This window comes from Takifugu rubripes, chromosome 22 (assembly GCF_901000725.2).
Source record: "Takifugu rubripes chromosome 22, fTakRub1.2, whole genome shotgun sequence".
Classification (NCBI taxonomy): Eukaryota; Metazoa; Chordata; class Actinopteri; order Tetraodontiformes; family Tetraodontidae; genus Takifugu; species Takifugu rubripes.
The window spans coordinates 6,379,011-6,451,099 of record NC_042306.1 but is presented as its reverse complement, the minus strand read 5'-3'; the positions used below and the strand labels follow the sequence as shown (position 1 = coordinate 6,451,099).

At 43.9% G+C, this 72,089-nt stretch overlaps 1 protein-coding gene and 3 long non-coding RNA genes across 7 annotated transcripts in view; 2 read left to right on the top strand and 2 right to left on the bottom strand.

Moving 5' to 3' along the window:
• Positions 1-21,009: 21,009 nt before the first annotated feature.
• On the top strand, positions 21,010-21,844 carry LOC105419015 (uncharacterized). Its single transcript, XR_965963.2, has 4 exons — positions 21,010-21,160; positions 21,237-21,298; positions 21,376-21,400; positions 21,579-21,844. It is a non-coding gene; the product is annotated as an uncharacterized lncRNA (long non-coding RNA).
• Positions 21,845-35,968: 14,124 nt separating this feature from the next.
• On the bottom strand, positions 35,969-36,541 carry LOC115247866 (uncharacterized). The gene is made up of 3 exons (XR_003886929.1): positions 36,379-36,541; positions 36,217-36,296; positions 35,969-36,102 (listed from the first exon to the last, which is right to left on the bottom strand). It is a non-coding gene; the product is annotated as an uncharacterized lncRNA (long non-coding RNA).
• Positions 36,542-40,569: 4,028 nt separating this feature from the next.
• On the top strand, positions 40,570-48,519 carry LOC101074826 (ATP-sensitive inward rectifier potassium channel 10-like). 4 transcript variants are annotated; one of them, XM_029830581.1, is made up of 8 exons: positions 40,570-40,830; positions 41,803-41,850; positions 42,285-42,384; positions 42,562-42,624; positions 42,757-42,968; positions 43,818-43,949; positions 44,115-44,292; positions 46,305-48,519. In XM_029830581.1, the coding sequence occupies exons 3-8, from the start codon at positions 42,285-42,287 to the stop codon at positions 46,685-46,687; spliced, it is 1,068 nt and encodes a 355-aa protein (XP_029686441.1). In that variant the 5' UTR covers positions 40,570-40,830; positions 41,803-41,850; the 3' UTR covers positions 46,688-48,519. The 4 variants fall into 4 exon arrangements, with proteins under 4 accessions (XP_029686441.1, XP_029686440.1, XP_029686439.1 ...); XM_029830580.1 differs by lacking the exon at positions 41,803-41,850 and having other exon boundaries at positions 40,571-40,830; positions 46,305-48,518; XM_029830579.1 differs by having other exon boundaries at positions 40,571-40,830; positions 42,285-42,624; positions 46,305-48,517.
• A 22,864-nt stretch (positions 48,520-71,383) lies between these two features.
• The window catches only part of LOC105418609 (uncharacterized), a 1,109-nt gene continuing 403 nt past the window's right edge, over positions 71,384-72,089 (bottom strand). The window contains exon 2 of the long non-coding RNA XR_003886926.1: positions 71,384-71,997. This is a non-coding gene — a long non-coding RNA (uncharacterized lncRNA). The remainder of the gene's footprint in view (positions 71,998-72,089) is intronic.

The window sequence follows — 72,089 nt, the reverse complement described above, 5'->3', positions numbered from 1 at the left end:
GACGTTTTCGCTGAGATGAAATGTCAGTTTGCCCATGGATGCGCTTTCTTTTAAAAACAGAAGTGATTGCATCAGGATCATATGAAAACTGATCTTGCAATCACATTTTGACTTGAATGATGTTTTCGCTGAGAGGAAATGTCAGTTTGCGCATGGATGCGCTTTCTTTCCAAAACAGAAGTGATTGCATCAGGATCATATGAAAACTGATCTTGCAATCGCATTTTGACTAAATTGACGTTTGCGCAATGAGGAAATGTCAGTTTGGGCATGGATGCGCTTTCTTTCCTAAATAGAAGTGATTGCATCGGGATTACATGAAAACTGATCCTACAATTACATTTTGACTAAATTGACGTTTGCGTAGTGACGAAATGTCAGTTTGGGCATGGATGCACTTTCTTTCCAAAACAGAAGTCATTGCATCTGGATCATATGAAAACTGATCTTGCAATCACATTTTGACTTGAATGTTTTCGCTGAGAGATGTCAGTTTGCGCATGGATGCGCTTTCTTTCCAAAACAGAAGTGATTGCATCAGGATCATATGAAAACTGATCTTGCAATCAGATTTTGACTTGAATGACGTTATCACTGAGAGGAAATGTCAGTTTGGGCATGGATGCGCTTTCTTTCCAAAACAGAAGTGATTGCATGAGGATCATATGAAAACTGACCTTGCAATCAGATTTTGACTAAATTGACGTTTGCACAATGAGGAAATGTCAGTTTGGGCATGGATGCCCTTTTTTTTAAAAAACAGAAGTGTTCGCATACGGACTCTATGAAAACTAATGTAGAACTCACATTTTGACTAAATTGACTTTTTCCCTAAGAGGAAATGTCAGTTTGGGCATTGATGCACTTTCTTTCCAAAACAGAAGTGATTGCATCAGGATTACATGAACACTGATCTTGCAATTACATTTTGACTAAATTGACGTTTGCGTAGTGACGAAATGTCAGTTTGGGCATGGATGCGCTTTCTTTCCAAAACAGAAGTGATTGCATCAGGATCATATGAAAACTGATCTTGCAATTACATTTTGACTAAATTGACGTTTGCGTAGTGACGAAATGTCAGTTTGGGCATGGATGCGCTTTCTTTCCAAAACAGAAGTGATTGCATCAGGATCATATGAAAACTGATCTTGCAATTACATTTTGACTAAATTGACGTTTGCGTAGTGACGAAATGTCAGTTTGGGCATGGATGCGCTTTCTTTCCAAAACAGAAGTGATTGCATCAGGATCATATGAAAACTGATCTTGCAATCACATTTTGACTTGAATGATGTTTTCGCTGAGAGGAAATGTCAGTTTGGGCATGGATGCGTTTTCTTTTAAAAACAGAAGTGATTGCATCAGGATCATATGAAAACTGATCTTGCAATCACATTTTGACTAAATTGACGTTTGCGGAATGAGGAAATGTCAGTTTGCGCATGGATGCGCTTTCTTTCCAAAACAGAAGTGATTGCATCAGGATTACATGAAAACTGATCTTGCAATCACATTTTGACTTGAATGACGTTTTCGCTGAGAGGAAATGTCAATTGGGGCATGGATCCCCTTTTTTTTAAAAAACAGAAGTGTTCGCATACGGACTCTATGAAAACTAATGTAGAACTCACATTTTGACTAAATTGACTTTTTCCCTAAGAGGAAATGTCAGTTTGGGCATGGATGCACTTTCTTTCCAAAACAGAAGTGATTGCATCAGGATTACATGAACACTGATCTTGCAATTACATTTTGACTAAATTGACGTTTGCGTAGTGACGAAATGTCAGTTTGGGCATGGATGCGCTTTCTTTCCAAAACAGAAGTGATTGCATGAGGATCATATGAAAACTGATCTTGCAATCAGATTTTGACTAAATTGACGTTTGCGCAATGAGGAAATGTCAGTTTGGGCATGGATGCGCTTTCTTTTCCTAAACACAAGTGATTGCATCAGGATTACATGAAAACTGATCCTACAATTACATTTTGACTAAATTGACGTTTGCGCAATGAGGAAATGTCAGTTTGGGCATGGATGCGCTTTCTTTCCTAAACAGAAGTGATTGCATCAGGATTACATGAAAACTGATCCTACAATTACATTTTGACTAAATTGACGTTTGCGGAATGAGGAAATGTCAGTTTGGGCATGGATGCGCTTTCTTTCCAAAACACAAGTGATTGCATCAGGATTACATGAAAACTGATCCTACAATTACATTTTGACTAAATTGACGTTTGCGGAATGAGGAAATGTCAGTTTGGGCATGGATGCGCTTTCTTTCCAAAACAGAAGTGATTGCATCAGGATTACATGACAACTGATCTTGCAATTACATTTTGACTAAATTGACGTTTTCGCTGAGAGGAAATGTCAGTTTGCCCATGGATGCGCTTTCTTTTAAAAACAGAAGTGATTGCATCAGGATCATATGAAAACTGATCTTGCAATCACATTTTGACTTGAATGATGTTTTCGCTGAGAGGAAATGTCAGTTTGCGCATGGATGCGCTTTCTTTCCAAAACAGAAGTGATTGCATCAGGATCATATGAAAACTGATCCTACAATTACATTTTGACTAAATTGACTCCAAGGTAGTTTTCTCTGTCAACTGGACTGGGTTTCTTCTCTTGAAGACGTTTCGCCTTCTATCCAGAAGGCTTCTTCAGTTCTGAAATCGCTGGGGAGAGAGCTTGAGAATATATAGCCCCTGGACCATTTGCATGCTAATGATCTGGGTGGTCACCTGAGAGTCGTTAGCAGGGTCGTTGGTCGGGTCGTTGACCTAGTTTCTGTTGAGATGTCTCCCCTTTGTCTGCTGGGTCACATGGTGATGAGTCACTGGGTCTCTTGGAATGGTGTGAATGTTTGTTTTGCTGTTGGAAGGAGTGGAGGACTGCATTGTATGTGGGTGATAGGAAGTGCCTCAGGCCACCACCCCTGTTTAAGGATGGTTTCTCCAATTTAACATGGATAGCTTCCTTGACCCCCCTTTCGAACCAGCGGTCTTCTCTGGCCAGTATCCGTACTTGGCTGTCCTCGAAGGAGTGCCCACTCTCCTTTAAGTGTAAGTGGACTGCTGAATCCTGACCCGAAGAGGTGGCACGTCTGTGTTGTGCCATTCTTCTGTGTAGAGGTTGTTTGGTTTCCCCAATGTACAGTTCCTTGCATTTCTCCTGGCACTGTACAGCATAAACAACATTACTTTGTTTGGGTCTTGGTGTCTTGTCCTTTGGGTGTACTAACCTCTGTCTGAGGGTGTTGCTGGGTTTGAAATGAACCGGTATGTCGTGTTTCTGGAGGATCCTCCTAAACTTCTCCGAGACTCCAGACAGGTAGGGGATGGAAACGCTGCGGCGTTTGTTTCTCTCCTCCTCTCCTTTGCTGAGGTCTTGCTTTCTTGAGGTTTTGGTGAAGGCCCAGTCTGGGTAGCCACATGTTTTGAGAGCTGTCTTAATGTGGTTCTGTTCCTTCTTTCTGCCTTGGGATGTGGTGGGTATTTCCCTGGCCCGGTGTTGGAGAGTTCTGATCACTCCCAACTTGTGTTCCAGTGGGTGGTGAGAGTCAAACTGGAGGTACTGGTCGGTATGTGTAGGTTTTCTGTAGACTTCGATGGTGAGATTTCTGTCCTCAGTGATCTTGACTGCGCAGTCCAGAAAGGCCAGACTGTTTCCTTTTACCTCTTCCCGGGTGAATTTTACATGCTCGTCTGTTTTGTTGAGGTGATCGGAGAACGCTTCCAATTCTTGTATTTGAATTTTGACCCAGGTGTCATCCACATACCTGAACCAGTGGCTTGGCGCAGTTCCTGTGAAGGATGTCAGGGCCTGGGATTCCACCTTCTCCATGTATAGATTGGCAACTATAGGGGATACTGGTGAGCCCATGGCACAGCCATGTTTCTGCCTGTAGAAGCCTTCTCTGTACTGGAAATAGGTGGTGTTCAAACACAGGTCCAGCATGGTGCAGATTTGGGCCGGTGTTAAGGTTGTTCTTTCTGTAAGATTCTTGTCCAATAGAAGGTGCTTGTGGATGGTGTCTATGGCGCTGGCAGTGGGGATGCACGTGAAGAGTGACGTGACATCATAAGATACCATAGTCTCTTCTGGAAGTAGTGTGAGTCCAATGACTTTTTGAGCAAAGTCTTGGGAGTTTTTTGATGTGGTGTGGGGTGTTGCCAACCATGGGCGACAAGATGGAGGCCAAGTATTTGGAAATGTTGTAGGTTACCGAATTGATGCTGCTTACTATGGGTCTGAGAGGGGTCCCTGGTTTGTGGATCTTACCGACCAGTACCTCCAGTTTGACTCTCACCACCCACTGGAACACAAGTTGGGAGTGATCAGAACTCTCCAACACCGGGCCAGGGAAATACCCACCACATCCCAAGGCAGAAAGAAGGAACAGAACCACATTAAGACAGCTCTCAAAACATGTGGCTACCCAGACTGGGCCTTCACCAAAACCTCAAGAAAGCAAGACCTCAGCAAAGGAGAGGAGGAGAGAAACAAACGCCGCAGCGTTTCCATCCCCTACCTGTCTGGAGTCTCGGAGAAGTTTAGGAGGATCCTCCAGAAACACGACATACCGGTTCATTTCAAACCCAGCAACACCCTCAGACAGAGGTTAGTACACCCAAAGGACAAGACACCAAGACCCAAACAAAGTAATGTTGTTTATGCTGTACAGTGCCAGGAGAAATGCAAGGAACTGTACATTGGGGAAACCAAACAACCTCTACACAGAAGAATGGCACAACACAGACGTGCCACCTCTTCGGGTCAGGATTCAGCAGTCCACTTACACTTAAAGGAGAGTGGGCACTCCTTCGAGGACAGCCAAGTACGGATACTGGCCAGAGAAGACCGCTGGTTCGAAAGGGGGGTCAAGGAAGCTATCCATGTTAAATTGGAGAAACCATCCTTAAACAGGGGTGGTGGCCTGAGGCACTTCCTATCACCCACATACAATGCAGTCCTCCACTCCTTCCAACAGCAAAACAAACATTCACACCATTCCAAGAGACCCAGTGACTCATCACCATGTGACCCAGCAGACAAAGGGGAGACATCTCAACAGAAACTAGGTCAACGACCCGACCAACGACCCTGCTAACGACTCTCAGGTGACCACCCAGATCATTAGCATGCAAATGGTCCAGGGGCTATATATTCTCAAGCTCTCTCCCCAGCGATTTCAGAACTGAAGAAGCCTTCTGGATAGAAGGCGAAACGTCTTCAAGAGAAGAAACCCAGTCCAGTTGACAGAGAAAACTACCTTGGATACAATGACCTGGATGACTGAGAATTTACACAGACTAAATTGACGTTTGCGCAATGAGGAAATGTCAGTTTGGGCATGGATGCGCTTTCTTTCCTAAACAGAAGTGATTGCATCAGGATTACATGAAAACTGATCCTACAATTACATTTTGACTAAATTGACGTTTGCGGAATGAGGAAATGTCAGTTTGGGCATGGATGCGCTTTCTTTCCAAAACACAAGTGATTGCATCAGGATTACATGAAAACTGATCCTACAATTACATTTTGACTAAATTGACGTTTGCGGAATGAGGAAATGTCAGTTTGGGCATGGATGCACTTTCTTTCCAAAACAGAAGTGATTGCATCAGGATTACATGACAACTGATCTTGCAATTACATTTTGACTAAATTGACGTTTTCGCTGAGAGGAAATGTCAGTTTGCCCATGGATGCGCTTTCTTTTAAAAACAGAAGTGATTGCATCAGGATCATATGAAAACTGATCTTGCAATCACATTTTGACTTGAATGATGTTTTCGCTGAGAGGAAATGTCAGTTTGCGCATGGATGCGCTTTCTTTCCACAACAGAATTGATTGCATGAGGATCATAAGAAAACTGATCTTGCAATTACATTTTGACTAAATTGACGTTTGCGCAATGACGAAATGTCAGTTTGGGCATGGATGCACTTTCTTTCCAAAACAGAAGTCATTGCATCAGGATCATATGAAAACTGATCTTGCAATCACATTTTGACTAAATTGACGTTTGCGCAATGAGGAAATGTCAGTTTGGGCATGGATGCGCTTTCTTTCCAAAACAGAAGTGATTGCATCAGGATTACATGAACACTGATCTTGAAATTACATTTTGACTAAATTGACGTTTGCGCAATGAGGAAATGTCAGTTTGGGCATGGATGCGCTTTCTTTCAGAAACAGAAGTGATTGCATCAGGATCATATGAAAACTGATCTTGCAATCACATTTTGACTTGAATGATGTTTTCGCTGAGAGGAAATGTCAGTTTGGGCATGGATGCGCTTTCTTTTAAAAACAGAAGTGATTGCATCAGGATCATATGAAAACTGATCTTGCAATCACATTTTGACTTGAATGACGTTTTCGCTGAGAGGAAATGTCAGTTTGGGCATGGATGCGCTTTCTTTTAAAAACAGAAGTGATTGCATCAGGATCCTATGAAAACTGATCTTGCAATCACATTTTGACTAAATTGACGTTTGCGCAATGAGGAAATGTCAGTTTGGGCATGGATGCGCTTTCTTTTCCTAAACAGAAGTGATTGCATCAGGATTACATGAAAACTGATCCTACAATTACATTTCGACTAAATTGACGTTTGCGGAATGAGGAAATGTCAGTTTGGGCATGGATACGCTTTCTTTCCAAAACAGAAGTGATTGCATCAGGATTACATGAAAACTGATCTTGCAATTACAATTTGACTAAATTGACGTTTGCGCAATGAGGAAATGTCAGTTTGGGCATGGATGCGCTTTCTTTCCAAAACAGAAGTGATTGCATCAGGATCATATGAAAACTGATCTTGCAATCACATTTTGACTTGAATGACGTTTTCGCTGAGAGGAAATGTCAGTTTGGGCATGGATGCGCTTTCTTTTAAAAACAGAAGTGATTGCATCAGGATCCTATGAAAACTGATCTTGCAATCACATTTTGACTAAATTGACGTTTGCGCAATGAGGAAATGTCAGTTTGGGCATGGATGCCCTTTTTTTTTAAAAAACAGAAGTGTTCGCATACGGACTCTATGAAAACTAATGTAGAACTCACATTTTGACTAAATTGACTTTTTCCCTAAGAGGAAATGTCAGTTTGGGCATTGATGCACTTTCTTTCCAAAACAGAAGTGATTGCATCAGGATTACATGAACACTGATCTTGCAATTACATTTTGACTAAATTGACGTTTGCGTAGTGACGAAATGTCAGTTTGGGCATGGATGCGCTTTCTTTCCAAAACAGAAGTGATTGCATGAGGATCATATGAAAACTGATCTTGCAATCAGATTTTGACTAAATTGACGTTTGCGCAATGAGGAAATGTCAGTTTGGGCATGGATGCGCTTTCTTTTCCTAAACACAAGTGATTGCATCAGGATTACATGAACACTGATCTTGCAATTACATTTTGACTAAATTGACGTTTGCGCAATGAGGAAATGTCAGTTTGGGCATGGATGCGCTTTCTTTCCAAAACAGAAGTGATTGCATCAGGATTACATGACAACTGATCTTGCAATTACATTTTGACTAAATTGACGTTTTCGCTGAGAGGAAATGTCAGTTTGCCCATGGATGCGCTTTCTTTTAAAAACAGAAGTGATTGCATCAGGATCATATGAAAACTGATCTTGCAATCACATTTTGACTTGAATGACGTTATCACTGAGAGGAAATGTCAGTTTGGGCATGGATGCGCTTTCTTTCCAAAACAGAAGTGATTGCATGAGGATCATACGAAAACTGATCTTGCAATCACATTTTGACTAAATTGACGTTTGCACAATGAGGAAATGTCAGTTTGGGCATGGATGCGCTTTATTTTCCTAAACAGAAGTGATTGCATCAGGATTACATGAAAACTGATCCTACAATTACATTTTGACTAAATTGACGTTTGCGGAATGAGGAAATGTCAGTTTGGGCATGGATGCGCTTTCTTTCCAAAACAGAAGCGATTGCATCAGGTTTACATGAACACTGATCTTGCATTTACATTTTGACTAAATTGACGTTTGCGGAATGAGGAAATGTCAGTTTGGGCATGGATGCGCTTTCTTTCCAAAACAGAAGTGATTGCATCAGGATTACATGAAAACTGATCCTACAATTACATTTTGACTAAATTGACGTTTGCGGAATGAGGAAATGTCAGTTTGGGCATGGATGCGCTTTCTTTCCAAAACAGAAGTGATTGCATCAGGATCTAATGAAAACTGATCTTGCAATCACATTTTGACTTGAATGACGTTTTCGCTGAGAGGAAATGTCAGTTTGGGCATGGATGCGTTTTCTTTTAAAAACAGAAGTGATTGCATCAGGATCATATGAAAACTGATCTTGCAATCACATTTTGACTAAATTGACGTTTGCGCAATGAGGAAATGTCAGTTTGGGCATGGATGCGCTTTCTTTCCTAAACAGAAGTGATTGCATCGGGATTACATGAAAACTGATCCTACAATTACATTTTGACTAAATTGACGTTTTCGCTGAGAGGAAATGTCAGTTTGCCCATGGATGCGCTTTCTTTTAAAAACAGAAGTGATTGCATCAGGATCATATGAAAACTGATCTTGCAATCACATTTTGACTTGAATGATGTTTTTGCTGAGAGGAAATGTCAGTTTGCGCATGGATGCGCTTTCTTTCCAAAACAGAAGTGATTGCATCAGGATTATATGAAAACTGATCTTGCAATCACATTTTGACTAAATTGACGTTTGCGCAATGAGGAAATGTCAGTTTGGGCATGGATGCGCTTTCTTTCCTAAATAGAAGTGATTGCATCGGGATTACATGACAACTGATCCTACAATTACATTTTGACTAAATTGACGTTTGCGGAATGAGGAAATGTCAGTTTGGGCATGGATGCGCTTTCTTTCCAAAACAGAAGTGATTGCATCAGGATTACATGACAACTGATCTTGCGATTACATTTTGACTAAATTGACGTTTTCGCTGAGAGGAAATGTCAGTTTGCCCATGGATGCGCTTTCTTTTAAAAACAGAAGTGATTGCATCAGGATCATATGAAAACTGATCTTGCAATCACATTTTGACTTGAATGATGTTTTCGCTGAGAGGAAATGTCAGTTTGCGCATGGATGCGCTTTCTTTCCAAAACAGAAGTGATTGCATCAGGATCATATGAAAACTGATCTTGCAATCACATTTTGACTAAATTGACGTTTGCGCAATGAGGAAATGTCAGTTTGGGCATGGATGCGCTTTCTTTCCTAAACAGAAGTGATTGCATCGGGATTACATGAAAACTGATCCTACAATTACATTTTGACTAAATTGACGTTTTCGCTGAGAGGAAATGTCAGTTTGCCCATGGATGCGCTTTCTTTTAAAAACAGAAGTGATTGCATCAGGATCATATGAAAACTGATCTTGCAATCACATTTTGACTTGAATGATGTTTTTGCTGAGAGGAAATGTCAGTTTGCGCATGGATGCGCTTTCTTTCCAAAACAGAAGTGATTGCATCAGGATTATATGAAAACTGATCTTGCAATCACATTTTGACTAAATTGACGTTTGCGCAATGAGGAAATGTCAGTTTGGGCATGGATGCGCTTTCTTTCCTAAATAGAAGTGATTGCATCGGGATTACATGACAACTGATCCTACAATTACATTTTGACTAAATTGACGTTTGCGGAATGAGGAAATGTCAGTTTGGGCATGGATGCGCTTTCTTTCCAAAACAGAAGTGATTGCATCAGGATTACATGACAACTGATCTTGCGATTACATTTTGACTAAATTGACGTTTTCGCTGAGAGGAAATGTCAGTTTGCCCATGGATGCGCTTTCTTTTAAAAACAGAAGTGATTGCATCAGGATCATATGAAAACTGATCTTGCAATCACATTTTGACTTGAATGATGTTTTCGCTGAGAGGAAATGTCAGTTTGCGCATGGATGCGCTTTCTTTCCAAAACAGAAGTGATTGCATCAGGATCATATGAAAACTGATCTTGCAATCACATTTTGACTAAATTGACGTTTGCGGAATGAGGAAATGTCAGTTTGGGCATGGATGTGCTTTCTTTCCAAAACAGAAGTGATTGCATCAGGATTACATGAAAACTAATCTTGCAATCACATTTTGACTTGAATGATGTTTTCGCTGAGAGGAGATGTCAGTTTGGGCATGGATGCACTTTCTTTCCAAAACAGAAGTGATTGCATCAGGATTACATGAACACTGATCTTGCAATTACATTTTGACTAAATTGACATTTGCGCAATGAGGAAATGTCAGTTTGCGCATGGATGCGCTTTCTTTCCAAAACAGAAGTGATTGCATCAGGATCATATGAAAACTGATCTTGCAATCACATTTTGACTTGAATGATGTTTTCGCTGAGAGGAGATGTAAGTTTGCGCATGGATGCGCTTTCTTTCAAAAATAGAAGTGATTGCATCAGGATCATATGAAAACTGATCTTGCAATCACATTTTGACTAAATTGACGTTTGCGGAATGAGGAAATGTCAGTTTGGGCATGGATGCGCTTTCTTTCCAAAACAGAACTGATTGCATCAGGATTACATGAAAACTGATCTTGCAATTACATTTTGACTAAATTGACATTTGCGCAATGAGGAAATGTCAGTTTGGGCATGGATGCGCTTTCTTTCCTAAACAGAAGTGATTGCATCAGGATCATATGAAAACTGATCTTGCAATTACATTTTGACTAAATTGACGTTTGCGCAATGAGGAAATGTCAGTTTGGGCATGGATGCGCTTTCTTTCCTAAACAGAAGTGATTGCATCGGGATTACATGAACACTGATCTTGCAATTACATTTTGACTAAATTGACGTTTGCGCAATGAGGAAATGTCAGTTTGGGCATGGATGTGCTTTCTTTCCAAAACAGAAGTGATTGCATCAGGATTACATGAAAACTGATCTTGCAATCACATTTTGACTTGAATGATGTTTTCGCTGAGAGGAGATGTCAGTTTGGGCATGGATGCACTTTCTTTCCAAAACAGAAGTGATTGCATCAGGATTACATGAACACTGATCTTGCAATTACATTTTGACTAAATTGACGTTTGCGCTATGAGGAAATCAAATCAAATCAATCTTTATTTATATAGCGTCTTATACAATCAAAATTGTTTCAAGGCGCTTTCCAGAATCCAGATGTGACCTAACGATTAGACGACCCCCTAAGTATGATAATCTGTCTGTCTATGATAGTAACTGGAACTCCTGAATTAGTAACAATAAGCTTTTTCAAAGAGGTGGGTTTTAAGTTTGATCTTAAAAGTAGCGATGGAGTCAGCCTCCTGTACCTGAACAGGGAGCTGGTTCCATAGCAGGGGGGCCTGGTAGCTAAATGCTCGGCCCCCCATTCTATTCCTAGAAACTCTGGGAACCACAAGTAGACCAGCATTCTGAGAGCGGAGCGGTCTATTGGGCTGATAAGGTATCACTAGCTCCTCCAGGTAGGATGGAGCTAGCTCTGAGGACCTTGTAGGTCAAAAGAAGGGTTTTAAAAATTATTCTAAATCTAACGGGCAGCCAATGAAGCGACGCCATTACAGGAGTTATGTGATCTCTTTTGTCAATACCTGTCAGAACTCTGGCTGCAGCATTTTGGATCAACTGGAGGCTTCTTATAGAGTTGTTTGGACACCCTGATAATAAAGAATTACAATACTCCAGCCTGGAAGTCACAAATGCATGGACTAACTTTTCAGGACCAGTTTTCGCTTCCTGATCTTTGTGATGTTCCTCAGGTGAAAAAAGGCACTTCTAGAGACTAATTTAATGTGTGAGTTGAAGGAGAGATTTTGATAAAAAGTTACTCCTAGATTCCTCAGAGAGACTAGATGTTAATGAGGTACCATCTAGAGTGATCATGTGATCTAATCTATCCCTGAGAGGTTCAGGACCAAACACCATGACCTCAGTTTTTCCCGGGTTAAGGAGGAGGAAATTTGAAGACATCCAGGACTTTATGTCTTTAAGACAGGTCTGGAGCTTCACTAACTTCTCTGTCTCCTCGGGTTTCATGGATAAATAGAGCTGAGTGTAATCAGCATAACAATGAAAATTTATCCCATGCTGCCGAATAATGTTCCCTAAGGGAAGCATGTACAATGTGAAGAGGATTGGTCCGAGTACAGAACCTTGATGAACTCCATGGCTAACCCTACTGTATGAGGAGGGAATGCCATGGACATGAGCAAACTGGTATCTATCAGATAAGTATGATCTAAACCAGTCTATTGCTGTCCCTTTAATCCCAACCACACGTTCCAGTCTCTGTAACAGGATGCTGTGATCAACTGTATCAAAAGCAGCACTGAGGTCCAGCAGAACCAGCATAGAGACCAGTCCATGATCGGAAGCTATGAGAAGATCATTAGTGACCTTAAGAAGTGCTGTTTCTGTGCTGTGGTGAGCTCTAAAGCCTGACTGAAACATCTCAAACAGGCTGTTCCTCTGCAGGTGCTCCAGTAACTGAGTCACCACCACCTTCTCTAGAACTTTAGAGATAAAAGGAAGGTTGGATATTGGCCTATAATTTGCTAAGACATCAGGATCCAGTGATGGTTTTTTAAGCAACGGCTTAATCACTGCCACCTTGTAGGACCGGGGTACATAACACTAAAGAACTATTGATCTGGTCCAGGATAGAACTGCCTATCAATGGTAAAACATCCTTCAACAGGTGTGTTGGGATGGGATCTAAAAGACACGTGGTGGTCTTGGATTTCTGAATTAGCGATGACGCCTCAGAAAAATATATAGGGCTGAAGGAGCTTAAGGGCTCGTTAGAGACCCTGTATGTTCCCACAGTCGGCACATCTGGTGATGGTCCAGTTGTTGGGATGGCCTGGTTAGCTTTCTCTCTGATAGCTAGAACTTTATCAGTGAAGAAGCTCATGAAGTCTTCACCACTCAGGGAAGAAGGGATACGTGGATCTAAAACACTGTGACTCTTGGTTAATTTGGCCACAGTGCTGAAAAGAAACCTGGGGTTGTTCTTATTTTCCTCAATCAAAGAAGAAAAATAAGCTGTTCTAGCCTTGCGAAGGGCCTTTTTGTAAACTAATAGACAGTCTTTCATGGTAGCTGTCTATTTTACAAGAATGCCACTTCCTTTCCAGTCTTCGCACTTTCTGCTTGAGGGTCCTGATATGTGAATTATACCAGGGGGCACACCTCCTCTGATTTACTATTTTCTTTTTCAAGGGGGCAACAGAATCAAGCGTGATTCTCAGTGAGGTTGCTGCACCTTCAGCAATAGAGTCAACCTCAGCAGGGCTAAGATTATAATGACTGATCCCTGGGGAAACACACGGTGGTCCTGGGATCAGCACAGAGATCACTTCCTTAAACTTAGCTACAGCATTATCTGAAAGACATCTGCTATAGTAAGACTTTGTTCTGAGCATAGAATGTAATAGTGATCAAAGAATGGTCTGACAGGACTGGGTTCTGAGGGAACACTGACACATGTTCTACCTCAACACCATAAGTCAGAACTAGATCTAGGGTGTGGTTGAAGTTATGAGTTGGTTGGTTTATCTGCTGGAGGAAACCAACTGACTCAAGTAATGAAATGAAGCCATTTCTAAAGCTGTCATTTATAACGTCCATATGGATATTAAAGTCTCCAATGATAATGACTTTTTCCGTTCTGAGGACCAAGTCAGATAAGAAATCAGAGAACTCAGACAGGAACTCTGAATGTGGCCCAGCAGGGGGCCGATATACAACTACAAACAGAAGTGGCTTTTCTGTCCTCCAGTTCAGATGAGTGATGCCAAGAGTCAGGCTTTCAAATGAACTGAAGCTATGTTTTGGTCTGGGATTAATTAATAACTTGGAGTGATAGATTGCTGCCACTCCCCCTCCTCGACCAGTAACACGTGGAATATGATAATTAAGATGGGTAGGAGGAGTAGATTCATTTAAACTCACATACTCCTCCTCCTGAAGCCAGGTCTCAGTAAGACAAAATAAATAAATGTGATGATCCGCTATCAGGTCGTGTACTAACAGGGATTTACACAAAAGAGATCTAATATTTAACAGTCCACACTTAATTGTGATATTAGTTTCTCCAACTTGTGCTTTAGTATTAATTTTAATATGATTATGGTGATTGACCGCTCCCCTGCTCTGTGCTTGGTGAACTTTTAACCGTGGAACAGAGACTACCTCTATAGTGTTAAATATGTTATTGTTGGCAGATGAGGGTTCTAAGGAAGCAGCAGAGAGGTGTGTAAGACTACAACTCTGCGTCCTGGTCTGGACCCTGGATTGTCAGGTCACTTTGGGTCTAATAATATTACCCAAATTACTAGAAATGAGAGAAGCACCATCTCGTGTGGGATGGACACCGTCTCTCCGAATCAGACCAGGTTTTCCCCCAAAAGTGCTCCAATTGTCTATAAAGGCCACCTGGTTATCGGGGCACCACCGTGACAGCCAGCGACGAAGCGACGACATGCGGCTAAACATCTCATCGCTGGCCAGATTGGGGAGGGGACCAGAGAATGCTACGGAGTCCGACATCGTTTTTGCGTAGTTACACACCGACTCCAAGTTGATTTTGGTGACCTCCGACTGATGAAGCCGGGTGTCGTTGGCTCCGACATGAATGATAACTTTACCAAATTTACAATTACGTCTCGCCAGCAGCCATAAATTTACTTCTATGTTGCCTGCTCTGGCCCCCGGAATGCACTTGACTATGGTCGCTGGAGTCGGCTTCACGTAGCGCAAAACAGAGTCGCCGAGTGGGGAAAAGCGGTTGGCCACGGGAAGCGAGTGGTGGTGCACCGTGGGCCTTTGTTTTGGGCTTTGTTTTAGGCTAACCGTCACCCAGCCGCCCTGGCTAGCCGGCTGCTCGGCTGCTGCCGGGGGACCACTAGCTGTAGCTACGCTGGGCGGCTCCGCAGCAGCTAGCTTATCCTGGCTACTTGACGGAACTCCAGCTAACTCCAAGCTGCGGAACCGCGTCTCAAGATCGCTAAGTCTAGCCTCCATAGCCATAAATAAACTACACTTTCTGCATCTATTCCCTTCACTAAGGGAGGCAGAGCAGTAACATTTCACATGCTGAACAGACAAAGACACCGGGTGAAACAGACGGTGAGGCCATGCTAACGCTAGTGATGGGCGAAGCCCTGTATTTGTTTAATATGGGTTGTTTCTCACTGTTGATATCAGGTGACTAGAATGTCCCAAGTGTTCAAAATTTTAAGTAAAGTGAATACAACACACCAAGTGTTCAATATTAAGTGAATACAGCACCCCGTGCACAATGCAACCAACGAACGATTGAGGAGACAGGAAGTGACGCAATACTCACATGGAAATGTCAGTATGGGCATGGATGCATTTTCTTTCCAAAACAGATGTGATTGCATCAGGATCATATGAAAACTGATCTTGCAATTACATTTTCACTAAATTGACGTTTTCGCTTGGAGACAATGTCAGTTTGTGCATGGATGCACTTTTTCCGAAACAGGATTGATTGCATCAGGATCATCTGAAAAACTAATGTTGCAATCACATTTTGACAGTTTGGGCATGGAGGCACTTTTTAAAGTGAATGCAAAGGATCATTTGAAAACTAATGTTGCAATCACATTTTGACAGTTTTGAGGTTTGCGCGTCCAGGAAACGTCAGTCTCAGCATGAATGCACTTTATTTCCAAAAGAGAAGTGATCTCATCAGGATCAAATGAAAAACTAATGTTGTAATCGCATTTGGACATTTTGGGCATGGCGGAACTTTTTTAAAGTGAATGCAACATGATCATATGAAAATTAATCTTGCAATCACATTTGGACTTAATTAACGTTTTCTCGTCGAGTAAACATCAGTTTGGGCATGGATGCACTTTAATTGATATCAGCTAACTGCCATAGACTGTCAAAGGCTTGATGCCTCCTGGGGCGGCCACTAGAGGGAACTGTTTCCCTGGTTTAAGACCCCCCCCCCCTTCCTTTCCGACACGCGATCACGCGGGAAATTTAAGCTGCTTGCCTCCTCTGACTCCTCCTCAGCTGTCCCTGTTGTACTCTGACTGCTTAATGTTATCTCCTCCATTTTTTTTGTCTTTTTTTGCATCTGCTCAATTTTCTACAACAACTGGGCACCAACAGAGGGCACCTCAGTTAACATATCTTTCTGCCTTCTCAGAAAATTAATATCCTCTGAAATCATACCTATTGGTACAACAGAATTGTACAAAGACTGTTGGAGGAAGGGAGATTTTCCACAAGAAGGCAGTGGTGCCCGCACTGCTCCTCTTGGCTGTCCCATTCCTGCTTCCGCCTCCATCTGAAAATCAATCGTGCCTTCTGCTCAACACCCCCTTCCCCGCTCCTGTCCTCAGACTTCCCTATTTCATGCTCTTTCTGCTCCTTCAACTTATTGACTGCATACACTATCTCACACACACACACACACACACACACACACACACACACACACACACACACACACACACACACACACACACACATAATGCAACACTTGTGGGCTTCCATTTTGGTTACCTTAATTGGCCATATTCTAGCTTTTGGGGAGTGTTTCACACCAAGAACACTACTATATATGGTTATCTGGAGGTCATAACTTCTCTCCTAGGTGACGTCTTGGGCCCTCTTGTTCTGCCCCCCTACATTCCAGTCTCCTACTAATTTACGTTCTGCTCTGCTCGACCTACTAGCTTGTGGAATATATTGGTCATATTAATTATACTGATGGTACTGAGTATATGAATCATATCAAAAGATACATGTCAAAAGATAGAAATAAAGGGAATAAACAATACACAATCAATATATCACACCATGATAAAATTGTAATTGCAAGCAGAAAAGGAAATGTGTAAAACATAGCAAAGTTGTATGGATTGAGACTGGATGATGCATGATGATGCATTTGTTCTATTTTTATTATTTATATTTTAGAAATCTTTAAAAGCAAACAAATGCATTAATAAGAAATTAAAGGGGTCAAAGCAAAACTTAAAATAAGCTTTTTCTGACATTGTGTCAGTGTTTTCCTCTCCCATTTAGGCCAGTGGAGAGGAAATGAGACAACAAAAAATGCAATGAAAGCAGCAAATAAATATGCAAGGGACAAGCTGAAGGGCCTATAGCAAAGAAAGAAGGAAAGAGTTTCTAAGGGTGAGGTGAGTTCACCAATAGTATAAGCCAAAAGCATTTACTAATCCTGACATACACACACATGCATGTTCACACTCTCTGAAGTGACATGTGAGTGAGGAGCTGATGGTGAATCCGTAGGGAAACTTCCATTCTTCTCTTGTGGGTGATTGTGTGGATGATGATTGTATGTATGAGTTATTTTCCTTTTGTTTTTTGGTTGTAAAAGGGGTTGTGGATTAGGTTTTGTGCGTATGTGTGGGGTTTCCCCCACTGCGGGGTGGCCCTTGGTGGGGCTAATAAATAACTTCAAGTCCAAAAAGTCAGCTTTGGCCGACCTGTTGGATGGCTCAGCACAGGGTGCTCTGGTCCAGATTCATGATTGCCTCCCAGATGGATGCTCCCTCCCGTTTCTTCCTTAGATAAGAGAACAACGGACAAAGGAACATCAGTCACTCCTTACCTACGAGTGGCTGCTCCGAAATCTCAGACTCTGCTGGGTTCTATTAGAACCTTTATAGGAGTGAGTGGTTAAGTAATCCAGATGTGCAAGACAGCTTCTCCAGGGGTCATCCGTCATTCACCCTGACCAGGCCTACTGTGTGCCCAACAGGTTTATCAGTGATATTAGGGGTATTTTGATCCTCTCCAGTTCCTTGGCCACACAGACTGCTATTTCCATATACCAAGCTTATGACCGGGTTGCACACCAGTACCTGTGGCAGACCTTAGCTGGCTCTGGGTTCAACTGTGGCTTTATAGCCGTAGTCCAAGCACACTATAGTGGCATTGCAAGTATTCTAAAAACTAATGGTGGGTTGAGCACTCTGATCCAGAGAGGGGTGAGGCAGGGTTGCTCTCTCTCTGGAATGATATACACAAAATGATTCCTGGCAACATCGTGACTACCCTTCAGGAGCTATCTGTTAGTGTTTCTGGACTTCTCCATCAAGCAGTCCCAGTCTCACCTTCTGTTGCAGCCTCGACATTGTAGACAATGTATGTGCTTAAGCTTGAAACTGGTATGATGAACATGCCTATCAGTGAGAAAGCACCTCATACAAGGTGAAGGACAGGATGTTATAGACTATATTATCTACCCAACATCTGTCGCCTGTGGAGGGTCAGCTCTGAGAAACAATTCCATATTAGGTAGAATGCTGCGACTGTGAAACTGGCAGTGCGGAAACTCACAGGTGAAATGCGTAGCGTGCTTGTGGGTCATAGCCCTCAGCTGAGAAATAAAGGTCTTAAATCTGTGATTTCACTTCCGAGTTTTATTTGCCACACCGCAACACCTTAGGACTTTTCAACAGCATCAATAGTAGACTCTATTCCACTGCTCTGGAACCTCAGGTGCCCATCCCAGCTTGATACTCGGGTGAGGTAGTAGTGCATCAGCTTGTTGCTAAAGTGTTTGTTAGTGATCGATTTCCAACCTCACCTATCCTTCTGTTAAGGCAAAAATAGCATTCATTGTTGATTTATAGTCAGGCAGAGTGATAAGGAAATTCTCCAGCTTCCAGTACGATGTTGAGTTTATCATATCGACAACAAGTACTTCGTTGCTTAATAAGATTGTTAATGTCAAAAGGTTCAGTTACTAGGAAACATGCAATGGTGAGCAGGAGCTTGGAGCCTGTGAATACATCTTTAAATGGTCACTGCATGTTTGGCAACCAAACAGGAATAATTCACCAATCAGTATATATAGCCTGTCTGAACTTGAAGGGGGGGGGGGGGGGCTATTCTGATGTACACCTGTACTGGAGTTTTGTTGTCTCCATATTGTGCAATATAAACTTACTTTCCAATCAGTGTTTTGTGGCTTTTCATTTAAAAATGTATCTAGATTACTTTTTGGACAAAATCTTTCCCGACAAGAGCTGCACAGTCAGCCACAGCTGTGATGGAAAAAAGGACCCCAGTCTCCTCTAATTTTTGAGTCTCTAACTGCTGACCATCAATGGGTTTTCCATCATCTGGTTCAGGGCAACGAGTCAGAAACCCAGCTCTTAACACTACCAGGAATCAGCATCAGTTGCTGACTATGCCATCTACTTTCGGACATCCATGGCTAAAAGCAGCTGGAATGACTCGCAATCCAGGGGGGCTTTTGTAAAGGGATTAAGTGAGGAGCTGAGTTAATGGTAAAGACGAGTTAATGGTTTGAGATGAGATGGCGGACCTTGAAGCCCTGGTCTTGCTTGCCAGCTGCCTTGATAATCATCTTAGGAAAAGGCGGAGGGTGAGGTCTTTTAGGTTTCTTCCTCGCATCTGCTCTGTTGCCTTGACCATTGTCACCAGCTGTCTACAAGTGGAATTAACCAGCCCCGCCCCCTTCTTCCCCTGCCTCGGAGGAACCAATGCAGCAGGGCAGAGCCTGTTTTAACCCTGTCCAAGAGGAGGCTCACTACGCAGGCCTGTCTGTACTGTGAATTTGGCCATTTATTCGAGTCCTGTCCAGTATCTCTCCAGCGCATGGAGGAGTGTTGGTGAGTGGTGTCTCTTCCTGCTCTGTGATCACTTGTCTGACTCTATGACATGCTCCTCTATTTCCAAAATTCTCTTCCCCTGAGCTTCTTGGTCGACTTCAACTTTTTGAGCAGGATGTCATAAAGCAGGCCAACATTCCGAACACATTGCTGCCAGAACTCTAAGACTATTCTGGACCTGGACAGAAGACCTCTAACCTAGCTAACTCATTAAACTGCACTCACCCTAATCTCTGTAAACTCACTGCAATCAGATCCAACTCTTCATTTTCCCCTCATCCTCCTATCCCACTGTACTTGGGCCATCACTGAACCCCGGGAACTTGCTCATGATCTGAGCGATTGTTCAGGAAGCAGCATACTCTCTCCCTGCTTCTTTGATTGCTGCATTGATCTGCACCCAGCACCTCCGCTGCCTTCCGTAAGTGGGCATTCTACATCAATATCTTCCAAATAGCTACTGATGAATTTCTTTGGCCACAATTGCAAGCAATTCTTTGTCAATTTGCACATAGCGTTTGAGTCTATAAACACCCTGGAGTCATTTCATACTGACTGTCCGTCTCAACCCTCAGAGTAACAACAGATAAGATACGTGGTTTTATGACATATTTGAGTACTGCTTGAATAAACACTTTGCTGCTCTTACTCCCAGTGTGATGGGTGCAATTGGGACCCAAAAGTAGCACTCTGGAAAGCTGGGACCGTTGGTAAGGACCTTTATTAGTACACAGGCAAACAGTTTGTTCTTCAGGCTCGGGGCCCACACAAAGTCTATGGGTTTCAGGCTCGGGGATTTGGTTGAGCTGAGCCAGAATGCGGAACCAAGGGGGGAGGACATGAACCCTCGGAACCATACAGTTCCGTTTACAGCAGGCAGGAGTGACAGAGAGGGGCTTACAGGACATGAGGCCAACGATGCAGCAGAGCAGACTGAGGATCAGCAGTAGCAAAGTCAGGACCAGGTGAGCAGACAGGAACCAGAAACGCTGAAGCAGAAGTCATGGTCAGGGACGGAAGGCTGATGAGTTTACCAGGAGACAGGCGGTGCAGGCAGGTCAGAGGCAAACAGGTTCAGCAACAGGAGGTCAGGCAGGTAAGAAGTGCTGGAGAGTCTTGCATGGAAATGCTGAAGAACAATCTGGCAAGGAGTGAAAGTGCAGGGGAGGCTTTTAAGAAGGGCTGATTGGGAATACGCTGCAGCTGTGCTTGCAGGTGAGTGGCGTTGAGCTGATGGGGTGGGAGTGGCTGGCAGGTAGAGTGGAGCAGAGGCAAGGAGAGTGGAAAATTACTGAGGCAGAGGGACAGGAGGGAACGGAGCTGTGACACCCAGTACCAGTCCTTCCAACTTCCTCAGAGGGGTACTTTGATCTGAAAGGTTTGGGATTAATTAATTTATCCTCTGGCACAGGCATGTTTTCTCTGACTCAACCACTTTTAATATCAGGTTTGAATTTTTTCTCAATGAGCACATGTCCATTGTATCTTATTTCTGCCATAATTTTACACTTACTTTTGTTAAGTTTCAGATGCACCTTTGGAGTTCTGGTGCAGCCAAAATCTTCAACAGAAGCCTTTTAAATCTGTATGTTTAAAATCGTAAAATGTGTTGAAAGTACACAAATGAGATTTCTTCATTCAGTTTGTCAAAATCCATTTCAGCTACAACTTCTGTTTTGCAGAGAAGGTAATGTTCTCTTTTGATGGCTTAGTTAAATTTTTCTGTTCTCAATTCCATTTTAAGTGCATGCAGTCTTTTGTCAAGTCCAATTTTTTCACATGGCTCTCCTGCTAGAAATTTATCATTTCAAATTTCAGATAAAACTTTTCTTCATACTGACATATCAACATGATTCTGCCTTTAGCTGGAATGTGATGGTCTGCAATCAACAAGCTGATGAAAAGGCTACAGAGAGGCAAAAAAACTAGACAAATGTGTTACTGACATCATCACTGACTGAGAGAAGGGGAGGAGAGGAAACCCTGAACCAGCAGAGTGACACAAATCTGTCAGATGATCATGTTTAGGCCAATAGCAGTGTTACTAGATGTAGATGACTTTGACCCTTTTTAAATGTAATAATGTATGTCACTATAATAATGACTGTAATTACCAAAATACGCTAGATTTCCTTCTGGGTTTAAGGATGTCGAAGGTTTCATGTGCTCCACTTTCTGTCTTGCTTCTGTTTAAATCCATATGTTTTGATACACAGTGGTCAGGGGAGCAACATCTGGTAAACAACTGTTATTTTTTTCTCCAGTTTGCAAGTCAACACAGCAATAAAATGGTAGGGTCAGAGCCTATTGCTGACACCAAGTAGCACACTTTCTACACAAATACACTACATCTATTTAAATACAATGACATCTGTACTGATACCAATAATCCCATCCCATATTTTTGAAAATTAATCTTGGGCGATTTTTATTATAATAAAAAAATAAAAATAAAATACAGTTCTGACTGCTGCTGACTCTGCCTGTCGGGGAAGAGATCATCATTGACCAATGAGACTCCGTTATGTCACTTTTGGTGTGAACATAAAAACCCTCTACCAAAAGGAAGCTTCAGGGCCAAGGCTTTATATTCTGGACCAAGAAAAAGGAGTAGAATAACATTTGTTAAAAGTTCTGATTTATATTACTACAATTAATTTGCTCTCAATATTCTACAGTTAAGGTTACTGTCAAAATCACACCAGCAATTAAATGGTTACTTTCTTGAAAAAAATGTTATCCAATTAGACACCTCTTTCAAAGCTCTGTTAGCTGGCTCATTAAATGGTTATAATTTCATGAATTTCAAAGCTATGCATATTAGTCTTTTTGTGACGGGTATGGTACGGACCCAAGTGCAGTACAAAACAGGCAATGAACTGATGATCAGTTAACATGTTTATTAACTGCAATCTGGCAAACAAAGAACAGTTCGAGGGCAGGGCAGTGGACTTGGTCGAGGCAGGCAAAAAGTCAGTAACCGGGAGGCAGGCAGAATCAGGCAAACAATCCAGAGGGAGACTGGCTGAGCTCGTGGTCAAAACGGAAGACAGAGTTAATTTACCAGGGGTCAGGCAGAACAGGCAGGTCGTACACAGGCAGGGTCGATACCGGGAAGACAGGCAGGTAAACGCTGGAAAGTCATGCATAGCAGAGAACAATCTGGCACTGAGTGAGTGTGAGGCTGGAGAATATATACTGGTAGGTGAGCTGATTGATGAGTGAGGGCAGGTGTGTGATCAGTGACTGAGAGCAGATGTGGTGATCAGAGGGTGTGGTGTGAGCAGGGCAGTGGAAAGGTACTGAGTCCATGGGCTGGAGCAGAGTGTGACAGAACCCCCCCCTCAAGGGATGGCTCCCGACGTCCGCAAAAAGTCCCATGAGCCAGGGTGGAAGGAGGGGGAAACTGGAAGGCGGGTTAGAATTCCTGAGAGGAGGACAAGGTCACCTGCAGATCTCCCGTCTGCGACCGGGAATCCTCCTCTGGCTCAGGAGCTGGAGCTGCAGTAGGGCCGACAGCACGCACCCCTCGACGAGGAACGCCCCCGACCATGCTGTGAGAGGGCTGATCTGGATGCTGCCGATGAAAGTCCCGGAGGAGCTGTCGGTCCAAAATGTGACTAGCAGGAACCAAAGATCTTTCTTCTGGGCCATAACCCTCCCAGTCAACGAGATACTGAAGGCCTCTGTCACGAACACGGGAGCGGATGATGCGGCGCACAGCATAGGTGAGTCCCCCATCGATGAAGCGAGGAGGAGGCGGTGGAGGAGCAGCAGTCACCAGAGGGCTCTCTCGGACATGCTTGACCTTGGACACATGGAAGGTTGGGTGAACCCTCATGGACCGGGGAAGCTTGAGCCTGACTGCCACAGGATTGATGACTCTTTCGATGGGGAACGGTCCAATGGGAGCCAGCTTGTTGGACTCCACCCGCAGTGGAAGGTCCCGGGTGGAGAGCCAGACCTTCTGGCCCACCTGATATTCTGGAGCTTGGGAACAACGACGGTTGGCAGCAGAGGAGTAGTGGCCAGCAGTCTTCAGGAGGGAGGCTCTAGCTCGGGCCCAGGTCCGATGACAGCGATGGAGGAAGGCTTGAACTGAAGGGCAAGAGGCCTCCTTCTCCAGGGCTGGGAAGAGGGGTGGCTGATACCCATAGGCACACTGGAAAGGAGACAGGCCTGTGGCAGAGCTTGTCAAAGTGTTGTGAGCATATTCCACCCACAACAGCTGCTGGGACCAGGACGATGGGTTCTGGGACACAGTACACCGAAGGGCTGTTTCCATCTGTTGGTTCACCCTTTCAGTCTGGCCATTGGATTGAGGATGGAACCCTGATGACAGACTCGGCGTGGCTCCCAGCAATCTGCAGAACTCCTGCCAGAACACGGAAGAGAACTGGGGTCCCCTGTCTGAGACCACATCCACAGGAATTCCATGGAGACGGAAGACATGGTCGAGGAGTAGTTGGGCAGTCTCTTTAGCTGATGGGAGCTTGGGTAAGGGGACGAAGTGAGCCATCTTGGAGAAGCGATCCACGATTGTAAGTATGGCCGTCTTCCCCTCAGATGGTGGCAGACCAGTGACAAAGTCTATAGAAATGTGTGACCAGGGATGATGCGGCACAGGAAGTGGCTGTAGAAGACTGGACGGGGCCTGACGAGAAGACTTGTTCTGGTTGCAGGTAGGGCAGGCATTGACATATTCCCGGGTGTCCTCCTCTAACGAGGGCCACCAGAAGCGTTGCTGGAGGACGTCACAGGTTCTCTGGATCCCCGGATGACAGGAAACCCTAGAGGCATGAGCCCACTGGAGCACTTCTGACCTTAGGGTTGCAGGCACATGCAGGCGATCTGGGGGGCAAGCACTGGGACCAGCCTCCCCCTCTGCAGAGGTTCTCACCCTCTCCTCGATCTCCCACGTCAGGGATGCGACAACACAAGGAGACGGTAGAATGGTGTCTGCAGAGAAGGCTTCATCCCCCTCTCTCTGAAACTGGCGTGACAATGCATCTGGTTTGACATTGCAGGAGCCGGGTCTGTAGGAGAGGGAGAAATCAAACCTGGTGAAGAAGAGGGCCCATCGTGCCTGTCGGGAGTTGAGTCTCTTAGCAGTCCGGATGTAGTCCAGGTTCTTGTGGTCTGTCCAAACTAAGAAGGGCTGCTTAGTCCCTTCAAGCCAGTGTCGCCACTCCTCTAGGGCCAGCTTGACAGCCAGAAGCTCCCGATTGCCAATGTCATAATTTCTCTTGGCCGGTGAAAGACGCCGAGAGAAGAAGGCACATGGATGGAGTTTCTGGTCACGTGCTGCTCGCTGAGACAGGACTGCACCCACTCCAACATCGGAAGCATCCACCTCCACAACGAACTGTCATTCAATCTCCGGGACCTGGAGGATGGGTGCTGAGCTGAACCGGTTCTTCAGGGTCTGGAAAGCAGAGTCTGCAGCGTGGGACCAGCGGAAGGGACTCTTGGGGGAGGTCAACATGGTGAGGGGAGCAGCAATGGAGCTATAGTTCCGGATGAAGCGTCGATAAAAGTTTGCAAAACCCAGGAAACGCTGCAGTTGCTTACGGGTCTCCGGAACTGGCCAGGACTTTACCGCCTCCACCTTAGCCGGATCCATCTCCAGGCGTCCCTCGGCCACAATGTAGCCAAAAAAGGCCACCGACTGGGTGTGGAACTCGCATTTCTCAACCTTGACGAACAGCGAATTCTCCAGGAGATGCTGCAACACCGTCCTGACATGGTGAACGTGATCCTCAAGGCAGGTGGAGAAGACAAGAATGTCGTCCAAGTAGACAAACACATATTTGTTGATCATGTCCCAAAGGACATCATTCACCAAGGCTTGGAAGACCGCGGGGGCATTGGTGAGACCGAATGGCATCACCAAATATTCATAATGTCCAGTGGGGGTGTTGAAGGCCGTCTTCCACTCGTCCCCCTCCCTGATGCGTACGTGGTGGTAGGCATTACGAAGGTCAAGCTTGGTGAAGACCTTGGCCCCTTGAAGTAGCTCATAGGCAGAGGAAATGAGTGGTAGGGGGTACCGGTTCTTGATAGTGATGTCGTTGAGACCCCGGTAATCGATGCAAGGGCGCAGGGTCTTCTTGTCCACTGTGAGAAGAATTATTGTTGTTATTACTATTATCGTTTCAATGCTATAGTAAGTATAGTAAGTATAGTAAGTAGATTTAGAATGTTTAATCAAAAGGAATGTATGAGTGTTTGACTCAAGTATTGTAGCTGTTATGTTCCCAGCACTGGGAGGTATCATGTTCAAGGACACGAGGAAGTCGTAGAGATAGGAGGAGAAGGAATCATGAAGTTGTTTTGATACCAATGTTGTGTGAACCAAATAAAAGAGGAGAGCGAGCAGCAGACTGACGGAGTTGAGAGAGGAAGCTTGAACTGCTCGTCAGCTCTCCCTTGCAAGGCCACCTGTTGTCTGTGTGGTTGATCTGAGTCTAGTAAACGAACAGCGCGGGTGACCAAACATCACCCTCACAAAAATTGGTCCTTCGAGCCGGATCCCAAGACCTGGAGAGGAGCGCCGTGGGACGACCGAACGCCGAAGTCTGTGCACAGCCGGAGTCAAAAGGACGTCCGAAGTGAAAGACCTTTCATCACGAGTTGACGGAAGGCCGGTCTTCGTCCCTCCCAGGGCGACCATCTCCAGTGACGGGAGGAAGGCACTAAAACAACTCAGAGAGAAACCATAGCGACAACGGAGTGAGTATAAGACACAAAAAGCGCTACACAGAAAATACCGCGGTATTGCCTGCCTGGTCATCGGGAGAGAAGCAGAGGCAAGATACACCCGCCTCCTCGGAGGTAGAAGCCTGGTGTATACTCTCCTGATCGAGAACGATTGACTATAAGGCCACGGCAGGGGGGCTGAACTAGATATCCTGTATGGATTGAGGGTTGTTCAGTCGGGAGATCAGGCGTCTCCATTCAAATACATAAAAACTGATGAAATAAAGTGCAAACATGGGCAACCAACATTCCACAAAAGGTGCTGAATTCAAAAACCCAGCATCATGTAAACACATGGAAGACAAATATCCAGGTTCATGCTCATATGTTCAGCTGTGGATGACTAAGTTCGATTGGGATGGTAACTTAGACAGGCCAGGCAATATTATAAAATTAAAAGAAGTTACCATATTAACGGTACTGAAACCCAGCAAGTCCTCATGTGCGTTAATGGCAAGAAATGGGGCACTGTTAGAGGAGATTGGGTCCCAGTGGATCCAGCCACTCAACAACCATGGCAGCCTGGCAGCCAAGAACTAAATGACAGACTTGACAGACTGTACGAGCGCATGCGAACTACTTTTACCAGACGAGCTGACTACAGCGCCATTACGGCCACAAGACAAAAGACTGACGAAAGTTTTGAAGACTATAGCATGAGAATGAAAGATGTGTTCCGAAAAAATAGTGGAATTCCGTATGCGGAAGAACCAGAAGGTCCCTACCAACAGCAGTTAAAGCAAGCTATACATGGGGGATCAAAATCAGAGATAAAATCATGGGTAGAGAGACAATTAGTTGATTTCGGAACTAGTAACCTAAACCGCTATGAACAACATGCTATGCATGCTGAAAGACAATGCCAAAAAAGTAAGAACCAATCAACAGGCATGTTTTTCAATGCCAATCCTCTCCCAAGCCGAGGCCGCGGACGTGGGCGAGGCCGAGGCGGAAGGGGAGGAGGAGGCAATTCCCGTGAAAATGATCGGTGTCATTATTGTAAAAATTATGGACACTGGGAACGTGATTGCAAAAAAAACCAACGTGACCAGGGATACAATAGAGGACAGCAGCAAGGTTCTAATCCACCTCAGCTATGACTAGAACCGGAAAAAGATGTCACAAAAATTAAAACAAATCAGGGCACAAAATTTGACCAATTTGAAAAAGATGACTTAGAAGATGTTTTAGACTTAGAAACCATCTTCCTGTTTGCTGAAGGCAAACCAGAAGTACAACTGACCGTGTTAGGTAATTCTTTAACATTCTTAGTAGACACGGGTGCAGGTAAATCAATAATTAGAGATCCAATAGCCCTGACACCAACTTCTACACAGATTTTTGTGAGATCAGCAAATGGTCTCATAACTAAAGAAAGAATGTCAGTTCCTGTAGATGTTTGTGACCCTGTAAGTGGAATCACACTTAAAGCCCCTTTCGTGATCTCCACCACATGTCCCGTAAATCTGTTAGGAAGAGATCTTATCTCTCAGCTTTAGTTGATGATTCGTACCACAGCCGAAGGAGTGTGGTCTGTAGATAGAATGGTTAATCTGTGGGTAAGAGAAGGAGAGATGTGCAGTAAATTTTGGTCACTTGACATTCCTGAAAAGCAGCCCCCTCCATTTTCTGACCCAATCACTATGATATATGGTAAAGCTCTGTCATACTTACAGCCTGAAGCCCAGCTCCACAATCAAGCTGACCTGCATGTAACCATGCACGTGGAGCGCACTGGTGGATTCTGTAAATCAGACTCACACAGCACATCAAGATATGCAGAGCAGTTTACTAAACTTAAAGATCCACAAATGATCTCTCATCTATATGTGTGTGGTCAGACAGCTGTCTGCACGGCAGGAAGCCTTTCCGCCGAAGCAGCAGCACTATTCAAAGTGTCAGGTTCTGTACCACATGTTTCTATTGCTAAACCGCTTAAGAAAAGATGGCAAGACTTGGGATGCGACGTAAAACACTGGAGCAGCCTGCCCTATAGGCCTCAGGGTGAGGTTGATTTTAATGATCAGTTCCAGGTGTGGCGTATTCCCCTTAAAACATGGTTGCTGACACATCCAGCAACGCACCTCACAGACCAGAGTTCATGAGAAGAAAACATCTTCCTCACGCAGGAGGAAGAGGAGACGCTGAAAGAGCTTCCCCCTGAATTACGGTCAGAAGGATGGAAGGATGCAGATGTAGGTCTTATAAAGGGAGCAGAACCTGTAAAAATAATCCCTAAATCAGATTATAGACCATTTCAGAGACAATATCCCCTTAAGACTGATGCACAGGAGGGTATTGTTCCGATATTTAACTCACTGCTTAAAGCAGGAGTCATCAGAGAGTGTCCTGAGTCCCCTGTAAATACACCCCTATTTCCAGTAAGGAAGTCACCACCATCTACCGGCTGGCGGATGGTGCAGGACCTGCAAGCTGTAAACGCTGCAGTGGTCCCTAGGTCTCCCTTAGTCGCAGATCCATACACTCTGCTGAATGACTTAAACCCTGAACATCAGTGGTACACGGTGATCGATGTATCCAATGCATTTTTCTCTGTACCAGTACATCCAGACAGCCAGTTTTGGTTTGCGTTTACGTTTCAAGGACAGAGGTACACCTGGACAAGGTTACCTCAGGGCTACTGTGAGAGTCCCACAATCTTTTCTCAGGTAATGATGTCATCGTTAGCTAAGTTTAAACCTCCGTGTGGAAGTCAAATCCTCGTCTACGTGGATGACATCCTCATGGCGTCAAAAACAGAGGCAGATTGTTGGTCAGACACGCTAGCATTGCTACACTGGCTAGCCGCTCAAGGCCATAGATTAAGCAAAAGTAAACTGCAGCTGGTGAAGCAGAAAGTGATTTATCTGGGCCATGTTTTGACACATAATGGCAAAGCTATTCTCGAGTCGAGGAAAACAGCAGTGCTTGAAGCCCCAAAACCAAAAACAAAGAAGCAGATGATGTCATTCTTAGGACTTGTGAATTTTTGCAGATCATGGATCTTAGATTATGCGAAAATAACTGCCCCTTTACAAGCATTGATGTATGATAATCCCTTAGCAATGACTGATGTGTTAACTTGGACCCCTGAAGCTGAAGAAGCATTTACACACACAAAACAGGCCCTTGTAGGTGCTGGAGTGTTAAAGCTGCCAGACTATCAGAAGCCTTTTGAGCAGGTCGTAGATTGCAAAAGTAATTTTATGACTTCAGTTTTGTTGCAAAAACACGGAGATAAGAGGCAGCCAGTGGCCTATTACTCCCACAAGCTAGATTCCGTAGCTTGTGCACTCCCACCATGCGTTAAAGCAGTGGTGGCAGCATCTGAGGCAGTAAAAGCCTCCGCAGGAGTGGTGCTATATCATGAGCTAACTTTGCTAGTTCCACATGCAGTGTCAATACTGCTGCTACAAAGTAAGATAGCATTCCTGTCGCCCGCACGTCATCTTTCCTGCATGGCAGTGTTGCTGTCTCAGCCGAATCTGACGATTCGTCGCTGCACGACCTTAAACCCAGCAACGCTGCTACCCACCGCAGAAGAGGGACACCAGCACAACTGCCTGGATGAGGTCTCCATTACGGTCCTGCCGCGACCAGATCTCAGTGATGTCGCGTTGACTACAGGACAGACACTATTTGTGGATGGATCATCGAGAAAGGATGACTGTGGACGCACTAGAACTGCCTATGCAGTAGTTACAGCAACTGAGGTGGTGGAGGCGAAATCACTTCCCTCCTCCTATTCTGCTCAAGCTGCAGAACTTGTCGCACTCACACGTGCCTGTGAACTAAGCAAAGGACAAGATGTTACCATTTATACAGATAGTCAATATGCTTTTTCCACGCTGTTTGTGTTTGCTCAACAATGGAATTTAAGAGGGATGAAAACGTCGACCGGCAAACCGGTCATGCATGCAGTTATTGGCAGCAGTACAGCAGCCACGTAAAATAGCTGTATGTAAATGCGCTGCACATACTAACAACACAGACGCAGTCTCACAAGGCAATGCCTTTGCTGACAGAGCCGCAAAGGCTGCAGCAAATAACAACACACTTCTTGATAATGAGGAATCATTTACCTTAGAACCTGCAGATAATGATATTCTAAAAGAAATGCAACAAAGTGCTCCAGAAAAAGAAAAGGCCACGTGGAAGAAGCGAGGAGCCAAACTGGATGACAAAGGACTGTTAACCATAGGAAACAAACCAATCCTTCCCCGGAATATGCATAAATGGGCAGCATTAGTGAGCCATGGGCCATGCCATGTCTCAACAGGAGGGATGGTACAGATGGTTAATGAACATTATTATACTATAGGATTTCATACATACTCAAAAAATTTTTGTTCACAATGTGCTATTTGTGTAAAACACAGCCCACAGGGAGCCCTTAAGGCCCCTGCAGGCACTACACCATTACCAAATCATCCATTTCACACAGTTTTTCTAGATTTTATTCAGCTAACACCATGTGAAGGTAAACAATATTGTCTAGTAGTGTTAGATGGATTTACTAGGTGGGTAGAAATTTTCCCCACAGCAAAAGCAGATGCACTGACAGTAGCAAAAGTTTTATGTAGAGAAATCATTCCCAGGTTTGGCATCCCGAAGGTCATCTGGAGCGACAATGGAAGCCATTTTGTAAATGAGATAGTGAAAACTGTAGGAGTAACTTTGGGCATTGATTTGAAGAATCACTGCGCATACCACCCTCAGAGTGCAGGGTTGGTTGAAAGAGTCAACGGTACTATTAAGAACAGACTGAAGAAATGTATGGACGAGACAGGAAAGAACTGGATGTTTTGTCTCGACCTGGTGAAATTATGGATGCACATAACACCACACAAGAAAACAGGCATCACACCTTTTGAAGCATTATATGGGCGGCCTTATTGCCTACCATACTTTGCAACAACAAATGAGCTAAAACATGTTGAAGAAACAATAGCAGATTATCTGAAAAAAGTGTTACTTAACCGATGTGTGAATACAGTAAATGTTCTGCCTAGTCCTGTGTCTTCCACAAATTCCACCACCCAGGAACCCATTCAACCGGGCGACTACGTGTGGGTGAAGAAGTTTGTGCGGAAGAGGTGGAACACGCCTAGATGGGAAGGTCCTTATCAAGTACAGCTGACCACAAAGACTGCAGTTCGAGTGGACGGGAAACTGTCGTGGATACACCTTTCACATTGTAAGAAACAGAAAATTCTTCCAGGTGAAGGCGAGGGAGCAGTGGCGGACTCTCCGTAAACGGCTGACGGCCTGTATAGGTCCAGCAACGGCTGAACCCCGTCGGAACCTGTGAAGAGGATCTAAAAGGAAATGAAGTTGTTCTTCCTAATTGTGGTGAGTGCTGTGACGGCGGGACTCGTGAGTTTTGGTCTTTGGAACTTCCGACAGGAGGGAGGTAATCAGGGACAGAAAGATGCTCTGAGACAGGATGAGAGCTACGCGCGCGCTAAACGCACCGTAGTTAGCCATTTAGAACATTCATGGTTAGAACAAAATCCAGAGTCCTCACACACTTACAGTTTGAATACATGGTGGCGCTATGCTAATTTCACAGCTCGGACACAGAATCATTCTCGTTGTTATGTTTGTTCTATGCTACCAGTTTCTGTGCATACACAGCGAGTAACTGCTGAACCGATGACAGGGAGTGTAGGACAGTGCTTTGTCCACATAGGGCTAAGCCGTGACACGAACTTCACACTCAAGTTGTTGGATGGAACGTGGTTCACTCGCAGCAACTGCACCCAAGAGCCACTACGGACAATGGCAGGGAAAGCCAATAGATTCAGATTCCCTGTGCTAGGTGCAATAAATCACACATCCTGTTATTCAAACCACATGACTCAGTGTGGGGCACAGATGTACCACAAGAGTTTAAGCATTGGTCAACCGGAAATAAAGTGATCATGACTCTCTTTCCGTGGCTAGGAATAGGAAAGAACATATTGAGATTGGAAACAGTTGATTATAGGTTGAAAGTATTTGCTAATTTGACAAAAGTTGCTCTCACAGGAGTCAAGGAAGAAATGACAGCGCTAAGACTGATGACCATGCAGAATAGGATGGCCTTAGATCTCATAACGGCCCCCCAGGGAGGAGTGTGTGCAATGGTAGGAGATTACTGTTGTACGTTCATCCCAGAGAATGATGCGGACGGTCACCTGATAGATAGCGCATTGAAAAATTTAACTAAGCTACAGAGAGCTATGATTGATGATGGTAGTCCCCCACCAGACTGGCTTACAGGAATGTTGTCAAGGTGGAGGGAACTGTTGTTCAAGATAGGAATGATGATAGGGATAGTGCTGCTAGTATTAGCCATACTAGCTTGCTGTGTAGTACCTCTTGTTCGGGGTTGCATTGGCCGGCTCGTGGGATCAGCTGTTACTAGTACTTTGCTGCAGGTGGAAGAACGATCTCTACTGGACAACGATGAAGAGGAATCAGAAGAAGAATGGACAAATGTGATGCAAGATGTAAATGAAATGTTTAAGATGTCTTAAGCTGTACCCATGTTGAACTCTGAGTGTAAGAAATGTGTTTCTAGGAAAATGACGTAATGCATTTAAATTTCATGAAATGAAATGATGTAATACTGACAATGAGAATCTAGACGCATTTAACGATAAACAGGAGGGAAATGTGAGAAGAATTATTGTTGTTATTACTATTATCGTTTCAATGCTATAGTAAGTATAGTAAGTATAGTAAGTAGATTTAGAATGTTTAATCAAAAGGAATGTATGAGTGTTTGACTCAAGTATTGTAGCTGTTATGTTCCCAGCACTGGGAGGTATCATGTTCAAGGACACGAGGAAGTCGTAGAGATAGGAGGAGAAGGAATCATGAAGTTGTTTTGATACCAATGTTGTGTGAACCAAATAAAAGAGGAGAGCGAGCAGCAGACTGACGGAGTTGAGAGAGGAAGCTTGAACTGCTCGTCAGCTCTCCCTTGCAAGGCCACCTGTTGTCTGTGTGGTTGATCTGAGTCTAGTAAACGAACAGCGCGGGTGACCAAACATCACCCTCACACCACAAAAAAGAATCCTGCCCCTGCAGGGGATGAGGACGGGCATATGATTACAGCAGCCAGAGAGTCATTAATATAGCTCTCCATGGCCTCCCGCTCTGGACCAGACAGAGAGTAGAGGCGCCCCTTAGGAGGTGACGTGCCAGGCTTCAGATCAATACAGCAGTCGTAAGGGCGGTGGGGGGGCAGTGAGGTAGCTTTGGCCTTACTGAACACCTCCCTGAGGTCGTGGTACTCAGCAGGGACTCTGGCCAGGTCCAGGCAGGTGCTGGGGAGCGTAGTCAGGCGCGGCATTGATGCATCCCGAAGGCAGACCTGGTGGCAGAAACCGCTCCAGCTGGGGATAGTGGCTGTGGTCCAGTCGACATGCGGGTTGTGTTTGCGGAGCCATGGAAAGCCCAGGATCAGAGGAATGTTGAATGAGGGCAGGAGATGAAACTGGATGGTCTCATGATGGTTACCAGAAATCAGCATGTGAACAGGGGCAGTCTGGTGGGCAACTGTTCCCAGAAGATGACCATCCAGGGCCCTGGCAGGAATCGGTGGGTTGAGGGGAATCCTCTCTAGCCCGAGTTGCATAGCCAAGCCCTCGTCCATAATATTGCCATCGGAACCGGAGTCAATGAAGGTGGCCAGGGTGTGAGAGCCATCAGCGAGAAGAAGCTTGGCTAGAAAGACGGGGCGTTTAATCTGTGAGGAAGATTTCACTCCCACATGACTCACCAGGACTTCCTCATTCACTGGTGAGCTCTGCCTTTTAACGGACAGAGAGAGATAAAATGTCCATTTTGCCCGCAGTACATACAGAGGTTCCCCATCTGGCGACGCTGACGCTCCTCTGGTGCGACCCAGTTGCATCGGTTCTGGGTCAGCAGGAACAGGGCCCGAAGCAGAGGGGAAATTCAGGCGGTGAGCTGCCGTGGAAGGTGTGGGGTTCGGTCTCCTATCTCTTCTCCGGGCCCTGACACGGAGATCCAGTCGAGTGCTGAGCTCGATGAGTTCATCCAGTGTGGCAGGTAGAGGGTAAGAAACCAGTTCGTCCTTGATATATTCTGCTAAACCATGCAGAAAGGCATCCCGGAGTGCCGCCAGGTTCCAGTCACTCTGACGACCCTTGGTCCGGAAGTTGATGGAGTAATCTGCCACGGACTGATTCCCCTGCCGTATGGAAAGGAGCTCTGAAGTGCCATCTGGACCCGTAGCTCCCAGCCCGAAGACGTTGCGCAGCTCCTCCGAGAAGGCCTGGAATGAAGCACAGGCAGGAGTCTGCCTCTCCCACTCTACAGTCTCCCAGAGGAGAGCTCTTCCTGTCAGGATGCTGATGACGTAAGCCACCTTAGCTCCCTCAGTGGCAAATGTGTGTGGCTGCAGACTGAAGAGCAGAGAACATGAAGTCAGGAAGGGACGACAGAGCTTGGGATGCCCATTGTAGCGCTCTGGGGCCCCCAGCTGGGGTTCTGATATCATCCTCGGCAGCGCTGGAACGGGAGCAGGAGGTGGAGGTGCTGGTGCAGAGACTGTGGCCCCTGGAGAGGAAAGGGTGGAGGTCAGCTGTTGCATTTGAGCTGTGAGGGCTGTGATAGCCCTGGCTTGGGCCTCCGCAGCTTGTCGGGCATGGGCAGCCGCCTCCTCCAACCGCTGCTCATGAAGCATGAGCACTCCCTCGATTCTTTCAAACCGATCCCGTGGTGACGGTGGTTCTGCTGGGTCCATGACTGGCCAGATTGTACTGTGACGGGTATGGTACGGACCCAAGTGCAGTACAAAACAGGCAATGAACTGATGATCAGTTAACAGGTTTATTAACTGCAATCTGGCAAACAAAGAACAGTTCGAGGGCGGGGCAGTGGACTTGGTCGAGGCAGGCAAAAAGTCAGTAACCGGGAGGCAGGCAGAATCAGGCAAACAATCCAGAGGGAGACTGGCTGAGCTCGTGGTCAAAACGGAAGACAGTTAATTTACCAGGGGTCAGGCAGAACAGGCAGGTCGTACACAGGCAGGGTCGATACCGGGAAGACAGGCAGGTAAACGCTGGAAAGTCATGCATAGCAGAGAACAATCTGGCACTGAGTGAGTGTGAGGCTGGAGAATATATACTGGTAGGTGAGCTGATTGATGAGTGAGGGCAGGTGTGTGATCAGTGACTGAGAGCAGGTGTGTGATCAGTGACTGAGAGCAGGTGTGGTGATCAAAGGGTGTGGTGTGAGCAGGGCAGTGGAAAGGTACTGAGTCCATGAGCTGGAGCAGAGTGTGACACTTTTGTAGAGTGCTTACACCAGGGACATACCATCAATGCCACAGACCTCCACATCTCTGTCTCTAGTATTTTAAAAAGACCTGTGGGATTTCAAAAAGGCATTTATTAATATAGCTGCTAGCAGTATTCATTTATTGCTTTTGTGTAGACCTCTATATCCACAACAATAGTGACATAATTTGGACCAGGCATAAGTATTTTTTAAAGTAGACAACAGCAGAGGAGCAGAAGTGCCTCATGGATTGCAGTTGTTAAAACCTTTTTAATTCATTGTGCAAAGTGGACAGGAGTTGCGGTGATCATTGGAGAAGGGAGACATGGTAATCTTCGGGAGAGAAGACAAAAGGCAAATGTTAGTCAAGGCAATAATCGTTAGTACAAGGAATCTGTAATGCTCGAGTTAGCACTCACAAGGATAAAACAATCTTACTCTGGATACCTGGTATTGGCTACTTGAAAAATCATGTGGATTAGCTGCAGGTGTGGAAGCAGCCAGTGAGAGATGGGTCTCCCATGCTTCTAGTGGAAACACAGAACAACGCAACCCATGACAATCATGACTTTTTAAAAAAGCTATAAGAAAATTTATTTATACTTCTACCATTTCTTGTCACAGTCTGCTCCTTTCTAATCAGTTCAATTGTACACCTAGGTCTTCCCTTTGGCAGTCAGCACAATCTGGCACAATGTGCCTGGCACTCATTCTTTGCCAGATTGTTTGTGAGCTCGACATGCGTATTCTGCTCCTGCTTAGTAAACTGTTTATTCTTCCGTCTGACCAAGTTTTTGTTTGCACCCAGTTTGTTGTTTGCCTGAGTTCTTCTCGTCCTGGAAGAAGTTCTTTTCTGAGGATCATTGACCTGTGGGTTTATTTCCTGGATTTTTAGGACACTGTGTTTGTGGATGAACAGACTGTTTATTAATAAAATTCGATCACTGGCAAAGTTCTTCTCTGTGCTTTGTGTGTTGCAGCTGGGTCCTGCTTCTGCTTGTGAAAGTACAATCTGGTCCATTGTTTCAATAAATGCTAAAATGGTATTAGAAGAATGGTGGCATTGGCGGGACGAGGCCAGAGTGCCTTTCCTAGTATGGACCGACCAAAGGAACTTGGAATACATCTGGACCGTGTGAGAATAATTATTCTATTATTATCGCACAATAAGAAGAAACAGAGTGTTTTTCACTTCTCTTCATTTACTACACTTGTTCAGAATACCAGATTTATTGTGAGACTGCTTATCTGAAACCTTGAGAGTTGATGAAATTCTATAGGCTGATTCACAAGCTGATGTGAATAGGTTTGCATTGGAGCAGCAGAACGACGGAGGGTGTCCCAGAGTGAACTGGTGCTCGTTCTCCCTTGCACGGTTACCCGTGTGTCTGTGTCTTTTGATGATTCATGCAGGGTTTTGCTGAGTTGCTCTGTTTTAACTCTAACAACCACCAAGCAATTAAACTCGTATCAAGCACACTGGGCCTTTATTTTTATTTTTTACCTGTTTCCATTTCACCCTCTCCTACAATCCTGGTTCCTGTGAAATCCAATGCCCTGTCTCGGAAATTTCTCTAGGGGGAAAACCCAGGAGAGGAGCCTAAAACCATTCTTCCTTTCCCCCTGTGTGGTTGCCACACTGTCTTGGGGAATCTCTTGAACGCTTGTTTGTTCCGCCGGCTCTAAGGTCCAAGGTTCTGTAGTAGGGCCATGGTTCATGACTCACCTGTCATCCAAAGAACATGAGATGTTCTTCTGCAACACTTCTGGTAGGCCACCTTGCAAGAAGAAGCCTGTGGATTGGTCCCACATATCTCTGGACTTCGTTAACTGTCTACCCCCATCCTGGAACAACATAGTCATCCTATTTGTGGTGGATAGGCTTAGTCAAATGGCCCATCTCATACCATTACCCAAACTCCCCTCAGCCAAGAAAGCTCAGCCACAGCTCAGCTGGTTCTGCTTCATGTCTTCCATATCCATGGCATGCCGGTAGACATAGCCTTTGAACCTTAGTCCAATGGCCCAAAAGAATACATGAACCAGGAGATGGAGACGGCTGTTTGTTGCCTGGTTTCAAGGAATCTTTCATGGTTGGAACAGCTACTGTGTATCCAGTACGTCCAAAATCCCCTCACCTGTTCTGCAACAGGATTGTCCCCTTTCCAGTGCACCTATGGGTACCAACCGCCACTTTTCTATTCTCTCGAGATGGAGGCAACCTGTCCTTCTGCACAAGCCATCATCTTTAGGTACAAGCAAACTTGATCCCAAACTCATACCACCCTCTGTCCACTGTTATACATCCAACCATCATCAAACCCCAACACCCTCTTACCAGGTGGGCTAACAAGTACTGTATGGCTAATGATGCGAGAATCCATTCAAGTAGAGTCACAGAAGTTGGCACCTAAGATCATCGGTCGATTCCCAAATGAGAAGGTGATAAATACTGTGGTGGTGAGATTGAAGCTGCCTGGGTCCATGTGGATTCACCCAACCGTCCATGTCTCCAGGGTGAAGACAGTACATAAGGGCCCTTTGGTTCAGGCTACTCCACCTCCCCCACCTCCTTGTTGGGGAAGAGGATGACAGTACTTGGTGGATTGGGGCGGTTAAGAACCAGAAGAAAAATCCTGGGTCCCTGCTCATCACATCTTGGATCGGGCTCTCATTTTCACCTCAAGCGGCGGAACCCCGAGCAGGTCCCAGGGAGACCTTCAATAGGTGGAGCCAGCACGTCTTCAATGCCTTGTCCTGCAGTGGGTGGCGGTTATATAGGGAGTTCTGTCAAAGTCTGGTCCATTCTAATGAATTCATTCGTGCACACCTGGGTTTTCCCATTGACTGCAATCTAGCACACTTGTTTGAAACTTGTTTGTTTTTGTGCTCATGCCCCACTCTCCAGCTTTATTCGTTGGATTGTTTTCTTGGTTTCAACCCTGCCTGTTCTCAACCTGCCTGTGCTACTCCTACCCTTGTAAACTGCTTATTCTTCTGTCTGACCAAGTCTTTGCCCACTCCCTGTCTTTTATCATTTGCCTGAGTTCTAGTCGTCCTGGAACAAGTTCTTTTCTGGGGCTTACCAATTTGTGGGATTATTTACTGGAATTTTTGGACACTGTGTTCGTGAATGAACAGAGACTGTTTATTAATAAAATTCAATCACTGGCAAAGTTCTTCTCTGTGGTTTGTGTGTTGCATCTGGGTCCTGCTTCTACCCATGACACTTCCCACATCTAGAGCCCCTGTTCCTTATTGTCATTTCAGAAAGGTGGCAACCCTTGTCTCAGGACAAATGCCAACTCCTTAGGCCCACTTTTCTAAATCTTTAAATTATCTTAAATTAGCAGTATAGCAATAGTTACGGTGCACTATGGTTACAGAGTGCACTTGGTGCACTATGGTTATATAATAGGTTAGCTAGTCAAGGGCATTGTAAATAACAATATACAGTATATATATATATCATAAAACTATAATATACTGTATATATTTTTTACATTTAGATATAACTCACCTGATGCTGTGGTGTGTCATTTTCTGGAGGTTCTTTTGTCATTTAAAGTCAGTTGACAAAAAAGTCATCAAATACGTGTAACGATTAGGCTTGTCATTCAATGTTAGCGGTTATGAGGTTAGAAAACGGCCAATCATAATTTAGCCTTTCCAGTTCTCCAATTGGTTGCTTGTTTGACACAAATGTAACGCTTTTCCAAGTTAAGCAAGAACAGAGGCCATTATAAGCATGCACAGCTTGGATCAGTGGGTTTGTCAAGGGGCAGAGAAATGGTTGCAAGCATAGAATAAATTCTTTTTGCCTGAACGTTTTGTGCTTGTGAACATATTTTTCTGCGCTCAGGATTGAAGCACAAGTATAATGCAATACAGCTCAACTGTCCAAAATAATGTCGATAAAAGTAGATCTCCATACACCATATTGATAATTTTGGTATGACACTGTGTGCTATCCAAGATTTGTGTTCTAGTTTCTGTTATTTTTCTATGGCACAGTGCACAGTGTACTCTGACATTGAGAAAACCTAATAGATGTAAGTAAAAAAAACTTACTAAATGAACCTTGTTTGCCTTTTTTTTTTATATGCACTGTTTCTTAAAATTGTTTGTATAGGAATGCACATCATGAAAACTGCCTTTTCTGAACTTCAATCACACCGAGGTTCTCTTAAGCATGCTTGACAATGGTCTTATCCCATCCTATCAGCTTGTTTAGCCTTGGTCAAAAAATGCTTCGTCAACCTCTCCTGAGGCAAAACATGGTGTTGTATTCACCTCACGATTGCTTCTTTTCATATGTGTGTGTTGCTTAACTGGACACTCTGTACAGATACTGGGCAGAGAATTTATGAATGGGGGCTCTGTTGTGCCCCTCTAAAGGGGGTTTGTGTGTCTTTATGTGGGCTGCAGGAGGTGGTCTGTTTGGGCTCTTCTGATGGCATGTGTTTGACTGAATGTGTGGACAATGTGCTTGTGAGGCCCAAAGAATGTGAATCTATTGGCATGTGTTGCAGTTAAGGAGATGAATGCATATTGGAGAAAACAAATCTGTTTTCAAGGTTGTGTGATTATGATCACTTAGGTTACTTAAACAAAATTGTGAGTTGAGGGGAATCAATTATTACAGCATTTACATGAGTTTATTAGTGTGTGTGTGTGTGTGTGTGTGTGTGTGTGAGTGAGAGAGAGAGAGAGAGAGAGAGAGAGAGAGAGAGAGAGAGAGAGAGAGAGAGAGAGAGAGAGAGAGATACCAAGGGAAAGAATAAATGTGAGAGAGATAACTGTTATAAAGCCACCTCCTGTCTTTTAGCACTCAGCTGCCAGACTGGGGTTTGGGTCATAAACAGGGGGCAAAAGCCACGGATGACTTCATTCTAATTTTTAGTGTATGAATATATTGGAGTGCTTCTGGCTGGTGATGCAACTCTCCTTTCAGAAGTGGAGTCTCAACTCTCTCTGTGGTATGAACATGACAGCAAAGACAAGGCAAACTCAGCAAGCTCCAACCACCCCTTCAGTTATATTGCATCTGCAACTTTGAAGGTAAGCAAATTAATTTCCCACAAAGGTACACTGAACACAAAAGAAAATTATCATTAAAACAAAGAATATAAATGGGTTTTTTTCTACACCCAAAAATGGAAAATGAAAAAGTATAATACAATTTATAAACTAACACTATTTACTCAAAGTTAATTTAAATTAAATAAAAAATATTAACACATTTAATATAATGTTGGAAAAATTTTCCAAAATAGCATAGAGTTAAAATGATTTCTGTGGAAGTGTATTGGGATATTTCTTTTTTTGTCTAATGTAATTCACAACTTATCAATACATACTTATCAATGTGTAGTAACTAAACAATACAATAACTTCACCTTGTATTGAAGTCAAACATTTTAAAATTTATGTTTTCAGACACACTTCATAACGATGTTTCTTTTGGTCATCTGTTTTCATTTTAACAGCATTTAAAAATTCTGGAGGGTATGATCTGTAAAAATCGAATTCACAACAAAGTCAAACAGCAAGAGAAAAAGAGTTTGTATGTACATTTTACCCTATTTACATGTGTCCTGCAATCCTTTTTAGCATTAATTAATGTGAAATAAAAGAAGAAACCGAGGGAAGGAAGGACGGATGGACGGAAGGAAGGAAGGGTGTTTTCTTTTCACTCCAGAATACTAATAAGAGTCTTGTCTCTCTCACTTCCTCGCTATCTTATTTTCTCTTTCTTTCTCTCTTTTACTAATGAACAGTCCTTTTTGTCAACAGTGTCTTTTGTTTATTTTATCTTAGCTCAGAAAAAGTATGCCTGTGTACATTCTTGTATAGTTCTCTGCAGGTCTACAGTTCTAGCCACCTTTATAGCTGTATGCTGGCCTGCCATCCTCCAACCCTGTTGACCCACTGTACTCTTATACCAGCAGCTTGTATAATTAATGTATTTCTATGATCTCTGCCTATTCTTTCCTCTACCTGTCCTCCCCCTTCTCCTCTCTCTCTACCCAGCCAGCCATCAGCAGGAGGGTCCCCGTATATGAGCCCGTCCCACTCAAGGTTTCTTAATGTTAAGGGGGAGTTTTTCCTTGCCACTGTTGCTTGTTGGGGGTCAGGCCCTTGGATTCTGTAAAGCACCTAGAAACAATTTTGATTGTAACAGATGCTATATAAATATATATATATATAATATTTGATTGAACAAGTAAATAATGCAATAATGATTGGTACCAGGAAAGTTATTTCATTTTAAATATTATTTATTTTTTGATCCTTCAAAATTTTATGAAGCAGATGATGGTTGTTCTTGCATGGTCAGCTTGAATGGAAAGTTACTATAAAGGGAACCCCCCTTGATTTTTCCAGAATTAGCTACTGTCATAGTTGATATTGTTGATATTTCAGAACTCGATAAATAACACATTTAAAAGAAATGACGAGGAAACAAGGCAGCAATTATCAAAAAAAATTTAACTTTCTTTTTTATTTAACAGATGACATCTGTCACTTCTCCTCCTTTGGATAGATGCCCTCCCAAGAACGTTTGCCACTCCCAGACACAGACAGATGTTTTAAAGCCGTTACTAGATGCTGGTATGTCTGTTGGAACTTTGAGAAAGAGTCGGCGTATTCTCTCCAAAGATGGGCGAAGCAATGTGCGAATTGAACATGTCAGCGAGCGGAGTGCTTTGTACATGCGTGACCTTTGGACAACATTTGTGGATATGCAGTGGCGCTACAAGTTCTTTATATTCACGGCCACTTTTACAGGAACCTGGTTCTTATTTGGAGTGCTATGGTATTTGGTAGCCTTGGTGCATGGGGACCTGCTTGGTGAGATATTTGTTGATCATTCATCATTTTATTGATGCTTTTTAATGTGCTTTGCTCAAAAACACTATTTTCACTAATTTAAAACTGAAATAAAATAGTCTTCTTTCCTTTTGTTGCATCATATTTCTCCAGATTTTAACCCTCCATCAAACCACACACCCTGTGTGGTGCAAATGCAGACTCTGACGGGGGCATTCCTCTTTTCCCTGGAATCCCAGACAACTATAGGCTATGGTTTCCGTTGTATTACTGAAGAATGTCCAGCTGCAATCCTCCTCCTCATTATCCAGTTAGTCATTACAATGTTGATGGAGATCTTCATCACTGGAACTTTCCTGGCAAAGGTGATTAATGTGACATTAAGCCATCATGACAAGAATAGTGACGTAAAAAAGAAAAGCTGCAAATTTTAACATATCAATCTAGAATATAGATTAATCTAGAATCTACACAAAAAATACAAGTCAATGTAGAGGTTTGGTCCTCCAATATTTTTTGTTAGCTACATCAATTTGAATTTCAAATTGATGTTTGAAATTGATGTAGCGCATTTGAATTTCAAATTGATGTAGCATTTGTAGAGCAATTGTAGCTTGTACAGGATATTTTGCTTCACTGAAGTACTTGTGGTGTAAAGTAACTCATCAAAAATAAGCAAATATTAGTTAACTATTCATTAGTAAGTGCCACGGCAATCATTTCGGAATGCGCTAACCCACTCTGATTGAGAAACTCACTAACACTATAGGCTATGTGCACAGCACGTCAGTAACAATTTAGGGGAAATATAAGCAAGCTCATAAACTTTTCAGTGAACCATCGCTTGTTACAGCCTCTTCAAAATTGTAAGTTCACCATAAAACACATTTTTGCCCCAATAGATCACTTTAATAGCTTCAGTTTGATTAAAAATAGAAGAAAGGGATGGATCCAATCATTTGTATGTGGTTAGGGGACAACGAAATTGCATGTCTCACTCTTGCATGTCGCCACTTGGTGAGGGCTGAACAAATCTCGACTGATCCACACCTCCTCCACCATCTCCTACATTACTTATACATATTTGAGTTATTTTAGCATTATTTTTGTATTCATTAATACATTGCCCTTTTTTCCATACTGAAAAAAGTATAATGAATAAAGTGTTTTTATGCCCAAAACAGCTCATTATTTTATTATTTTTTCCTCCTCAGGTTGCTCGGCCAAAGAAACGGGGTGAGACAGTGAAGTTTAGCCAACATGCTGTGGTGACGACCCATGAAGGTCAACCGTGTTTAATGATCAGGGTGGCAAACATGCGTAAAAGCCTTCTGATTGGGTGTCAGGTAGGGATCTTTTAGTTTAAATATAAAGTGAACTTTAATTTGATCGATCATGAAGAGATATTGTTGTAATGGTCCATTTTGGTTTACAGCCATCTCTGTAAAGTAACACAGGCACTTCTGACCCCTGAGGGACAGCTAAAATCTGTTGCTCCTTTTCTACTGAAGGTGACTGGAAAACTACTCCAAACCTCTCTGACTAAGGAAAGTGAGACAGTTCGTCTTGACCAGAGAAATGTGTCTTTCCAAGTAGATACGTCGAGTGACAGCCCCTTCCTGAGCCTGCCCCTCACATTCTACCACCTCATTGATGGCAACAGCCCTCTGAGGGCATGGGCAGCTCAAGGTAAAGATTTCTTATGTTGACAGCAACACCATATTGTCACTAATGATGTTTTGGAATTATAAACTACCGTAATTTCTGGACTACAGAGCACACCTGATTAAAAGCCGCATAATCTAATTTTAGAAAGAAAATCAATTTTTTACAAGCCGCACCGGATTTTAAGCCGCAGGTATCCCACGTAGTAATATGAAAAATTAGATCGAAAACATTCAGTACCGGTATATGTTTTTATTACCGTAAGAGATGAGTCACTGACAAGTGACAAACAGACAGGTAAGAAACAACAGCCACACTTTTCACTTGTATGTTTATACAGAGACCTTAAATCCAATTTTCATCACGTCAGGATTTTTTAACTTTTAATTTAATCCGCTTAGCAACATAAATATATTGTACCGGTAAATGCTTTTTTTTTCTAACGGTGTCTGTAATGCAGCTACCTTGAAATATACATTTGTATCAGCTACACACAAATTACGTTGTTTATGCTTTTTTACTCAAACAATGAACAATCTAAAACTCCCCGATGGCCCACCTCTAAAATCTTCTATTTTCATCACGGTGGCGATTGCGTTTGCCTTCAGTCTGATTTGTACAGCGGAAACTCCGTGACCGCCTGCTTTCTGTGTGTTGACCCAGTCTTCCAGAAAGTTTTCATGCTTGGGCCACCTGCTATGTTTACGTCTAAAAGCTTTTTGCTTTCGATCAGTTCTTCAGTCGGGCGTCTCCACCTTCTCGCCATTGATTACCACAATGTATGCCAAGATTACGTGAGCCAGCTTGATTTCCTTCTTCAACCGCCAGAGTGATCGCTTTAAACTTAAAAGCCGCATCATATGCTTTTCTTCTCGTGTTTTCCATGTTGATGAGGGTTAGTAAAAATGACTTATTCACAATAGTTGTGATAGTGCGCCAGGAAAATAAACATAAATAAGCCGCACCATAGAATAAACCGCAGTGTTTAAAGTTTAGAAAAAAAGTAGTGGCCTATAGTCTGTAAATTATGGTACATTTCCATTTAAGTTAAACAATTTTGATTATTTTCAATTTTAAAAAGCTGATGTTTCACATGTCCTGTTCAAATAATGGGAAGAGTCACTGTATTTACAGTAGCAAGCTCAGCCTCAACTTGAATCAGGAAATCCCTCTGTTATAGCATACCACAATTAGAGCATGTCTTTCTGTTTGTTGCCAGACAAAGGTTTTAAACAACTTTAATATAACTGCTATCCCCGCTTTCCATAGTTTAATTGATGTATATAGTGTATGTGTGTAACCTGATTCATGTGTTCACCAACTTTGAAATGTCAGTAATGAGGCACTCGGTAAGGCAGGTAGCTCGCTTGCATTGAAGAGGGTCCTTGTGAGCCCAGAGATTTCTATGCAACACCACAGCTACAGAGTGACAGTGAGCTGGCAACTATGGCTTTTTTGTTTATTTTCTATTCAACAATTGTCATTTACAAAAGTAAGGAATTTTTACTTTTACATTTCTAAGTAAGGTAAGACCACAAAACTCTTTTTTCATGAAAACATTAAACATAGCTGCTGGTGATCAAATGGTCAATAATCTACACTGTTGAGTTCCTATATTTGTAAATTGATTCTGATAGTCAGCGTCTCCTCAGACATGAATCCTCACCACACATCACCATACTTCAACTTCAACTCAACTTTATTGATCCCTTTAGGATAACTCCCTCAGGGTAATACCAATACCATACCAAGACATAATTAATAGTAATACATTTGAAAATGAAAAGGTTTTTGTCAGTTGTTGTGGACCTTGTTGGCATCTCTTTGGATGTCTTCTGTTTGTAAAATAATACATCAGTTATCCTAAATTTAGTTTTAATAGTTTACCGCAACTGCAGCTGTATTCAAAGCACTCCAGTGATGTGCACTAATATGACAAAAATACACCTCTTAATTTACTTGAGTCTATACTTCATCCTCTATACGTGACTGTATTATACTGTGTCACTTCTTGTTATGATATTCTGTTCCAACAGGTGGAGGTTGGACAGACCCAGACTTGGCAGATTTTGAACTCCTGGTAATCATGAGTGCTACAATTGAACCAACCTCTGCCACTTGCCAGGTTCGCACCTCGTATCTGCCAGATGAGATTCTGTGGGGATATGAGTTCCCTCCTGTTGTCTCCCTTTCCTCATCAGGCAAATATGTTGCGAATTTTGCTTTCTTTGACAAAGTATCTAAGGCCAAGATCATGCCCATTTTTAAACCAGCCAACCCTGAAAATGGGTACCACGGCAATGGTTGTAAGACTGTGTCCAAGGCATCCGATGCAGACAAGATTTGTTTGGAACAGAGATACAGAGAAAGAGGGGAGCGGAGAGATGCTCCTCATAGTGTTCGCGTAAGTAATGTTTAAAAATAAAAGTAACAATTGTAATAATAATCAGCATAATTTGTATTTGTAGCACCATTTATATGCCAGTATTTTAAGTTTCTGAACAAAAATAGCTGCATAATAAAAATTAAGGACATTAAAATGACAATACCATATTTTTAAGAAACACATTCAAAAATTATATCAGTCTATCAGTAAAAGTTGTTTGGTCTTGAGCAGGTTGTCCCAAATTCGAGGAGAGTCTTTAGCATTTAGCCTCAGAGAAGACCTCAATATCAACCAGACATGGACTACTTGAGGAGGGGCTGCATGATGCATAATTAATTTAGATAACTGGGGTCTGACCTATGTGTTGTGGGATGAGAAAGTAATAAGTAAAAATTTTAAATCAGTTGTACAGGAAACCAGTGTCAGAATGTAGGAAGCCAATGTCATGAAATGATGATGTGTATTTAAAACTTTATTTTATGAAAACATTTTTGTTATTTCCATTGTGTCCATGTAAGTTATCACCAGACCATATTTTCCATAGTGTGGTTGTAGATTTTGCACAAAATAACAATGTGGTCAATTAGCCTGTGTACATAGCATGAATAAAAAGAGATGTCAGCTTTGTTTACCTTTATAGCATGTATAGCGGTATTGAATAAAACTAAGACTTTTTTGACAATGCTTCCTATAAAAAGGAAAGAAAATACTTGTGTTGTGCACAGTAAACACAATGTGATATGCCTGACAAGACACTTTGTTAAGGATGTGTTAAAATTGAAATGCAGCAAAATATCAGATAGAAAATATGTTGTTGTTGCTCTGTATGTTGTTCTTGTAGACCTATGTAATGTTTGTACTCATCACTCACTCACTCATTTTCTACCGCTTGTTCCTCCACTGAGGGTCGCGGGGGGCTATTGTTTGTACTATTAGCATGTAAATGCAAAATGTAAAACAGCAATATATCAGCTTTTAACTGTTACTGGTATGTAAGATGTAATGAATGTGCTTGCATACTGGGAACCAGTCAATAATAGCAGCAGTAACAGTTTTCTAGCAGCAGATCCTTAAGTTAAATTTATTAGATTTTGCAGAGTTTTAGTATTGTAGGTGTAACCATCTGTGATATGCACTCCTGTCCATTAGTTATTAATAATGTGAACATTTTACAAACTGATTGTCAAAGCTCCTTTTTATTAACTGCTTCAAATTGGACAACTGATTGTTAAGAGATGGTAAAGTGAAAGTGATGAAACTGACAATGGTAGCACTAAAATTGATAAAATTATTTTTAAAAACACAAACACATTTTGTGTCAACCTCCAAAGGTGACAATTCTGTTAAAAAATGATGAGTTCATTAAAGGTGACTAAAATTTGTATAAATACATTTAAGCGTTTGTCATTGAACTATTAAACCAGTACAACAGAAACAAAAACTATTTATCAAATGTACTTTTTGCATAGAATTTTGACAAAGTACTTGGCAAAGTAGTGTCATTACTGTGAATCAACATAGCACGATTGAGTGCCATGTTTTCGGGGAACATTTGCTCCTGATAGGGTTTCCCAGTGGCTGAAAAACCAGATAAAGTATTTTAAACTGATGTGTATTCCACAAAGATTTCAAATAATAAAGCATGTTGTACTTGTAGTAATTCTGTTTTCTTAATTCAAGGTAAGTGCAAAATGTGTTTTAACATGTATGCAGATGCATTTTTAAAAAATTATACTGTAATTGTATTGGATGGAAATTTTTTTTTTTTTTAGCGGTCACAAGGCAGTATACCTATTTTTCACCTTCTGAATGGATAAAAGGGGATGAACTGGCATTTTCTTGATTGTAATTATTTTATTAAATGATTTGTTAAGTACAAGAGTGTGTGCAGTAAGGATGTTTGATTGTATCATTAGATAGAATGTGCTTTAATCTTGACATTATTTCAAGCGTCATTGTTTGATGTAGTCTTTTATATTATTATATATTAGTTAAAACATTATCTCATGTAAAGCAAAAATTTAGCAAAATTAAATTTGATTGACAGTAATATACTGTATCAACAGTTCAGAAGAGGGACCAAAACAAAAACAAACTCAATGAAACAAAAATGAAAATAGGATATATTTAAATATTTAGATATAAAAATAAAAGTCTTTTGCTACATACATAGCATAGAAAGCTACACACTGTATTTACATAAATGCATGAGAGATGTATATTTTAAGTGTTAAAAAAATATTGTTTTCAGACCAGCAAAGTTCATGTTTACATTTTTTATATATAAACTGAACTACATCTCTCAGTAACATATGAAAAAGTAAGTACCATATTGTCAACAAATTTACCTTTTATATATCTTTTAGGACGCAATTTTACAGAATTTTTAATGAGAGGGTTGTTTGCAATATGAAAGCCATCCTGCATCGTAAAGGGATAATGATGATGTTGTCATTGTGATGACATATGACAAAGAGGAAAAAAAACAGCCTGCTGCTGATGGAGTGTCCCTTGGAGAAGGATGAGAAGATTGCAAAATGTACATCTAATGATATCCAAAATGATTGAACCATTGGCAGACATGGCACCTAGAGAGATAAGGAGAAATTGTAAAAAAAATAGATTAGAGCCTTTAGAGATCTTGGTTTGAAATAATGGAGCATGTATATAAGATTAAAGGAAAACTAACCACAACAACAAGAAAAAGATTTTGCTGGTGGTGGAGTAAGTGCATGTGCGAGATAGACTATACATTACAGACGTGGAAACACCAGGGCAGCGTTTTGAGATTTGTCCTCTCTGTAGGACATTTTTTTATTCAGGCTTTCAAAATACCAGTTTTGGTGTGGACAAAAACAACCATATGACAAATAACTTTGGTATAAAAAAAACCCCACACCCGTTGTTACGGTTTAGTTTGAACAGGTCCCGGATGCAGACAGAACACAGCCAACTTGGTATCAAAGGGTTTATTTAACTGAAAGAAATCTTAAACGCCACAGGGGGGAAAGAACTTGCTCGACACGGGGAAGAGATCCGGCAAAATTGTTCACGAAGGGAGGGAAGTGTGGTGACCTTAAGAGAGAAGAACAAACACATTACTAGCTCACAAAGCTCCACCGAGTAGATTCTGAGAGTCCACATCTACCACTAAACTGATGGAACAATCTGACATTGGTGAACAGGAGCCCAGGGCCTAAAAAGCCAGTTGATGGCCAAAAGGCAGCAGGTGTGACTGTCATCCGCGACAGCTGCCAGAAAATGGCCCCACCACGTCCACTGGAGAAAGAATAGAGAAACTACCAACAAAAAATGCCAAACAACACTTAGGACCCTAACGCCCATATCAATGTGACTTCTGTCCTAGAGATTTAGCACCTTTCATACAAGCAACAGGAAGTCTGCAACAGCACAGCCAAACTACTGCTGCATTTCCCCAATAGGTTTAAGATTCATTGTCTGGATGAAAAAAAAAGACGATGATGTACTCTATAGAACTCATGAGTGTGTCTCACTGGAAAAAAATAACTGTAATCTGGTTTATTGAGTTGAGTAAGGTTAGTGGTTTCTGATTGTGAGACAACTCTTTTGTGGACCCTTTGGGACAGGGGTATCAAACTCAATTGCACCTGGGGGCAAAACTCAAAGCACACTAGGCTGCAGGTGGAACAGGATGAACATTTATGTAAATGTTTTTGAATAGGGATAAAAACAGACAGGAATATTATTCTACAACAAAACTTATATATAACTTACAATATTTTGCTCTATATAAATATATTTCTTGTCAAAATTGTAAAGAGTTAAAACTGTGAACATGTGGCGCGCGCCTAACGGGGCTCAGTATATCTCTTCTCTAAATCTCGACAACGCCACCCCAGGAATTCCACCTGGAGAATTATTATCAAGGCCGCCCAAGTGTTTTCTAGTGGGGGGAAGAGACTGGTCCAATGTACAAAATTAATACTTTTATTTCCGGATATCCTCTAACAACAATTGCTAAAATACTCTCACGCACCCATTCACACACACTCAACGTGCAGATATTAATAATTTCATATCCAAGATTTAACAATTATCTTTAAAACACCTTCAACCTACAGGGTAGGATCGGCACCAATTAGAAAATAACAGGAAACATACATGATAATAGAACCCAAATAAGCATACAAAAATAACCCACACAGCACACAAATAACACGATTAATCAAACCCAAATAACATGCAAAAACAACCCACACGAACAAAGAGCACACTTAGTCAAACCCAAATAAACATGCAAAGTAACCCACACAAACAAAGGACACACTTAATCAAACCTCAAATAACATGCAAAAATAACCCACACAAAACAATGAACACCACAAATCAGCCCCAAATCCCCCCCCCCCCCCCCGCAACAAAACGTTAAACCAAATAAAGGCGATCATAGTCCTCCTAGAGGTGCAGTTCACTCACACACTCGCACTTTAGATTGGACACCACACGATGATACCTCTCAGAGGTAGACAGGAGTGACAGTTGGGAGCATGCGCGATAAACCCAATGCGGAGGGCAAAACAGCAGCCGACCAACAGCAACGGGAGGAAAGCACACTAGGGCCGGCACCTGTAACAATTTCTCCGTCAGGTAAAGGAAAAAAATCTCTAAAGTGCAGACGCACACCGAGCCACTATAGCGTTCCCACCAGCAGGGCTAAACAGCTGACAAACCAATCAATCTTTATCAATCAATCTTTATTTATATAGCGTCTTATACAATCAAAATTGTTTCAAGGCGCTTTCCAGAATCCCAGGGCGTGATCCCAGACAAGCAACAGTGGCAAGGAAAAACTCCCCTTTAACAGGAAGAAACCTTGAGCAGGACCAGGCTCATGTAGGGGGACCCTCCTGCTGATGGCCGGCTGGGTAAAGAGAGAGGAGAAGGGGGAGGAGCAGAAAAACTACACAAGAATCAGCATAACTAGTCTGCTTGATGAGGAGAGGAAAGGAGAGGAGAGGAGAGGAAACCATGACCCAGTGGAGTGACAGAGGCCTGTCAGGTGATCATGTTTCCGGACCCCGGCAGCCTTGGCCTATAACAGCATAACTAAGATGTGACCTAACGATTAGACGACCCCCTAAGTATGATAATTTGTCTGTCTATGATAGTAACTGGAACTACTGAATTAGTAACAATAAGCTTTTTCAAAGAGGTAGGTTTTGAGTCTGATCCTAAAAGTAGCGATGGAGTCAGCCTCCCGTACCTGGACAGGGAGCTGGTTCCATAGCAGGGGGGCCTGGTAGCTAAATGCTCGGCCCCCCATTCTACTCCTGGAAACTCTGGGAACCACAAGTAGACCAGCATTCTGAGAGCGGAGCGGTCTATTGGGCTGATAAGGTATCACTAGCTCCTCCAGGTAGGATGGAGCTAGGCCTCTGAGGACCTTGTAGGTCAAAAGAAGGGTTTTAAAAATTATTCTAAATTTAACGGGCAGCCAATGAAGCGACGCCATTACAGGAGTAATGTGATCTCTTTTGTCAATACCTGTCAGAACTCTGGCTGCAGCATTTTGGATCAACTGGAGGCTTCTTAAAGAGTTGTTTGGACACCCTGATAATAAGGAGTTACAGTAGTCCAGCCTGGAAGTAACAAATGCATGGACTAACTTTTCAGCATCGTGCCGCGTCAGCAGTTTCCTGATCTTTGTGATGTTCCTCAAGTGAAAAAAGGCACTTCTAGAGACTAATTTAATGTGTGAGTTGAAGGAGAGATTTTGGTCAAAAGTTACTCCTAGATTCCTCACAGAGAGACTAAATGCTAATGAGATACCATCTAGAGTGATCATGTGATCTAATCTATCCCTGAGAGGTTCAGGACCAAACACCATGACCTCAGTTTTTCCTGGGTTAAGGAGGAGGAAATTTGAAGACATCCAGGACTTTATGTCTTTAAGACAGGTCTGGAGCTTCACTAACTTCTCTGTCTCCTCGGGTTTCATGGATAAATAGAGCTGAGTGTCATCAGCATAACAATGAAAATTTATCCCATGCTGCCGAATAATGTTCCCTAAGGGAAGCATGTACAATGTGAAGAGGATTGGTCCGAGTACAGAACCTTGAGGAACTCCATGGCTAACCCTACTGTATGAGGAGGGAACACCATGGACATGGGCAAACTGGTATCTATCAGATAAGTATGATCTAAACCAGTCTAGTGCTGTCCCTTTAATCCCAATCACATGTTCCAGTCTCTGTAACAGGATGCTGTGATCAACTGTATCAAAAGCAGCACTGAGGTCCAGCAGAACCAGCATAGAGACCAGTCCATGATCGGAAGCTATGAGAAGATCATTAGTGACCTTAAGAAGTGCTGTTTCTGTGCTGTGGTGAGCTCTAAAGCCTGACTGAAACATCTCAAACAGGCTGTTCCTCTGCAGGTGCTCCAGTAACTGAGTCACCACCACCTTCTCTAGAACTTTAGAGATAAAAGGAAGGTTGGATATTGGCCTATAATTTGCTAAGACATCAGGATCCAGTGATGGTTTTTTAAGCAACGGCTTAATCACTGCCACCTTGTAGGACCGGGGTACATAACCTGACACTAAAGAACCATTGATCTGGTCCAGGATAGAACTGCCTATCAATGGTAAAACATCCTTCAACAGGTGTGTTGGGATGGGATCTAAAAGACACGTGGTGGTCTTGGATTTCTGAATTAGCGATGACGCCTCAGAAAAATATATAGGGCTGAAGGAGCTTAAGGGCTCGTTGGAGACCCTGTATGTTCCCACAGTCGGCACATCTGGTGATGGTCCAGTTGTTGGGATGGCCTGGTTAGCTTTCTCTCTGATAGCTAGAACTTTATCAGTGAAGAAGCTCATGAAGTCTTCACCACTAAGGGAAGAAGGGATACGTGGATCTAAAACACTGTGACTCTTGGTTAATTTGGCCACAGTGCTGAAAAGAAACCTGGGGTTGTTCTTATTTTCCTCAATCAAAGAAGAAAAATAAGCTGTTCTAGCCTTGCGAAGGGCCTTTTTGTAAACTAATAGACAGTCTTTCCAGGCTACATGGCAGCTGTCTATTTTACAAGAATGCCACTTCCTTTCCAGTCTTCGCACTTTCTGCTTGAGGGTCCTGATATGTGAATTATACCAGGGGGCACACCTCCTCTGATTTACTATTTTCTTTTTCAAGGGGGCAACAGAATCAAGCGTGCTTCTCAGTGAGGTTGCTGCACCTTCAGCAATAGAGTCAACCTCAGCAGGGCTAAGATTATAATGACTGATCCCTGGGGAAACACACGGTGGTCCTGGGATCAGCACAGAGATCACTTCCTTAAACTTAGCTACAGCATTGTCTGAAAGACATCTGCTATAGTAAGACTTTGTTCTGAGCATAGAAGAATCCTTAATCATAAATGTAAAAGTGATCAAAGAATGGTCTGACAGGACTGGGTTCTGAGGGAACACTGACACATGTTCTACCTCAACACCATAAGTCAGAACTAGATCTAGGGTGTGGTTGAAGTTATGAGTTGGTTGGTGTAAGAAGAATTATTGTTGTTATTACTATTATCGTTTCAATGCTATAGTAAGTAGATTTAGAATGTTTAATCAAAAAGAATGTATGAGTGTTTGACTCAAGTATTGTAGCTGTTATGTACCCAGCACTGGGAGGTGTCATGTTCAAGGACACGAGGAAGTCGTAGGGATGGGAGGAGAAGGAATCATGAAGCTGTTTTGATACAAATCTTGTGTGAACCAAATAAAAGAGGAGAGCGAGCAGCAGACTGACGGAGTTGAGAGAGGAAGCTTGAACTGCTCGTCAGCTCTCCCTTGCAAGGCCTCCTGTTGTCTGTGTGGTTGATCTGAGTCTAGTAAACGAACAGCGCGGGTGACCAAACATCACCCTCACAAAAATTGGTCCTTCGAGCCGGATCCCAAGACCTGGAGAGGAGCGCCGTGGGACGACCGAACGCCGAAGTCTGTGCGCAGCCGGAGTCAAAAGGACGTCCGAAGTGAAAGACCTTTCATCACGAGTTGACGGAAGGCCGGTCTTCGTCCCTCCCAGGGCGACCATCTCCAGTGACGGGAAGAAGGCACTAAAACAACTCAGAGAGAAACCATAGCGACAACGGAGTGAGTATAAGACACAAAAAGCGCTACACGGAATATACCGCGGTATTACCTGCCTGGTCATCAGGAGAGAAGCAGAGGCAAGATACACCCGCCTCCTCGGAGGTAGAAGCTTGGTGTATACTCTCCTGATTAAAAAAGAGGGGTTATAAGGCCACGGCGGAGGGACTGAACTAGATATCCTGTATGGATTGAGGGTTGTTCAGTCGGGAGATCAGGCGTCTCCACTCAAGTATATAAAAACTGATAAATAAAGTGCAAACATGGGCAACCAACATTCCACAAAAGGTGCTGAATTCGAAATCCCAGCATCGTGTAAACACATGGAAGACAAATATCCAGGTTCATGCTCATATGTTCAGCTGTGGATGACTAAGTTCAATTGGGATGGTAACTTAGACAGGCCAGGCAATATTATAAAATTAAAAGAAGATTTAATAGAATATGGAAAAAAACATCCAAAAGTAAAGGTGGGGTTGACACAATGTCATCTCTGGCTCACTGAATCAAAATATAGAAGAGAGAAACAAAATCAAGAAAAGGAGAAACGGAAAAGAGAGAAAGAAGAGAAAAATGAGAACCCCTTTTACCCATCGCTGAGTGCGTACGTGAGGGCGGAGGACAACGAAACAGGATGCAGGAGTCGACAGATAAATGTGCCTCCTCCGTATGTTCCTCCACCTCTTGCTCCACCAGCTCTCCCTCAGGCGGTCCTATTGGACCCGCCCGGAGCCTTAGATCCCCTGGCTCTGAGCACTAATCCCTTTTTGGGTCCCTTTCCATCGGGAGCCCAGTACAGAAATTATCACATGCAGGACAACACTGTGCAGATGTACCCACTGATCCAGGTTGCAAATCCACAAGCCGGTGTGCAGGGTCAAGATCCTACTATCTTGGTGTATAGAACCTGGACTCCAGAAGACTGTAAAAAAGCTTGTGATGACATAACCTTGCCCCAAATGGACATAGAGTTGTGCATCCAAGACATAAGACAGTTACTAAGAAGTTACCATACTAACGGTACTGAAACCCAGCAAGTCCTCATGTGCGTTAATGGCAAGAAATGGGGCACTGTCAGAGGAGATTGGGTCCCAGTGGATCCAGTCACTCAACAACCATGGCAGCCTGGCAGCCAAGAACTAAATGACAGACTTGACAGACTGTACGAGCGCATGCGAACTACTTTTACCAGACGAGCTGACTACAGCGCCATTACGGCCACAAGACAAAAGACTGACGAAAGTTTTGAAGACTATAGCATGAGAATGAAAGATGTGTTCCGAAAAAATAGTGGAATTCCGTATGCGGAAGAACCAGAAGGTCCCTACCAACAGCAGTTAAAGCAAGCTATACATGGGGGATCAAAATCAGAGATAAAAACCTGGGTAGAGAGACAATTAGTTGATTTTGGAACTAGTAACCTAAACCACTATGAACAACATGCTATGCATGCTGAAAGACAATGCCAAAAAAGTAAGAACCAATCAACAGGCATGTTTTTCAATGCCAATCCTCTCCCAAGCCGAGGCCGAGGACGTGGGCGAGGCCGAGGCGGAAGGGGAGGAGGAGGCAATTTCAGTGAAAAAGATCAGTGTCATTATTGTAAAAATTATGGACACTGGGAACGTGATTGCAGAAAGAAACAACGTGACCAGAGATATAATAGAGGACAGCAGCAAGGTTCTAATCCACCTCAACAATGACTAGAACTGGAAAAAGATGTCACAAAAATTAAAACAAATCAGGGCACAAAATTTGACCAATTTGAAAAAGATGACTTAGAAGATGTTTTAGACTTAGAAACCATCTTCCTGTTTGCTGAAGGCAAACCAGAAATACAACTGACCGTGTTAGGTAATTCTTTAACATTCTTAGTAGACACGGGTGCAGGTAAATCAGTAATTAGAGATCCAATAGCCCTGGCACCAACTTCTACACAGATTTTTGTGAGATCAGCAAATGGTCTCATAACTAAAGAAAGAATGTCAGTTCCTGTAGATGTTTGTGACCCTGTGAGTGGAATCACACTTAAAGCCCCTTTCGTGATCTCCACCACATGTCCCGTAAATCTGTTAGGAAGAGATCTTATCTCTCAGCTTCAGTTGATGATTCGTACCACAGCCGAAGGGATGTGGTCTGTAGATAGAATGATTAATCTGTGGGTAAGAGAAGGAGAGATGTGCAGTAAATTTTGGTCACTTGACATTCCTGAAAAGCAGCCCCCTCCATTTTCTGACCCAATCACTATGATATATGGTAAAGCTCTGTCATACTTACAGCCTGAAGCCCAGCTCCACAATCAAGCTGTCCTGCATGTAACCATGCACGTGGAGGGCATAGGTAGATTCTGTAAATCAGACCCACACGGCACATCAAGCTATGCAGAGAAGTTTGCTAAACTGAAAGATCCACAAATGATTGTAATTATGCACCTATATGTGTGTGGTCAGACAGCTGTCTGCTCGGCAGGAAGCCTTTCCGCCGAAGCAGCAGCGCTATTCAAAGTGTCAGGTTCTGTACCACATGTTTCTATTGCTAAACCGCTTAAGAAAAGATGGCAAGACTTGGGATGTGACGTAAAACACTGGAGCAGCCTACCCTATAGGCCTAAGGGTGAGGTTGATTTTAATGATCAGTTCCAGGTGTGGCGTATTCCCCTTAAAACATGGTTGCTGACACATCCAGCAACGCACCTCACAGACCAGAGTTCATGAGAAGAAAACATCTTCCTCACGCAGGAGGAAGAGGAGAAGCTGAAAGAGCTTCCCCCTGAATTATGGTCGGAAGGACCTGCAGATGTAGGTCTTATAAAGGGAGCAGAACCTGTAAAAATAATCCCTAAATCAGATTATAGACCATTTCAGAGACAATATCCCCTTAAGACTGACGCACAGGAGGGTATTGTTCCGATATTTAACTCACTGCTTAAAGCAGGAGTCATCAGAGAGTGTCCTGAGTCTCCTGTAAATACACCCCTATTTCCAGTAAGGAAGTCACCACCATCTACCGGCTGGCGGATGGTGCAGGACCTGCAAGCTGTAAATGCTGCAGTGGTCCCTAGGTCTCCTTTAGTCGCAGATCCATACACTCTGCTGAATGACTTAAACCCTGAACATCAGTGGTACACGGTGATCGATGTATCCAATGCATTCTTCTCTGTACCAGTACATCCAGACAGCCAGTTTTGGTTTGCATTTACGTTTCAAGGACGAAGGTACACCTGGACAAGGTTACCTCAGGGCTACTGTGAGAGTCCCACAATCTTTTCTCAGGTAATGATGTCATCGTTAGCTAAGTTTAAACCTCCGTGTGGAAGTCAAATCCTCGTCTACGTGGATGACATCCTCATGGCGTCAAAAACAGAGGCAGATTGTTGGTCAGACACGCTAGCATTTCTACACTGGCTAGCCGCTCAAGGCCATAGATTAAGCAAAAGCAAACTGCAGCTGGTGAAGCAGAAAGTGATTTATCTGGGCCATGTTTTGACACATAATGGCAAAGCTATTCTCGAGTCGAGGAAAACAGCAGTGCTTGAAGCCCCAAAACCAAAAACAAAGAAGCAGATGATGTCATTCTTAGGACTTGTGAATTTTTGCAGATCATGGATCTTAGATTATGCGAAAATAACTGCCCCTTTACAAGCATTGATGTATGATAATCCCTTAGCAATGACTGATGTGTTAACTTGGACCCCTGAAGCTGAAGAAGCATTTACACACACAAAGCAGGCCCTTGTAGGTGCTGGAGTGTTAAAGCTGCCAGACTATCAGAAGCCTTTTGAGCAGGTCGTAGATTGCAAAGGTAATTTTATGACTTCAGTTTTGTTGCAAAAACACGGAGATAAGAGGCAGCCAGTGGCCTACTACTCCCACAAGCTAGATCCCGTAGTTTGTGCACTCCCACCATGCGTTAAAGCAGTGGTGGCAGCATCTGAGGCAGTAAAAGCCTCCGCAGGAGTGGTGCTATATCATGAGCTAACTTTGCTAGTTCCACATGCAGTATCAATACTGCTGCTACAAAGTAAGATCGCATTCCTGTCGCCCGCACGTCATCTTTCCTGCATGGCAGTGTTGCTGTCTCAGCCGAATCTGACGATTCGACGCTGTACGACCTTAAACCCAGCGACGCTGCTACCCACCGCAGAAGAGGGACACCAGCACAACTGCTTGGATGAGGTCTCCACCAAGGTCCTGCCGCGACCAGATCTCAGTGATGTCGCGTTGACTACAGGACAGACACTATTTGTGGATGGATCATCGAGAAAGGATGACTGTGGACGCACTAGAACTGCCTATGCAGTAGTTACAGCAACTGAGGTGGTGGAGGCGAAATCACTTCCCTCCTCCTATTCTGCTCAAGCTGCAGAACTCGTCGCACTCACACGTGCCTGTGAACTAAGCAAAGGACAAGATGTTACCATTTACACAGATAGTCAATATGCTTTTTCCACGCTGTTTGTGTTTGCTCAACAATGGAATTTAAGAGGGATGAAAACGTCGACCGGCAAACCGGTCATGCATGCAGAACTGTTAAAAAAGTTATTAGCTGCAGTACAGCAGCCACGCAAAATAGCTGTATGTAAATGCACTGCACATACTAACAACACAGACGCAGTCTCACAAGGCAATGCCTTTGCTGACAGAGCCGCAAAGGCTGCAGCAAATAACAACACACTTCTTGATAATGAAGAATCATTTACCTTAGAACCTGCAGATAATGATATTCTAAAAGAAATGCAACAAAGTGCTCCAGAAAAAGAAAAGGCCACGTGGAAGAAGCGAGGAGCCAAACTGGATGACAAAGGACTGTTAACCATAGGAAACAAACCAATCCTTCCCCGGAATATGCATAAATGGGCAGCATTAGTGAGCCATGGGCCATGCCATGTCTCAACAGGAGGGATGGTACAGATGGTTAATGAACATTATTATACTATAGGATTTCATACCTACTCAAAAAAATTTTGTTCACAATGTGCTATTTGTGTAAAACACAGCCCACAGGGAGCCCTTAAGGCCCCTGCAGGCACTACACCATTACCAAATCATCCATTTCACACAGTTTTTCTAGATTTTATTCAGCTAACACCATGTGAAGGTAAACAATATTGTCTAGTAGTGTTAGATGGATTTACTAGGTGGGTGGAAATTTTCCCCACAGCAAAAGCAGATGCACTGACAGTAGCAAAAGTTTTATGTAGAGAAATCATTCCCAGGTTTGGCATCCCGAAGGTCATCTGGAGCGACAATGGAAGCCATTTTGTAAATGAGATAGTGAAAACTGTAGGAGTAACTTTGGACATTGATTTGAAGAATCACTGCGCATACCACCCCCAGAGTGCAGGGTTGGTTGAAAGAGTCAATGGTACTATTAAGAACAGACTGAAGAAATGTATGGACGAGACAGGAAAGAACTGGATGTTTTGTCTCGACCTGGTGAAATTATGGATGCACATAACACCACACAAGAAAACAGGCATCACACCTTTTGAAACATTATATGGGCGGCCTTATTGCCTACCATACTTTGCAACAACAAATGAGCTAAAACATGTTGAGGAAACAATAGCAGATTATCTGAAAAAAGTGTTACTTAACCGATGTGTGAATACAGTAAATGTTCTGCCTAGTCCTGTGTCTTCCACAGATTCCACCACCCAGGAACCCATTCGACCAGGCGACTACGTGTGGGTGAAGAAGTTTGTGCGGAAGAGGTGGAACACGCCTAGATGGGAAGGTCCTTATCAAGTACAGCTGACCACAAAGACTGCAGTTCGAGTGGATGGGAAACTGTCGTGGATACACCTTTCCCATTGTAAAAAACAGAAAATTCTTCCAGGTGAAGGCGAGGGAGCAGTGGCGGACTCTCCATAAACGGCTGACGGCCTGTATAGGTCCAGCAACGGCTGAACCCCGTCGGAACCTGTGAAGAGGATCTAAAAGGAAATGAAGTTGTTCTTCCTAATTGCGGTGAGTGCTGTGACGGCGGGACTCGTGAGTTTTGGTCTTTGGAACTTCCGACAGGAGGGAGGTAATCAGGGACAGAAAGATGCTCTGAGACAGGATGAGAGCTACGCGCGCGCTAAACGCACCGTAGTTAGCCATTTAGAACATTCATGGTTAGAACAAGATCCAGAGTCCTCACACACTTACAGTTTGAATACATGGTGGCGCTATGCTAATTTCACAGCTCGGATACAGAATCATTCTCGTTGTTACGTTTGTTCTATGCTACCAGTTTCTGTGCATACACCGCGAGTAACTGCTGAACCAATGACAGGGAGTGTAGGACAGTGCTTTGTCCACATAGGGCTAAGCCGTGACACGAACTTCACACTCAATTTGTTGGACGGAACGTGGTTCACTCGCAGCAACTGCACCCAAGAGCCACTACGGACAATGGCAGGGAAAGCCAATAGATTCAGATTCCCTGTGCTAGGTGCAATAAATCACACATACTGTTATGCACGGAGTGGTGGTAGAGATTTGGGGTCGTTACACAAGGATGTCTGTAAAGTTGTTTATACGTCATGCGCACTGGGAGTCAATCGTGATGTGAGGTTTAACTGCTGGTCGGCCTTATCGGAAAACGTGTCTACAGCAAAATAAAAGTTTCGAACAGTGAACAGGAGTGCATTGATGACCCCCGGCACTTATGTGGTGCATATACCTTAGATGAAGCAACACAGAGGTGTCCAGAAGGTTATAACTGTACATGTAACTATCCCGCTTTCGCGCCAGGAGACAAAGGCACGCAATTAGTGGATAAGGGATGGTGGTTATGTGGACACAATGCGTATGCAGACCTACCAGCAAACTGGTCAGGAGTGTGTGCTCCAGTACATCTCAAGGATCACACAGTCATAATTTATGCTGCTAATCCTAGATCTGCACCACAGTTGCGTTCCAGGAGAGATTTGAATGACGAGTTCAAACCACATGACTCAGTGTGGGGCACAGATGTACCACGAGAGTTTAAGCATTGGTCAACCGGAAATAAAGTGACCATGACACTCTTTCCGTGGCTAGGAATAGGAAAGAACATATTGAGATTGGAAACAGTTGATTATAGGTTGAAAGTATTTACTAATTTGACAAAAGTTGCTCTCACAGGAGTCAAGGAAGAAATGACAGCGCTAAGACTGATGACCATGCAGAATAGGATGGCCTTAGATCTCATAACGGCCCCCCAGGGAGGAGTGTGTGCAATGGTAGGAGATTACTGTTGTACGTTCATCCCAGAGAATGATGCGGACGGTCACCTGATAGATAGCGCATTGAAAAATTTAACTAAACTACAGAGAGCTATGATTGACGATGGTAGTCCCCCACCAGACTGGCTTACAGGGATGTTGTCAAGGTGGAGGGAACTGTTGTTCAAGATAGGAATGATGATAGGGATAGTGCTGCTAGTATTAGCCATACTAGCTTGCTGTGTAGTACCTCTTGTTCGGGGTTGCATTGGCCGGCTCGTGGGATCAGCTGTTACTAGTACTTTGCTGCAGGTGGAAGAACAATCTCTACTGGACAACGATGAAGAGGAATCAGAAGAAGAATGGACAAATGTGATGCACGATGTAAATGAAATGTTTGAGATGTCTTAAGCTGTACCCATGTTGAACTCTGAGTGTAAGAAATGTGTTTCTAGGAAAATAACGTAATGCATTTAAATTTCATGAAATGAAATGATGTAATACTGACAATGAGAATCTAGACGCATTTAACGATAAACAGGAGGGAAATGTAAGAAGAATTATTGTTGTTATTACTATTATCGTTTCAATGCTATAGTAAGTATAGTAAGTAGATATAGAATGTTTAATCAAAAAGAATGTATGAGTGTTTGACTCAAGTATTGTAGCTGTTATGTACCCAGCACTGGGAGGTATCATGTTCAAGGACACGAGGAAGTCGTAGGGATGGGAGGAGAAGGAATCATGAAGTTGTTTTGATACAAATCTTGTGTGAACCAAATAAAAGAGGAGAGCGAGCAGCAGACTGACGGAGTTGAGAGAGGAAGCTTGAACTGCTCGTCAGCTCTCCCTTGCAAGGCCTCCTGTTGTCTGTGTGGTTGATCTGAGTCTAGTAAACGAACAGCGCGGGTGACCAAACATCACCCTCACATTGGTTTATCTGCTGGAGGAAACCAACTGACTCAAGTAATGAAATGAAGCCATTTCTAAAGCTGTCATTTATAACGTCCATATGGATATTAAAGTCTCCAATGATAATGACTTTTTCCGTTCTAAGGACCAAGTCAGATAAGAAATCAGAGAACTCAGACAGGAACTCTGAATGTGGCCCAGCAGGGGGCCGATATACAACTACAAACAGAAGTGGCTTTTATGTCCTCCAGTTCAGATGACTGAAGCTATGTTTTGGTCTGGGATTAATTAATAACTTGGAGTGATAGATTGCTGCCACTCCCCCTCCTCGACCAGTAACACGTGGAATATGATAATTAAGATGGGTAGGAGGAGTAGATTAATTTAAGATCACATACTCCTCCTCCTGAAGCCAGGTCTCAGTAAGACAAAATAAATCAATGATGATCCGCTATCAGGTCGTGCACTAACAGGGATTTACACAAAAGAGATCTAATATTTAACAGTCCACACTTAATTGTGATATTAGTTTCTCCGACTTGTGCTTCAGTATTAATTTTAATAGGATTTTGGTGATTGACCGCTCCCCTGCTCTGTGCTTGGTGAACTTTTAACCGTGGAACAGAGACTACCTCTATAGTGTTAAATATGTTATTGTTGGTGGATGAGGGTTCTAAGGAAGCAGCAGAGAGGTGTGTAAGACTACAACTCTGCATCCTGGTCTGGACCCTGGATTGTCAGGTCACTTTGGGTCTAATAAAATTAGCCAGATTACTAGAAATGAGAGAAGCACCATCTCGTGTGGGATGGACACCGTCTCTCCTAATCAGACCAGGTTTTCCCCAAAAGGTGCTCCAATTGTCTATAAAGGCCACCTGGTTTTCGGGGCACCACCGTGACAGCCAGCGACGAAGCGATGACATGCGGCTAAACATCTCATCACTGGCCAGATTGGGAAGGGTGACCAGAGAATGCTACGGAGTCCGACATCGTTTTTGCGTAGTTACACACCGACTCCAAGACTGACGAAGCCGGGTGTCGTTGGCTCCGACATGAATAATAACTTTACCAAATTTACGATTACGTCTCGCCAGCAGCCATAAATTTGCTTCTATGTCGCCCGCTCTGGCCCCCAGAATGCACCTAACTATGGTCGCTGGAGTCGGCTTCACGTGGCGCAAAACAGAGTCGCCAATTACCAGGGTCGGTTTCTCAGCGGGTGTGTCGCCGAGTGGGGAAAAGCGGTTAGCCACGGGAAGCGGTTGGTGGTGCACCGTGGGCCTTTGTTTTGGGCTACGCTTCCTACGAACCGTCACCCAGCCGCCCTGGCTAGCCGGCTGCTCGGCTGCTGCCGGGGGACCGCTAGCTGTAGCTACGCTAGGCGGCGCCGCAGCAGCTAGCTTACCCTGGCTACTTGACGCAACTCCAGCTAACTCCAAACTGCGGAACCGCGTCTCAAGCTCGCTAAGTCTTGCCTCCATAGCCATAAATAAACTACACTTTCTGCACCTATTCCCTTCACTAAGGGAGGCAGAGGAGTAACTAAACATTTCGCACGCTGAACAGACAAAGACACCGCGTGAAACAGACGGTGAGGCCATGCTAACGCTAGTGATCGGCGAAGCCCTGTATTTGTTTAATATGGGTTGTTTCTCACTGTTGATATTAGGTGACTAGAATGTCCCAAGTGTTCAAAATTTTAAGTAAAGTGAATACAACACACCAAGTGTTCAATATTAAGTGAATACAACACACCAAGTGTTCAATATTAAGTGAATACGGCACCCCGTGCACAATGCAACCAACGAACGATAGAGGAGACAGGAAGTGACGCAATACTCACGCAACCAATCCAATGTCAAGGCTCCCCAGCTCTGATGACAGCAGACCCAGGTGCTCATGGGATAGCACGGCCCGACCGCACAGCAATCAGTTGAGGAGGACCAAGTGAGCTGTGGCATGGCACCCAAAAGCTCAACAACAAGAAAGAGCAGCTCATGCAGCACAGTCTCCTTTTAAGGGGAATGCCACAGCTGCAACTTCCCCAACAATTAAGGTGATGGGCAGAGCATGAACTCCATGCTGCCACAATCTACCCCCAGGAATTGCATCGTCAGCCCGACTATGGAACAACTGATCCCTTATGACATCACAACCATGGCTGAAGAAGTGCAACCACTGTTCTCACCACGGAGGCTGGGGGCCTTTCTGCCCCGACCGCAGGATCTGCGACTGGCCTTGGGAGATGATGAATGTTAGGGTGCTGACCAGCTGTTGATCTATTTGATCTTCGCAGCCCGTGTTCCATGGGGCCACTGGTAGATGAAACTGCCAGGGGTACAAGTAGCGAATTATCTGCTTGGGTCAGAGGGACACTTAGTGGATCTGAACCGGCAGAAGCCGCATCTGGCAATGGTATCCCGGGAGTTACTTGAGTCATGGCAGTTGTACCAGTGGGGTCTACACCCAATGATGGCGCCGATGTTGCCCCAAAGGCTGCAACAGGGTCCTGGTCAGAAGAAGCACTAGGCATTACAACAGGTGCTACACTGGGGGCATCAGCGAGGCCCACCCCAGGTTCCAAAACAAACAAGTCTTCCTCACCTGCCTGCTCGTCCAATAGGGACTGATCACTAGAAGAGGAACTAGGGACCAATTGCCCACCCAAGGGGGCCTCTCCAACCATGGCTTTCAACAAGGTGCGATGGACCCTCTGCACTTTGGTCTGATCATCCGTGGGTGCGATAGTATAAACTGACCCCCCTTCTTGTGGTGCCCTCGATGCCATTTTGCCCCGATGCTATACACAGTAGGACCCCATAAGTCCTGGATCTTCTGACGCCCCCTTAATCCATGTTTGCGTAACCACACGAGCCGCCCCACCACTAGGGGTGGGTACCGAACATGCTGGTCATGAATCCTCTTCCGGCGCTCTGCTACCACCCTCAACCTTTCCCTGGCTCCTTCAAATGCCAGGAGGTGGGTTTGATGTTCCTCAACCCACTCATGGATCTCACCCTCAACTGGGTTTTCGACCCTACCCAGCAGGAAATCGACCGGCAATCTGGGTTCTCGTCCATACATAAGATAAAACGCAGATTCGCCAGTCGACTGATGGGGGGTTGTGTTGTAAGAGTAGAGTACCTGCGGCAGGCATGAGTGCCAATCTCGCTTACAGGAGGCAGGAAAAGCTTGCAACAAGTTGTGAAGTGTGCAATTGAATCTGTCGCACTGCCCATTACTGGCGGGATGATACGGGGTGGTGTGAGATTGTTCAACACCATAAAGGGTGAAGAGTTGCTGAAGGAGGGGGCTTTCAAAATTATGGCCCTGATCGGAGTGTATGCGAGCAGGGACACCGAATTTAAAGAACCACTCGGAGAACAATGCCTGGGCCACTGTGGTGGCTCGTTGGTCCTGGGTAGGAACAGCCAATGTATATTTACTGAAAACGTCAGTCATAACAAGTACAATTTCAAGACCGTTACGACTAGGCTCCAGCAATGTAAAATCAATGGCCACAATCTCATTGGGCTGAGAGGCCAACAAATGCCCCATGAAACTACGGGTGTTCAGGTGTGTGTCCTTGGCAACCTGGCATCTTTGACACTTCCTGCACCACTGGGTCACATCAGGAGACATATCAGGCCAATAACACCTCTCCCTCTATTGTTCTCTCCACTTCTTGGTGCCCATGCCCTTGGTGAACCTGGGCCATCACCTCACGTTTTAATACAGAGGACACCAGCAGCTGCAATACAGCCTTCTTACCATCAGCACGGAATATCTTCCGGAAAAGAATACCATCCCGCTCCACTAGCCGGCCCCATTGGTGTAGGATAGCCCAGGCAGAGGAGGATATGAGCCTCCTCTCCTGGGTGTTGGGACACTGCTTCTGCCCCCAGAAGGCCAAAACCTCCTGAAGGATGGGGTCGGCCTGTTGAAGGGCCTGAAGGTCAGCAGGTGCATGATCTGGCAAGGCAGCGATGGCAGCTTGGCTGGCAGATGGACTTTGACCCTGCAATGCCTGCCATAAGGGTTCAGGGATCAAGGTACCCGACACCATCACCTCTAGGTCTTGGGGCCCAACTGGGTGCTTCCGGGACAATGCATCAGCATTTTTGTTGTTCCTCCCGGAGCGATATTTGATCTCGAAATCAAAAGCTGCCAGTTGGGCCGCCTATCGTTGCTCAGTAGCACCAAGCTTGGCAGTGAACAAGTGACTAAAAACAATACATTTATGACCCAGCAGGTATTCCCTGAACTTTTCAGTCATAGCCCACTTGAGTGCAACAAACTCCAATTTCATGGAGCTATAGTTTGCCACATTGCGCTCTGTGGGCCGTAGTCCTCTGCTGGCATACGCTATGGGTCTGACCTTCCCGTTTTGCTCCTGCGAGAGGACAGCTCCAAGACCACTATGACTTGCATCAACCTCCAAAATAAAAGGTAAGGTGAAGTCAGCATAAGCGAGCACTGGTGTGATTGTGAGTTTAGTTTTAAGAGCCTCAAAATTTTGATTACACTCTTCAGACCAGTTCCCTGCCACTGCTTCTTCGGAGCCCTTAGGCTTCCTACCAGTCAGGTTGGCTACCAGCTGATGCAGGGGGGCTGCCAGCTTGGCAAAACCCTCCACAAAACGGCGATAATAGCTCGCCAAACCCAAAAATGAGAGCAACTCAGTGACAGTGGTGGGGGTCGGCCAATTGGCGACCACCTCTATTTTACTAGGGTCGGTGGAGACCCCTTGATCAGAAACTAAGTGACCCAAGTACCGCACCTCTCACCGGAAGAATGCACAATTCTCAAGCCTGGCCTTCAGGCCTTGCTCCTGCAGCCTCCCCAACACCACCTTTAGCCTCTCCAGGTGTTGTTCTACCATGGATGAAAACACCACAATGTCATCCAAGTAGAGAAGCAGTGACTGACATTGTTGGGCACCAAACAGTCGCTGCATAAGCCTCTGGAAGGTGCTGGGGGCATTACAAAGGCCAAATGGCATCCGATTCCATTCAAAAAGGCCAAATGGTGTACAAAAAGCGGTCTTGGGCCTATCGGCCTCTGTAACGGGAACCTGATTGTAACCGCTGGCCAAGTCAAGGGTTGAAAACCACCGAGCCCCGGTCAAGGCATCCAAGGATTCCTCAATACGAGGAAGAGGAAACGTGTCCTTCCTTGTCTTATTATTAAGCTGCCAATAGTCCACACACATGCGCAGGTCCCATCTTTTTTCTTAACCAGTAAAATCGGAGAACCATAAGGACTGCTGCTCTCCCTGATTATCTGAGCTTCAAGCAGCTGATTGATATGCTCCTTGACAACCTCATACTCAGATGGTGGGATCCTCCTATGACGCTGCCTAACAGGCACATCATCCAAGAGGGGAATGTCGTGGCTGATCAGGCTCGTACATCCCAGATCCCCCTCATGAGAAGAAAAGACAGAGGCGTGTTGTCGAAGGAGAGATTGCACCGTCCCCTGATCTTCGACTGACAGGGCTGATAAATCAATGGCCGCAATCAGATCAGGAGTGACATCCGAAACAGCCTGAGAAGCGGTGGTAGCGACACTAGTCGGCACCTCGATGACACGTGCAGGCATGCTGACAACACACCCTTTGTCTAAAGTGCCTGCAATGGTGCGAGGATACAACAAAACACTAGTGGTGCCAACATTTACAATTGGGATGTATGTGTAAATTCTCAGTCATCCAGGTCATTGTATCCAAGGTAGTTTTCTCTGTCAACTGGACTGGGTTTCTTCTCTTGAAGACGTTTCGCCTTCTATCCAGAAGGCTTCTTCAGTTCATTGGGATGTAAGCAGTGCCTCGTACGACCCGAACCAAAGCAGGCGAAGCCAGCAGCCCGGCCGGCAGGCCATTCTCGGAAGGCTCAAACAGCACAATCCTACCCGAGAACTGCTCAGAACACGTTGCAGCCACAATCTTCATTGTGCCACCAGGAATACGACATGCCTTCTTACCTCTAACTTTAACCTTCCCGGTGAGGCGTGAGGATGGTTGCTGGCTGCACATCTGGAGTGCCAGTGTAACTGACCTTGGTGCCTCAGTTACCGAAGGTAAATTAAACAAGGCCTGCCCATGATGTCCAAAAAGATCATGATAACATCTGCGGATGATATTCATCCCCAGAATACCAGGGACCTCAGAAGACACCTCTCCAGGGTGGTCTCGAACAACCAAGACCCCACACCGTGGCACAAAAGTACCACAGATTTCCACATCCAACTCAAGGTAGCCAACATAAGGGATGGCTAGCCCATTAGCTGCCTTAAGCTAAGATTTCAGCCGATCATGGCCCAGGGCTGTAAATTCTGAAGGAACCAACTCTCCATCACAGTAGACACCACTGAACCCGTGTCCAATAGACAAGGGACCTGAACTCCCCCCATACTCACTTTAACATGGGGGCAAGCAGACATTAGTTCCAAAACTCCCACCAAGCCAGGATTTACCCCCCCCCCCCCGGACTGTGGCTCTGCAGTCCGGTGGGCACTAGTTTTCCGACTCCTGAGGAGGGCGAGACTGCCTATTGGAGGATTGACGAACAGATGATGACTGAGCACGAGAGGGGACACGCACACCATCACATTCACTTGCATAATGCCCTGGCTGTTGACAACGCTGGCATATGACAGGGCCACGACGGGATAGAGGTTGGCGCGGTTGAAAACTGTGCAAGGATGAAAGGAACTGGGTAAGTTGATCTAGCTGCTCCTGTTGTAGTCTCAACATTTCCCTTATGTCTACAAATTCGGAGGGTTGGTTGACCCACTAGAGTCTTGGACCCCATACTGGAGACCAAATGCCAATGGAACAGACTGACTTCGACCCCTACTACCCCCAGGAAGACCCTCCCATTCCCACCGGGTTGCCTCGCTCCGGACATCGAGCAGGGTGGCCGTGGGCTGCCTCCGAACATACTGCATCAGTTTGCGCTGCAATGCACCATCCTGGACGTGTTTGACAAATTGATCACGTAGCAAGTCCTCCGCGTTAGCCATCCCATAGGGAGCACGCTCCCTCACCGGAGCCATGAGGCTCATAAGCGCGAGGGAGAACTCATGCAATGTCTCCCCGTCTTGTTGTCGCCTGGGAAAAAACGCTTCCTGTAGGGCCACATAAGACTTTGAACACCCGTAGAGTTCTTTTAACACCGAAATAATTTTATCAGGGTCCTCTCTCTCCGAACTAGGCTGATTCTTAATTTCTTCACGGGCCTCACCTTCAAGATGATCAAACAAAAAAAAATGCTCGTTTGGATGTAGACAAATGACGTGCTCTCACACAAGCTTGAACCTCCTCTAGCCACTCAAACAACCCAATTCCTGATTTTCCCGTAGGACACTTCCTATCCCTTGGTACTAAAACCAACCTTTCAACAACAGGATTACTACTTGTGGGCTGTTGATGGTACCGAGGAGTCGAAGGGCTGGTCACTAGGACCTGGCACAGCTGCAGCCTGTCCCTGACGCAACCTCTCATTGTCTACTCTCAGCTGTGCCACCAACTCCCTTAACTCCTGAAGCTCCACCTCCATATCTGAAACTGTAATGCACAAAAATGATACAGCAGATTAAAGGACAGATAGGTAACTAAAACTGGATTATATGTTCTACTACAACTACAGAAGGCCCAGCTGCTGTTTTGCCTCCGCACAAAATAGTCACCAAACGATATTAATTCTGAGGTCAAATCAACCAATTAAAACATTTATCAAAAGGTAAAACAAGAAAAAAAAAAGACACTGTACCACAAGTCTCCATCCTCCAAAAGAGAGATCCTGCGCCAGAATGTGGCGCGCGCCTAACGGGCGCAATGTACAAAATTAATACTTTTATTTCGGGATATCCTGTAACAACAATTGCTAAAATACTCTCACGCACCCATTCACACACACTCAACATGCAGATATTAAATTCATATTCAAGATTTAACAATTATCTTTGAAACACCTGCACCCCACAGGGTAGTGTAGCACTTTTTAGTCAGCTACAGTTACCATTGTGAGGATGAAGTTTTGATCACCCGCGCTGTTCGTTCACTAGACTCAGAGTAACCATGCAAACAACAAGAGTTCCTTGCAAGGGGGAGCCGAGCAGCAGTTCAAGCTTCCTCTGTCAACTGCGTTCGTCTGCTGCTCGCTCACCTCTTTTATTGGTGCAAACAGAATGGGTGTCTAAACAGGATCTCGTAACTCATTGTCTTCTGACATCTTTACAAACTTCTCTAATCTTGACCAACAGGATACATCTGGATGCTGAGCTTGGTTGTCAGCAACTTCAGCACCTTTACGAAACACTCTCATGTTCTTCTTTTCTTATCAACATTCCTCAAACACTCAAAATCTACATACAATAGCATTTAAAGATAATACTAACAACAACAATAACAATAATTCTTCTCACACCATGGACCAGATAGGTTCGACTACTGGAGCAGTGAATGAATTAAATGTAATAATAATAACCACAGACCAGAAAATAAGTTTAAATTGCCAGCATATTATTTGAATGAAACAGACAGAAAAAACATCAAATATACAGTTGACATACAATTGACAGGCTTTTGATATCATTTTCAAAATAAATGAAATATTCTTCCCTTTTTGTTCAAGTTGGTAGTTTTCAATCCTTTTTGGGTTTTTCTTTTTTTTTTTAAGTTTCAACCATTTCTCACACTTTGTTGTTTATACCAACAAACCAGTTACACTTGGAACAATACCCTTAAAGTACTCACAAGGATGAATAACCAAAAAACACCATAGTAAAATTTAAACTCAAAATAATTCAGCAAAAGACTGAACAATTTGTTTCCAAAAATAAATGCCCTTTTTTTTTAATTTAATTTAAAAAAAAAAGATCCTTTTATTGCCCTGAACCTTTAATTTAGAGTCTATGGGAGTCTTCTGCATTTTTGCAGAGAGATGTGGGCAAATCCTACCAGTTCTGATGAAAACGTGCAATTTCCAGCAGGGGGCTTTGCTTCTGCGTGATGCACGGTTTCTGGGTCATCGTGGTCTTCATGGGTGGCTCGCCATCTTGTACTACGCACGTGGATTCCAACTCTCCGACTGTTTCTGGTCCACTCTTAAAAAAGGCCTACCATAATAACCAAATAAAATACATATAAACTCAAATAATACATATGGTAGCTTTAAAATTAAATAAAAGTCCATTTCAGTTCACTAAAC

What these genes read in the sequence shown, in the direction of transcription:
- LOC101074826 (XM_029830579.1), top strand. Translation starts at nt 42,285, where the DNA reads ATGACATCTGTCACTTCTCCTCCTTTGGATAGATGCCCTCCCAAGAAC. An exon ending in CTGGAACTTTCCTGGCAAAG is followed by an intron (nt 42,969 to 43,817) that starts GTGATTAATGTG and finishes TTTCCTCCTCAG; the next exon opens with GTTGCTCGGCCAAAGAAACG. An exon ending in GAGGGCATGGGCAGCTCAAG is followed by an intron (nt 44,293 to 46,304) that starts GTAAAGATTTCT and finishes CTGTTCCAACAG; the next exon opens with GTGGAGGTTGGACAGACCCA.